This window comes from Loxodonta africana, chromosome 3 (assembly GCF_030014295.1).
Source record: "Loxodonta africana isolate mLoxAfr1 chromosome 3, mLoxAfr1.hap2, whole genome shotgun sequence".
Classification (NCBI taxonomy): domain Eukaryota; kingdom Metazoa; phylum Chordata; class Mammalia; order Proboscidea; family Elephantidae; genus Loxodonta; species Loxodonta africana.
This window is the reverse complement of record NC_087344.1, coordinates 135,473,840-135,542,460: the sequence shown is the minus strand read 5'-3', so window position 1 is coordinate 135,542,460 and position 68,621 is coordinate 135,473,840. Positions and strand designations below refer to the sequence as shown.

The following is a 68,621-nucleotide window of genomic DNA, read 5'->3' as shown; positions in this document are numbered from 1 at the left end:
CCACTTCACTAAAATTCCTGTTTTTGCTGAGTAAACAATAAAATGTTTCCTATTTATTTATTGCTCTCTAAGGCTAGACTTTTTACATATCTCACTTAAACCTCGAGATAATCCTACACCACTGGGGTATTTATTATGCCCGTTGTTGAAAGAGAAAGGAGTCAGAGAGAAGTTTGGTAATATGTCCAATGCCGTTGAGCTGCACCAAGTTAGCAAGGCATTGCATGGGGTTTAAACTTTAAAATCCATTTGAAATAAGTACCCTACGCCTTGGCCATTTCACTCCTCAGGATATTTCTGACAGAGGCATATGCACACATGCACCAGGGCCTTGTGTGGAATGATCCTATCAACAATATTTCTCATACCTCCACCCCGAAAATGACCCAAATGTCCAACCACAACAGAGCAGGTAAGTAAATTGTGGGGCATTTGTTTAATGGGATGCTTTATAACAATGAAAATGACCAAACTACAGCTATACCCAACCACATGAATGACTCTTCCAAATGTATTGTTGAGCAAATGGAGCTGGACACAATAGAATATATACTGTTTGACACACATGGGGTCACCATGATTTGGAGTGGACTCAGTGACAATTGGTTTTGTTTTTATAAGCTGGAAAGTGTTCATTTTCCCATTTCCTTTTTAGAGTGTTTCCTTGGAGACTAGTAGGACAGAGTCCGTTCTCTAAAATTTTTTTTTTAATTACTTAAAATCAGCTTTATTGACATGTAATCTACATAAAATACAACGCACTCATTCTAAGTGTACAGTTTGATGAGGCTTGGCAATGTATATACTACCAAGATATAGAATGTTTCCATCATTCCAGAAAGTTCCCTCTGCCCTTTCCTAGTCAATCCCCTACCCATACCCTGAGACCCCAGGCAAACGTGGATCCACTTGCTGTCACTATAGATTAGATTTGGCTTTCCTAGAGCTTCACATGAATAAAATTATACAGGTCGCCCTTTTGTATCCAGGTTCTTTCACTGAGCATAATGTTTTTGCTATTCATCGATGGTGCTGCATGTATGGAAATCTCATTCTCAACAACAGATTTTGGTAATGGAAAATAGAACAGTTTTCAATTCTGGATAAACTTTTTTGAATGTTCTTAATTCCACACCTGATTCTGATAAGATTCCTTGAATCAGTTCTACAGCATGGAGGACTCTTCCCTTGTAGAGCTGTGGGGGAAGAGGAGACATTTCCTGTTTCTTTCTTGTTTAATTTTTGGAAACAATTTTCTGTGTGTGTGTGTGTGTGTGTGTGTGTGATTTGGGTGAAAGTTTACAGCTCAAGTTAATTTCTCATTCAAAAATTTATACACATATTGTTTTGTGACATTGGTTGCAATCCCCACAATGTGACAGCACACTCCCCCTTTTTGCCTCAGATTCCCTGCATCCATTCTACCAGCTCCTGTCCCTTCCTGCCCTTTCATCTTGCTTTTGGGCAGAAGCTGCCCATTTGGTCTCGTATATCTGATTGAACTAAGAAGCATGCTCCTCACATGTTTTCTGTTTGTTTTTTAGACAAACATGTCTAATCTTTGAAGAGTGGGCTTTGGGAATGGTTTCAGTTCTGGGTTAACAGAGTATTCAAGGGCCATAGTTTTGGGTGTTCCTCCAGTCTCTGTCAGACCATTAAGTATGGTCTTTTTATGTGAATTTGAGTTCTGTTCTGCATTTTTCACCTGCTCTGTCTGGGACTCTCTGTTGTGTTCCCTGTCAGGGTGGTCATTGGTGGTAGCCAGGCACCATCTAGTTCCTCTGGTCTCAGGTTAATGGAGTCACTGGTTCATTTGGCCATTTGTCCTTTGGGCTAGTATTTTCCTTGTGTCTTCGGTTTTCTTAATTCTCCTTTGCTCTGAGTGGAATGGGACCAATAGATGTATCTTAGCTGGCTGCTTGTGAGCTTTTAAGACCCCAGACGCTACTCAGCAAAGGGGGTCGTAGAACATTTTCTTCATAAACTGTGTTATGCAAATTGACCTAGATGTCCCCTGAGACTATGGTCCTGAGGCCCCAGCCCTAGCTACTCTTTCCCTTAAAGTGTTTGGATATGTCTAGGAAACTTCTTTGATTTTGCTTTGGTCCAGTTGTGCTTACTTCCCTTGTATGTTGTCCTTCCCTTCACCAAAGTTGACCCTTGTCTACCATCTAGTTAGTGATTTACCCTACCCCTCCCTCCCCACCCTTGTAACCATCAAGTACTGCTTTTTTCTATGTCTAAACCCTTTCCTGAGTTCTTATAATAGTGGTCTCGTACAATATTTGTCCTTTTGCAACTGATTTATTTCACTTAGCATAATGCCCTCCAGATTCATCCATGCCGTGAGATGTTTTGAAGGTTCATCATTGTTCTTTACCATTGTGTAGTATTCCATTGTGTGTATGTACCACAGTATATTTATCCATTCATCTGTTGCTGGGTACTTAGGTTGTTTCCATCTTTTTGCTATTGAGATTAATGCTGCAATGAACATGAGTGTACATATGTCTTTCTGTGATAGCTCTTATTTCTCTTGGGTATATTCTTAGAAGCAGGATTGCTGGATCCTATGGTATTTCTATTTCTAGTTTTTTAAGGACACGCCATGTCGTTTTCCAAAGTGGTTGCACCAATTTACATTCCCCAGCAGTGCATAAGAGTTCCAATCTCCCCACAACCTCTCCAACATTCGTTATTTCGTGTTTTTTGGATTAGTGCCAGCCTTGAGAGGATATCTCATTGCAGTTTTGATTTGCATTTCCCTAATGGCTAATGAACACTAGCATTTCCTCATGTGTCTGTTAGTGGCTGGAATGTCTTCTTTGGTGAAGAGTCAGTTCATATCCTTTGCCCATTTTTTAACTGGATTTTTTGTCTTTTTGTTGTTGAGGTGTTGCTGTATCTTGTAGATTTTAGAGATTGGACCCTTATCAGATATGTTGCAGTCAAAATTTTCTTCCCAGTCTGTAAGTTCTCTTTTTACTCGTTCGGTGAAGTCTTTTGATGAGCATAAGTGTTTGATTTTTAGGAGCTCCCAGTTATCTAGTTTCACTTCGGGTATTTGTGCATTTTTTGTTATGGCTTGTATACTATTTATGCTATATATTAGAGCCCCTAGAGTTGTCCCAATTTTTTTTTTCCATGATCTTTATTGATTTTATATTTAGGTCTTTGATACATTTTGAGTTAGTTTTTGTATATGGTGTGAGGTAGGGGCCCTGTTTCATTTTTTTTTGCAGATGGATATTCGGTTACTCCAGCACCATTTGTTAAAGCCACTATCTTTTCCCCATTTTGGGCCTTTGTCAAATATAAGCTCCTTGAAGGTGGATGGATATACGTCTATGTTCTCAATTCTGTTCCATTGGTGTATGTGTCTGTTGTTTTACCTGTACCAAGCTGTTTTAACTACTGTGGTGGTATAATAGTTTCTAAAATCAGGTAGTGTGAGGCCTGCTACTTTGTTCTTCTTCAATAATTCTTTACTTATCCAGAGCCTCTTCCCTTCCCATGTAAAGTTGATGATTTGCTTCTCCATCTCGTTAAAAAATGCTTTTGGAATTTGGATCAGGATTGCATTGTATCTGTAGATTGATTTGGGTAAAATTGACATTTCCACAATGTTGAGCCTTCCTATCCATGAGCATGGTATGTTTTTCCACTTACGCAAGTCTTTTTTGGTGTCTTGCAGTAGCGCTTTGTAGTTTTCTTTGTATAGGTCTTTTACATCCCTGGTTAGATTTATTCCAAAGGACCTTATCTTCTTGGGGCCTATTGTGAATGATATTGATTTGATGATTTCCTTTTCAAAGCTCTCTTTTTGGTGTAGAGGAATCCTACTGATTTTTGTATCCTGATACTTTGCTGAAATCTTCTGTTAGTTTCAGTAGCTTTCCTGTGAATTCTTTGGGGTTTTTTGTGTGTAAGATCACATTGTCTGCACATATGGATACTTTTACTCCTTCCTTACCAAATTTGTATGCCCTTTATTTCTTTTTCATGCCTTATTGCTCTGGCTAGGACCTCCAGCACAATGCTGAATAAGAGTGGTGATGAATGGTCTGGTTCCTGTCCTCAAGGGGAATGTTTTCAGTTTCTCTTCTTTTAGAATGATGTTGACTGTTGGCTGTATATAAGTGCCTTTTATTATGTCAAGGAATTTCCCTTCTATTCCTATTTTACTGAGAGTTTTTTTTTAAACCAGGAATGGGTGTTGTGCTTTGTCAAATGCATTTTCTGCATTGATTGATAAGATTATGTTGTTCTTTTCTTTTGTTTCATTTATGTGATGAATTAAGTTGGTTGATTTTCTAATGTTGAACCATCTCTGCATACCTGGTATGAATCTCACTTGGTCATGATGTATTATTTTTTTGATATGCTGTTGAACTCTATTGGCTAGAATTTTGTTGAGGATTTTTACGTCTGTGTTCATGAGGGATAGTGAGCTGTAATTTTTTTTGTGCTTGTGATCTCTTTGCCTGGCTTTGGTATCGGGGTTATGCTGGCTTCACAGAACGAGTTTGGGAGTACTCCTTTTCTACACTCTGAAATGTCTTTAATAGTGCTGGTGTTAACTCTTCTCTGAAAGTTTGATAGAATTCTCTAGTGAAGCTGTCCGGGCCAGGGCTTTTTGTTGTCGGTGGTGGTGGTAGCTTTTTTTAGTTTTGTTTTGTTACCTCTTCAATCTCTTCTTTTGTTATGGGTTTATTTAATTTCTCTACCTTGGTTTGCATTAGTTTAGGTAGGTAGTGGGTTTCTAGAAGTGTGTCCATTTCCTTTCAGTTTTCAAATCTGTTGGAGTACAGTTTTTCATGGTATTCTGTTATGACCCTTTTTATTTCAGTTGGTCTTAGCTGGCAATTTTTTTTTTTCCTTCAAGTCTTCATATATGTCATTCCATTGTCTTCTTGCCTGCATGGTTTCTGCTGAGTAATCAGAGTTTAGTCTTATTAGTTCTCCTTCCTAGGTGACTTTTCGTTTATCCCTAGCTGTTCTAGAGGTTCTATCTTTGTCTTTGGTTTTGGCAAGTTTGATTATGATATGTCTTGGTGACTTTCTTTTGGGGTCTACCCTGTATGGGGTTCATTAAGCTTCATGGATAGATATCTTCTCATCTTTCATGCTATCAGAGAAGTTTTCTGCCAGCAATTTTCAGCAGTTCTCTCTGTGTTGTCTGTTATCCCCCCATCCTGGTACTCCGATGACACATAGGTTATTCCTCTTGACAGTATCTCACATAATTCTTAGGCTTTTTTTTTTTTTTTTATTCATTTTTCTAATTTTTCCTCACATAAATTGGTGTCAAGGGCTTTATCTTCAGTCTCGCTAATTCTGACTTCCATTGTCTCAATTCTGCTCCCATGACTTTCTATTGAGTTGTCTAATTCTGAACTCTTATTGTTAATCCTTTTAATTTCTAGTTGCTGCCTCTGTATGGTTTCAAGAAGCCTGTTTATTCTGTCATTTTGTTCTTGTATTGTTCTCCTATTGCTTTGTCTGAGTTTTGTCTGCTGTCCTTCCTGATCTTTTGGAGAGGTCTTTAGTCTTTTGAATTCTTTCTCAGTAGTTCTATTGCCTTATCTTCCTCTGGAAATTTTTCCGGTTCTTTATTTTGGTAGCTTACTGGAGCCATCTTGACCTGCTTCTTTATGTGATTCGATATTGACTATTATCTCTAAGGCATCAATAAGTTATTATAATTATTTATTTATCGTACATTTTTTTACTGTGTCCTGACTTTTTGTTTTGTTTTGATATGGCCATGTAGGCTGGGTATGTGAGCTACTTCAGTTGTTGTCATTTTGAAGCTCTCACATTCTGTCTCCAGGCGGTCAGAGCAGCTACTAGGTGTGTGAGCCCAGGAGTCTGTTCACTTTTCTTGTGGGGGTTCAGCACAGGTGACCAGGTCATAGGTCACTGAGTGCATGGTGCAAATTCTCACCTACAGTCCTAGGTGGGCAGGGCTGAGTAGGGGTGTTTGGAGCAGGCACAGTTTTCTGGCTGCAGTGGAAGGCTATGTGTGGAGCAAGGTAAGGGGCTGACAGCTGCCCCCAGGTGCCTAGGTGGTAGGTGTGTCCCTAACCCCTAGGGTGCATAGCAGGGGGTGTTGTAGCCCATGCTAGGGCACCCAGCACTGTTGGCTAGAAGGACTGGGAGACACCAATAATTCTCAGACCCCTGTCCATGGGTGGTTAGATGGAGTGGGTGGTACCACCAACCTGTGAGCCCCTAGTGTGGGTGGGTGAGGCCTCTGCTTATGGGCCAGGGCAGTGTGAAATGTATTGAATCTGTAGCTCCCCCTTGGCTGCTGCAGTTGAAAATGAGCTTCAAGTGCATGCCCTGCTGTTCTATGCTAATGAGATTATGCTATGTAGAATTGACCCATGCAGGTCTGGGCAGGGGTGAAGGGTGCTACAAGTCCATGAACCCCTTACACTAGTGAGTGGGCAAAGGGAAAAGCCTCCTGACCAGCCCTGAATTCTCAGCTTAGGGGGCATGGCATTTTTTAATGCTGCATGACTGGTGTGGGGGTAACAGCCTGAGGTCCCAGGCTTAGGGGGTTTGGCATTATGGAATACTGTGGAAGGTGTCCCAGCAGAGCAGGCTGGGGAGTGGGTGAGGGGAAGCAAGTATTTCTACACTGTGCAACTCTGAGGGAGAGGGGTTAGTTTTTCCCTGCCTGGTAGGTTAGAAGCTTGCACTTAACTTTCACAGGCCTGGTGTCCCTCCTACTTGCTTCTGGATGTGAATGCAGATTCACTGCTTCTTGGCTGCACCTGATATGATGGGGCTCATCTTTGGATGTTCCATTTGCCTCAGCCCATGTGTGCTGCTGTAGTCTCAGATAGCGGGGCTCTGGTAATCTCATGACCTGTACTTCTCCACTGCTTTTGAATTGTCTCTCTTTCCACCAGCCTCTCTGTCTGATTCTTCGGCTTTGTCTTTGATGATTAGGGTTCCTAGACTCTCATATGTAATTGATTTACTTGTTTTTCCAGGTTTTTGTTGTAAGAGGGACGACGGAAGCATCTGACTATTCCGCTATCTTGGCCCTGCTTTCTTTAAACTTCTGAATGTTTTAAAAAAAGAAAAGAAAAGAAAAGAAAAACCTCTCTCTGGGGCTAAATAAAACCACTGCTAGCTTTACAATCCAGAGATGTCTCCAATGATCTAGGCTCCATCCCTTTTGAAATATCGACACCCAGGAAAATAGAGCTTCAGTCTCCCTGACACCCTAGCAGCTTAACCTAGAGATCTAGCCAGGGTGTAACCATTTGCTTGCCGGGGAGATGGGAAAAGTTTCACTGTTCTTTCAGATGAAGGCAATTAACTAAACAAATGGCTTTCTCAATTCTCAAGCATAGAATGAACTATATGGGGGAATGTACAAAGTTCTTTTATGGGAAAACAGAATACCATTGATCCTGAGGAAATATGTTACATGCTGTCTAAAAATAATGTAGTATAAAAGGATGGTATCTGCTTGAATGTATATGCATGTTCTTGGTCCTACTTATGCAATGATAAAACAGTGTTCTTTTTTTCCCATATTGTAGTGGAGAAGATTTTCTTTGTTAGTTGGACTTTAATTCACTGGCCTTATGAAAGAATTTAATTTGCTACCACACCCTCCCAAGCTCTTTCCAGATGAATTAAAGTTATTGTCTGTAGATAAATTTGGACATGTTGGTTGAGAATAATTCATTTCATGGTATGTACCAACTGAATCTATTTATGAAAAAAAAACATAAAAATCAATAATGATTAGATAAAAGTCCAGAAGGATATAAAAAAATGATAATAGTTCATTTCATGGTATGTACCAACTGATTCTATTTATAAAAAAAAAAACATAAAAATCAATAATGAATAGATAAAAGTCTAAAAGGATATATACCCCAAAATTAATATCTCTAACTCATTGATGTGTCTACAGATTACTTTTTATTTTTATATTTTTCTGTATTTTTGAATTTTTTCAATTACTAGGAATTATTTTACAATCCTAGAAAAACACACAACAATAATTTCCTTTTTGAAAAAGAAAATCACTTATTTCGAGAATTATTTTCTACCAGGTATCAGCTATTGCAATTCATTGATTATTTATTTGCTAAACCCCACTGCCGTCGAGTTAGACACGTATTTAATAAGCTAAGACTGCATATGAAGTCTGCCATATGTTTGTGTTTGTGCACAGTTGATTTATTTATACTAACACAGGTTAGATAGGAAAGACTGCTTGGAATGAGAGTGTGTAGTGATCCCCTGGGTTGGGACACAAACTAGGGGCATTTGATATAGTTCGAAAACCCAAACTCCGTTGCTGTCGAGTCGATTTTGACTTATAGTGACTGTACAGGACATAATACAACTGCCCCATAATGTTTCTAAATCCATAAATTTTTATGGAAACTGCCACATCTTTCTCTTGTAGAGCTGCTGGTGAATTTGAACTGATGAACTTTCAGTCAGCAACCAAGTACTTAATACTCTACCAACAGGGCTCCTTTTGGACATAGTTACAGGGACCAAAAAGTAGTGTTTTATCTTGGTGAGGAAATGAAGGAGGCAATGTTTTTTGACAATGGCAGGTGGAACTGGGGCAGTTTACTATTTTACACAAGTGGTAATTTACTTTAAAACATTTCCAAATGAGAATTGTGATGTGTATATTTAAAAGCTAACACCAATTTACACCCCTGAGGGAGTTAATTAGCATATGAATTGCCCTAGTCTGGAAAAGAAAAAGAAAAAACAAACCAGTTGCCATGGATTCCCACTCACAGTGACCCTATAAGACAGAGTAGAACTGCCTCATAGGGTTTCAGGGAGCACCTGGTAGATTTGAACTGCTGCTGACATTTTGGTTTATAGCCAAACTCTTAACCACTGTGTCACTAGGGTTTCCCTAATCTGGAAAGATCCCCTTAAGAGTTGGTGATTTAACACATGTAGCATTTTTTTCCTTAATTAACAACCACCTCAACCCTTTGCCTTGCAGTAGATTCTGACTCATAGTGGCAGATTCTTAGGACACAGTAGAACTACCCTATAGGGTTTCTAAGGAGCAGCTGGTGGATTCCAACTGCTGACCTTTTGATTAGCAACCAAGTTCTTAACCACTGTGCCACTGGGGCTCCAATTAACAGCAGTTTGTTAATTGGCCTAAGGGCTGGTAGAAATAAGGAGTTGATGTTGAATTACATGATTGTTAGAAGAAATGAACAAGACCTATGCCCATGTATGAACAGGACGTAAAATATGACAAGCCTATTAACTCATCCACCTGTGCAGTGATCCAGGATTAGAACCTGCTGTCCTGCTTCTCTCCACTCCAGATAGAGTCCTGCCACCTGATCTAACTTCAAAACCAGAGCTCCTGCCACACAATCTAATCACATCCACCTCGGAGTGAGACTTTGCTTCATAGAGAGGGACCTCCTGAGGCTTCAGACATGTTATTTATATGTCCTTATCTACTTGTTATATTCAATATATTTATAAATGGCAGAATTTCATATGAGGGTGTTTTCATTGTAACTCAAACCTGGTTTCAAACCACCAGGGACTACCAATGTTACCAAATGAACTCGACATCTGCCAAATGACATTTGGGTTCATAAAATTCCTCTCCCCAACCCCTGGGGGTGGGGGGGGGAACACTGCTGTTTAGTCGATTCTTACTAATAGCAACCCTATAGGACAGAATAAAGCTGCCCCCATAGGATTTCCAAGGCTGTAAATCTTTACAGAACAAGACACGCATCTTTCTTCCGTGGAGCCACTGGTGGGTTTGAATCGATGAACTTTAGGAAAAAGATCCAAGGGTTAAGACTGTAGAGAGCTCCTGTGGGTGTCAGGAACAGTGTGAAACAGAATCTAAAGCAGGTCAACAGCTTCAGGAAGCCCAGCCAATGCAATCAGGGCTTAACCTCAGTGGAGTTTTAGTTAAGCTTCCCTGTCTTTGAGAGAGCAGTTGGAGAAGTCACACCCATAGTTCTACAAGGGTATTGGGCAAGATCCCTGAACAGAAACTCTACAGGATCAAGGCTAAAGCCAAATGCTAAATGGAAAAGTGGAGCCCATGTCACAATCAGGATTGTCCTCAAGTGTTGGTTTTGACAGGGTTAAGTCATGTGTGGAGAGATCTTGATACCCTGGTCCTGGCCCATGGACCTATAGCTTTGGGGAAAAGGGGAGAGATTCTGTATTCAGTTTGAACTAACAAACAAAGCTTTCTGAAACTATTAGTATTTTACAGAATCCGTGTGCTCAACTTTTCCAATCAACACCCTATAATTAGAAGAACTAGTTGAGCCCTGAGGCTTTTAGGGTCCTTTCAGGATGTCAGAGGTGGCTTGTGCTGGAATCTGGATCAGCCAGTTGTAGTGAGACATTCCTGTGCTGGTTATATTTCTACACAGCTCCTGCCCATCCAGACACTGAGGAGACCACCTGATACTGTCTGGTCAGCCCTCCTACCTCCTTAAGCTGTTTTTGATATTCCTAAACAAGTGTATATCTACATTCTTTGAATTTTTAACAGATTTTCTTCCTTACCCCACCTCCCAAAACTGAAGCGTTTTCTTAGGAAATAAATTCTGCCAGGGCTAGTCAAGTTCACCCTAACAGGTAAGAAGGCAGCACCACCAAAGTAGGCTATAGACTAAGTCTGAGAAATAAAAGAATGTAGAGAGGGCTAAAGCCGATAACTTCTTGCTACATCAAAAAACCCTGTGAAAGAATGGATGTTAAGCTGCCTTCCTCCAAAACTGTTGAAAAAGTGCTTGAAATAGATCTTCTATTCTTTCAACAAATTCATAATTTGTTAATTTTCAGTTGTGTGCAAGGCTTTTTACTTGACTGTAATCTTTAAGGAAGCAGAAGGCCAGATCTTTCTCCTGTAAGCCACTGGGTGGATTTGAACCACCAATCTTTCAGTTAGCAGCTGAGCGCTCAACTGTTGCACCACCACGGCTCCTTTCTTGATCTCTAAACAGCTATAATTTCACCTCAACATTCCCTTCTTGATTGTTTCATATTCTTATTGCTGGTGATGTGTGTAGGGAGATTTGAATGGGAAGTAGACCTTATTTGAGTCCATCATCTCCTTCACCATACCATCCGGATGTACAATATGAGGCACATTCCTCTGGGTGATCCTGGCTCAGCTGCAGGACTTCTCATTCCTTTTTTTTTTTTTTTGGCAGGGGAAGGAAACTGGGAGATGATTAAGCATTGTCTCACAACCCTCAAAAACGCAGAGTTGTGCCTCTAAGATTGAGAAAGATGGGAGAAATGAAGACTGACCACACCGATGCTGTCTGATGACTCTTTGGCCATTGTGCAGATTCCACAACTCTGCAAATCTGAGGATATCATTTTCAGTAAGAAATTGATCCTCACAGCAAAGCAAGCCTTCATTTCGGCAGAAGCACCCCAAGCTGATAGAACTGTGCTGAAAATGAAAGGCACATGATTATTTCGCATCCTTTATTATTTTAACCTTCATAATTGCCTGTGAGCAAAGGCAGTGACTTCACTCCTGGTGGTTTTTGTGGATGAGAAGGGTGAGGTGCACAGAGCACACGCTGTGTCTGCTACCCCAGAAGGAATAGGGTGTCAGGTTCAGAGGAGTGTGCCTGTGCTTTCCGCTTCACTGAGTCCCTTCTGCATAATTCCCCAAACTGTGTCCTTTATGTTTCAAAACCTAGAGAGTAGCTAATGTAATGAGCAAATTTTAAATTGGGGTGCTACTGGATGGTATCTCATGTGTTTATTCAACCAATTTTTTTAACACCTGATTTTTATGTAATAGGTTCTGTGCTAACAGCTAAAGATACGAGGAAGAAGAAGAACAAGGAGCTATCTTTACTTCCACCATCGGATTCCAGTCAGAATCGACTCAACAGCACTGGTTTTTTTTTTTTTTTTTTTAAATAGGTAATATCAATATTTGTAATTACATAAAAATTGCTATGGTAGAAGTGACATCATAGCATAATGGCAGCACAGAGGGACACCGCATCCAGTCTTAGGAAGTCAGGAAATAGGACCCCTTATGGAGGAAACCCTGGTGGCATAATGGTTAAGCGCTATGGTTGCTAACCAAAAGTCAGCAGTTTGAACCACTAGGTGCTCCTTGGAAACTCTATGGGGCAGCTCTACTCTGTCCTATAGGGTTGCTATGAATCAGAATCCACTGGATGGCAATGGGCTTTTTTTTTTTTTTTAATGAAGGAACAGAGAGGAACGCTAGTGGTGCAGTGGTTAAGTGCTACAGCTGTTAACCAAAAGGTCAGCAGTTTGAATCCACCAGGTGCTCCTTGGAAACTCTATGGTGCAGTTCTATTCTGTCCTATAGGGTTGATATGAATCAACTCGTGGGCAACAGGTTTGGTTTTGGGCAAGGAGGAATGGAAATTAGCAAAGGATACAGAGTGAAGAAGCAAGGTTGTTTTAAGATACCTGTATACTGTGTGAAAAGACCCAGAGTCAGGAGGTACTGAAATGGGAAAATACTGCTTGAACATTCAGATGGTAGAATAGATAATGTTTATGGGAACTGATGAAACCCCTGTGAGCTATAGCATGCCTTGCAATTCTTTTCTGTCTGATTGTTCTCTCATGATGTTGTAAAGGTTTAAGATTAATCTATGTTTTCTCTCTAAAGATGAAAAACAGGGATAGAATCTGGGAACCGAAGAGTCAGGAGAAGGTGATGTCAGAAGACCAAACTTCAGTGATGCCAGAAGGGACCCTAAGAATACCTAGAAAAGCTCATCATGACTGGCAGGCAGTTTGCAAGACCACCTCAAAGGGGAATTAAAAATTCTCCAGATTCCTCGGACTTAGCCTTTCTTTCCCTTTAAAACCCTCCAGCCAGCCCTTTTGGGTCAGAGTTTAGGAGGAACCTATCCCCTCTGTCTCTTGCATACCAGTGTTCAATAAAACCTTGCTGCTTACCTCCCTCCTGTCTCGGTATTGGCTTTGCGGCAGGTGGCTCAAATCCACGATTTGCGGTAACAGTAACATGTCCAGCTTGTGGAATTACAAGGAGTTCCTTTTAGCCACAGCAGGGTCTAAAGCACTCTATAGAAATTCCTAAAAAGTTAAGTAGACCCTAAAGAAAAATTCTGCTTTTAATTTACCAATGTTGTAATTTGGGGGATTGAATTTAGAGGCTATTCCAGAAAAATCTCAGACTTTATATCTGAAAAGTAATTAGGCACTAGGGTGTCAAGGCCTTACTGAAAGGCCATAATGAAGACAAAGTTAGGACACACGCGTCCTGCTTTCCAGATCCTTGTTGTCATGAGCAGAGTCTTCTAGTTGAGCTGACTTACGCTATTTGTGGTGGCATTAAACACCTTCATTCTGTCACAGAAACGTTCCCATTCCATGTATTATTATTTCAGTTTTAATTTTAGCAGCTGTTTATTTTTAGAGTAATAAATTAACACTGTATAAAATGTAAAATGCACAATGTAAAATTAGTTATCCTCCCACTCAGATCAACTACCCAGGTCCATCCCCAGTGGTAATCCCAGCTACTAGTGTTACCCCAAATTGCAGGTTCTAGCCGCCTGCCGCAAAGCCAATACTGAGACAGGAGGGAGGTAAGCAGCAAGAGGGCTTTATTGAATACTGGTATGCAAGAGACAGAGGGGATAGGTTCCTCCCAAATTCTGTCTGCCCCAAAAAGGCCAGCCGGAGGGTTTTATAGGGAAAGAAAGGCTAAGGCTGAGGAATCTGGAGAATTTTTAATTTTCCTTTGAGGTGGTCTTGCAAACTGCCTGCCAGTCATGATGAGCTTTTCAAGGTATTCTTAGGGTCCCTTCTGGCATCATTGAAATTTGGTCTCCAGATATCGCCATCTCCTGACTCCTCAGTTCCCAGATCCTATCACTTGTTTTTCATCTTTAGAGGGAAAACAGATTAATCTTAAACCTTTACAACGTTATGAGGGAACAATCAGAGAGAAAAGAATCTCAAGGCGTGCTATAGCTCACAGGGGTTTCATCAGTTCCCATAAACCATTCTACCATCTGAATGTTCAAGTAGTATTTTCCCATTTCACTAGTTCATTGCGTATTTTTCCTGAGATAGGTGATAACATATGCACACCTTCATTATTTTCTGAATTCAGTGGAAGCAACTATACACACTTTCTGCATCTTTATATTTTTCATGTTATGATAAATCTCAGCTATTTTTCTATGTTAGTTCAAATAGAGCTTCCCCTTTTCACTTTGGCGTCTGTAGAGTCTTCCTTCGTAAGTATGTCCCGTGATTTATATTACTAGTACCTACAGAGGGACTTTAGAGTTGATTCAGTCTTCTGGCACTACAACAATGCTGCAACAGATGTCCTAGAACACAGGCCATTTTCTACTGGGTAAATACATTTATAACATAAATTCCTAGATACAGACTTGCTGAATCAAAGGCATGTGTGCATTTAACATTTTGATATGTAATTGCACTGCCTTACACTCTCACAGGCAAATATGAGAGATTGCTCATTTCCTGAAATACTTGCCAACTCCACATCCCATCAAAAGTGGTCTTCCTTGCCATTCCTAGAGGTACCTCATAGTTTCACTTTGCACGTCGTTATTATGCACAAAATTAAACATTTTCATTTTGTTTCAATATGTTTGCCTGTTTTTAAAATGCAATTGTTGTTCCTTTTGGAGCCCTGGTGGCACAGTGGCTAAGAGCTACAGCTGCTAACCAAATGGTTGGCAGTTTAAACTCACCAGCTGCTCCTTGGAAGCTCCATGGGGCACTTCTACTCTGTCCTATAGGGTCACTATGCATCGGAACCAACTTGACAGCAATGGGTTTGGTTTTTTGGTTTTTCTGCTGTTCTTATTATCACTGATTTTTGGCAGCTCCTAACAGTCTAAAGAAATTATCTCCATGTATGTGATATAAACTACATTTTCTTCATCTTTCCACTTGTGGTTTTGCTTTGCCTGTATCTTTTCTATGAACAATTTCATTATCTTCAACTTGTTTCCCATTTCTTAATTAATTAAATCAAAATTTAGTTTGAGGAACACAACCTTTGGTAATTGTCTTAGTCATCTAGTGCTGCTATAACAGAAATACCCCAAGTGGATGGTTTTAACAAGGAAAAGTTTATTCTCTCACAGTTGAGATGGCAACAAATCCAAATTCAGGACATCAGCTCCAGGGGAAGGCTTTCTCTCTTTGTCCTCTCTGGAAGAAAGTCATTGTGATGCATCAGTCTTTCCTTGGTCTGGGAGCATCTCGCCCGCGGCAGGAACCTCAGGTCCAAAGGGTGTGCTCCGCTCCTGGCACAGCTTTATTGGTGGTATGAGGTCCCCAACTCTCTACTTGCTTCTCTTTCCTTTTATCTCTGGAGAGATAAAAGGTGCTACAGGCCACACTCCAGGGAAACTCCCTTTACATTGGATCAGGGATGTGACCTGCTAAGGGTGTTACAATCCCACCCTAATCTTCTTTAACATAAAATTATAATCACAAAATGGAGGACAACCACAGAATAGTGGGAATCGTGGCCTAACCAAGTTAATACACACATTTTGGGGGGACACAATTCAATCCATGACAGTAATCTTTACTTTTAAACTTTTCTTGAATAAAACTAGGATGACATATTTTTTAAAAATGAGCCACTGGTATTAAGCTATTAAAACAAAAGAAACCTCATTTTATAATTTGTCTAACATGAATTCCAACCTATTTAATATGTGAGCTGAGAAGCTTCACCCCTGCCCCAAGTAGTTTGCTAACATCAGGTAGTTCTACCGATACCATATTGCCAGCGTCATAAAGGAACTGTGAAAATCCTGAGCGTTTCTTTTTAGTCTTTTCAATCTCTTCTTTTAGCCGATTTATCTCTTCCTTTAGCCAATTTATCTCTTCTTTTAATTTCTCAGATTTCTTTTCAAATCCTTCTCTAAGCAGTTCTTCTTGGACCTATAAAGGCAAAAGAGGGTATCTTTTAAAAAAGACAATTATCAAGAATCACGGTTTTGCATTTAACAATTTCTCCAGCTGTGAGCATGTATATTTCTCCACCACCTTACAGAGCTCTTGGATGAGTTTTTCCAGTGTCTTCACATGTTTCCATGGTTGCAACATTCCTAAAATTCCATCACCACCAACTCACTGAGAGTGGGGAGCAGCACTGTGGCTAGGTCACAATGCTTTCCAGCTGAAAGGATGCCCTTTGGAGGGAATGTACATTTGGTGCAAATTAATTCTCAGTTCCAACTGAGGGAGCATGGCCACACACATCTAACAAGTAATGGGAACTGCTGACCCTGTATAGGAAACTGCTTATCAAGATCCAGGTCAGGACAATGAATGCATTTCACTCCAGGATGCGTAGGTTGACTCCAGCAGATTTGGAAACAAATGCAGCGAGTATCAGAGATTTTGCACCCTTTATTTCATACCAGGCCAAGTCTAATCTTTCAAGGCCCGATGGATCTATTTCAGGTCTCTTCAATGTTGTACCAGGAAGCCTAAGACTATAGGTCTAAGGCCATATTCAACAAGGGCATAATGATACTACTGTATAATCACAACAAATGGCAGCCCATGCTCTGGGGGAATTTATTTGTCCTGTCCAGAGCCTAGCACTAAAGAAGGTACTGGAGTCTTGGAGATTTTAGGACTTCAGCAGGGTTCAGATGGATTTCAGATTTTAGTAAACCAAATGTTTCATGTGTTTCCTGCCAAGACCATGTTTTTGTTTCAAATTTTGACCCTTCCCTTCTTTAGGTACCATGGCATTCTCCCTCAGACACTGAGGACTCCCAGGGCACACTTACCTTCAGTTTATGCTCAAACATCATTTCCTGCTCTCTCAGAAGGTTTTCTCTTTCTCTGTCCATCTTCTCTTTTAATTGCTCCATGTTTTTCTTGAAGCTCCTCTCTTGAGCCTCCATCTTTTGTTGCTGCTCCTCCTGTTTCTGTTTCAGCAGCTCCTTTTCCTTCTCAGCTGCCTCCATCTTGGCCCGCTCCGCTGTCCCACAAAGGTTGTAGAGAGGGAAGAAAACAACAGGTCAAGCCTGAGCTGTATCCTCTTGTGCTCGGAGATTAAAATGACTTTAAAAAAGGGAGAGTGCAACTCTCTGAATTATCCTTGTATCGACACCTTCAAAGATACTCTTCAGAATGTGATGGGATAGGCCCTAATTATCTAGTTGGACATACAACCACAACTCCCTCTGGTTCTTTTCAGACTCAACAGAGTGTGTGTTCCATAGAAGACAGGAAGCTCATTATTTCAGAAGATCTTCATCTTAGGTCCTCAGAGGGCTTTGCAGGAGCCTCTCTACCCCACTGTGGGCTGAGCCCTGCCCCTGTACCTGCTATGGCCTTCTCTCCATCTGTGAGTGCTCTGTCTGACTGCAGGATGGATTTCTCTATTGCCATCTGTAATTGCAGGAAGCTCTTGAGGACCTCAGTTGCCTGAGGAAACAAGAAGGATCAAAGACATGGCAGGCAGCAGAGATCTAGTCTCTTACTGGAGAATTACTGTTTCATAAAACCCCAAATCTGACCCTGAATAATTTAAAACCTGCTTGGGATTCCCCCAGAGCTTCCTTTCTTCTGTGACTACAGCATAAATTCCAAGCCCCTTTGGGGGACATGAAAACCTTCCATCACAGCTGTTTCCTTTGGTAACAGCCAACCAGCCTTGTGTGCAGTTCTACAAACGCATATGTTGTTTCACATATTTGCACATTCTTTTTTTTTTCTACCTGGATGTTGTTCTATACTTTCTTAACTAGGATAACATCGATCAATACTTCAACTTTTATTGCCTATCATCTCTTGCAGGAAGCTTTCCTTGAATGCATTCCTGGTTTGGAATAGATGCTAAGTACTCTGAGCTGCCCTACTAGCTCTACCACTCGTTTTCTGTGTGACACTGAGCAACTTGTAAACCTCTCTGTGTATCATATTTCTCAACTGTATAATGTGGATAACAGTAGTAATGCTATAATAGCATTGTTGTTGTTGTTGTTAGGTGTCATTGAATTGATTCTGACTCATAGTGAGCCCATGTGACAGAGTAGAACTGCCCCACCATAATGTTTTATAGGCTGTAATCTTTACGGAAGCAGATCACCAAATCTTTATATATATAAAATGAGAATAATATTATTCTGAGGATTAAGTTATAATCCAACAAAAGTCTTAAGACCATGCCTGGTATAAGAAATAAGTGCTCAATATGTGCTAGCCACTATAATTATCATAGTCATCATCCTCATTACTATGTGTGCATAACATTATGATGACCCTTATCACACCATATCCAACTGACTATTTCTCTGTCTCAAAATGATCATGACCTTCCTAAGAACAAAGATTATTTCTTTAATATTGTATTTCCTGTACTTAGCATGGAGTCCCTGCATGGTGCAAACATTAAGTGCTCAACTACTAACCAAAAGGTTGGTGGTTTGAACCCACCCAGAGGTGCCTCAGGAGAAAGGCCTGGTGATCTAATTCTGAAAGATCACAGCCATTGAAAATCCTATGGAGCAGTTCTCCTCTGACACACATGGGATCACTATGAGTTGGAGTTGACTTGATGGCAGCTAGTTTGGCTTTTGGCATTAGCACAAAATGATCACATTGTTTGAAAAATGAAAGAAATGTTTTTTGTCATATGGATTTCTGATTCTAATTCCTTGCTTTGAAATAAATATTTGTGATTTCTTCAAGAGTTTCTAACTAACCGTGGATATAAAACTAAAAATGTTGAGAACTCAGCATGCTATACTTTTTCCCCACTACTGGTGCTGTCGTCTTAGATTTTCAGTAGGACAAAGGCTCCCTGCCTCTACTCTGCTGACCTTCCCTCCTCTTCCCTTATTCCTCACCTTAACTCCTTTCCTGGGCACTTGCTCATAGCCCTGTTCAACTTTTTTCTTTGCTTCTAAGTAGAGACTGTGTCCTCCAGGAACAGAGAAAGTTCCTCTTAAAATACTTTCCATCAGGGGCTTTGAAAGTTGGTTAAGCTCAGTCTGGCAGTATTTCACAGATTCCTCTTCATTCTGCAGCATAAAGTCTTCCTTCTTTTTCTCTATGGTGCACTGCAGGGAAATGTCGAGAAATACAATAGAGAGAAGCTTTTAGAAAGGATGGTCCTCTTGGAAGAAGCCGGCTGATAGCCTCGGATTGGAGTCAGAAGACTTGTGTTAAACACTGGTCAAGTACAATGATATATATAATATATAAGTGGTAGGGGTGGACGACATGAACTCTATGGTTTCCCTAGCTGTACAGCATAATTAACAGTGATCCAACAATCGCAACGAGTAATAGAAAAGTGAATTTGGCTGGAAGGAGAGTTTCCTCAGAGAACCTGGGTTGCTATGGATGAAAATGTAAACATGAAAAAGCAACCAACACAGTAATGACTTAAATGCACTCTGAGAAGACTTTGGAACCCTTCATGAATTCTCTCAAATAGGATTTGAGTGTGAGTAAGAGTTTGGCTGCTAACCAAAAAGTCAGCAGTTCAAATCCACTCGCTGCTCCTTAGAAACCCTTTCCACCAGTTCTACTCTGTCCTACAGGGTCCTTATGTGTCATAATCGATTCGATGGCAATGGTTCTTGATTTTTAAAAGTAGTGATTCCCAGCTGTTGGCAGAAGAGGAAGTCAGAGAGATTAAAGAGAAGGATTTGATGAATCCATTGTTGGCATGAAGATAAAGTGGTGTTCCCCAGAGCCTCCAGTTGAGAATAAAGCCCAGAAGACACCTCAATTTTAATTTGTGATACCCTGAGCAGAGAACCCATACATGCTGTGCTGAACTTCTGAAATAAAAAACCATGAGCTGATAAGTGTGTGAATGCTAAGTTCATAATAATCTGTTGTACAGAAATAAAAAATGAAGTACACATCTTTTAGAAAAAAAGTGAATGGCAGCCCTGTAGATCCCTGTCACTCCCTACAATCCAAGCTCCTTCTACTACATGAAAGACATGAAGCATGGAGTCAAAAAGATGGACAGGAATCAGGAATGATAAGTGCTAAGACAAGTACCACGAGCTGTTTGTGGAACTCCCTCTTGTCGTCCTTGAAGGAGTGCTCCATGAAGAGTGCAATAGCTTCCCTCTCACAGGCCGAGTGCACGTCCAGCAGCTCCTGGAGCGTGGCTGTCGGGAGCCTCACACGCTGGGCCATTTGCTCGCTGTAGTGGTCAGCTGCCTTCTGCACAGCTGCCGAGTTCTCACGTTGGGCCAGAGTTGTTACCGCGTTCTCTAAACAAGGTACTGCTCCACTGTTGATGGCACCCACATATGTCTTCACCAGAGTCCCCAGCCCTGAATGAGCCAGCAAATGAACAAATTTAGGGATAAATATCAAGTTCTCGCTTACTGTTTTAAAAACTTTTAGTGATCAGCATTCTAAATTTAACATGAACTTCTTTCCCTTCTTTTCTTTTTTGATGAATCCATTTCCTTAAAGTAACATCACTTTTTCCCCTATTTATTCTTTCTTTTGTGATCCTCCATTTCATTACTATATAAAATTGAATTATTGATCACAACCAATATCTTTTCCAGTGATTCCTGGAAAAATACATTTCTATTTAAATAAAATAAAAAATGTTTACTAGATAGTCAAAGTAATTACATAACTTATAGAGTCAGTTCCAAAAGAAATATAGGTTCTTTGTGGAAAAAGAAAGAAAAACAATTTCAAGATGACAACATAGAACATTAAACCAAGTATGGACCCATTTCAGCACGGACACCATACAACTGCACAGGTCATATGCTCATGAATATGGCCCTGTATGTAGATTATGTTTAACTTCCTTTTTCAAAATCTCAATGGGCTTGCAGGGACTCATGGCCTACTGTGTATTTTCTGATTTGTGTAATTTTATGAACTATCTATTCTACCCTGAGAGGCACTTGTATCCCATAGGACTTCTCTACACAACACAGATCTTCTCTCCTTAACAGCAATTTGTGTCTGTATGATTAGTGGATTATTTTCTTAAGATACATTTGGTCTCAATAAACTCTCAGGTAGAGAGAAAATACTTAAGAAAAATGCATTACTATGTGCGGCATGAATGTCTGCTTCTGGACATTCATATACAAATGCAAACAGAATTACAGAGAAACCCACAGAACAATCACAGCTTCACCACACACTGATCCACAGAGAGACATGCTTGGGGCAAAGGTGACTCACGGTCCCCGGTGACAATGATGCCTTTTCTCAGAGTCTTGGTCTTTGAGTGGGTGAAGATATAGGAACAGAAGTTTTTTGCTTGCCTCTGGAAATGACAATTCAGCTGCTCTTCTGGCAGCTCTTCAATATGGGCTAAGAGAGTTTTTTTATTTGTTGGCCGGTCAAAGACAAAGCACTTCCGTTTTGGGAAGAAATGCCTGATACACTCTCTAGCCAGGTTGGAATTTTGGATTTTGGAATTCCTACCTGCCAAATTAGAAAAAGAGCAATCATTGAAGGGGAAGCCTTCAGGAAAGGAATCTGTTGACTTTTATTTCCAGGGACCTGTGCATCAGTGTACTCTCTTGTCTTTAAATCTCCTTTTATCCAATTGGGCAAATCAGCCTTGAGCCAATTTACCCAAAGCAAAAAAAAATTAAAAAATCCATTTGTGGACAGAATAAAGAGTCAAGGAGGCAGTTCTGGAGAGGAAATGGTAGCATCTATCCCAAGTAAACAAACTTACATTTGGTTTCCTTAATCTGTGTATGGAGTTCAGTAATCGTTTAATAAATGTTTATTGAATGACTGACACATAAAAAGAACTGATCAGAAGTACTTTTCTGATCTTACCGCCCTTGTGTCAGAAATAAAATGTGGTTTCAAAAACAAAGTAATGCTTGATATAAGGATAAGATGTTGCTGGAAAAATATTATGAGGAGAGGTGATACTCAGGTCAATAAAGAAAAATTTAAAATCGGAGCCCCAAAATACACACATCATAAATACTTTTAGAGATTCTTTCAGCAAAAGCCTTCAATGAGTAGGGTTAGCCCGAATGTAATTTGGAGACCTCACAACTTCCCTACCTCACATTATACAGGACTTGACCATGTCTTGCAGAGAGATACTGTGGCAGATATCAGCTGTTTAATAAGTGTTTGTTGAAGAAATGAATAAATGAAAATGGATATTCTTTCTAATGCTATCAGTTAGACACCCTCCTAAATGTAATCCATGTAATAAGTTCATAATATTAAAATGATAACTTATCACTTAAGGATGTAGAATGATGTATGTGACGTTAACAGAACAAAACAGGATTTGACAGTCTTTCTGAAAGGATATCTCAATTTTTTTTCTGACTTTAGTATGCAGCAAAGCCTGCAAAAGCCAGAACCTTTATAAGGTGCAAACCTGTGAGAAAAGTAAAACTCGAATATTTTCCACTAAAATGAGTGATAGCGAAGTAGTAAGACTGCACCCTGTCAAAGGCAGAAAACTCATAAGACTTGCAAAAACAAGGCAGTCCTGCCATGTTCCGGCTCTCACAGGTTTCACTCTCACAGATGTAACTCTCAAAGCTAGTAAAATATGTTGTTGTGTGCCATTGAGTTGATTTAGGCTCATACTGATCCCACGTGACAGAGTAGAACTGCCCCCTGAGCCACCAGGGATCATTTACTAAAATATGCCTCCTGAAATATATTTTGAAAACTATGCCATTTGATTTCACTGTGATTCTGTGTTTAACAACTTCCAATTTCTTGAACTCTTTTTCTCAAACCAGGAGGCGCACTTAATAAGGAACACAGGTATGTGGACCTTAAGAAGTTATAGAAGTGATTGTAATTTGAAATTTTTTTTTTCATGGTACCAATGGCTCTGAAATCATTTGGTTCAACACTGGGCCTTAAATTTCCTCAGTGAGCTTAAACTCCAGCCACTGGATATTTTCAGGTAATAATAACCCACTAAAATCATGCCTTCCCCTCAATCACCATTTTCCTGGGCCTCTATCCAGTCTCAAATACATGTTGACTTCAAATGCTGAACGACAAGGCTCACTTGATATATATCACCCTCTACTGAACCTTCCACGCCCCAGAACATGCACTGATACCTGGAATCAACTTCAAGGCATTCTCCAGGTACTCATCTTCGGTGATAGAGCATTCACCTAACTTCAGCTCCAGGCTGAAATCACGAACAGCCCAAACAAAGTCTGGAAAGAAACTCACAAACTCAGTGGAATCCTCTACCTCATCAGATCTGGAGGAGGATTTTGCCCTGATTAGCTCTGTTAGTTCAGTCACATAGCTGGGAGGTTAGCTAAGGAAGGAGTAGTATTCAACACCACAATTCCCAGATCTCACTTGGAAATAAATTTTATAAACATTCTAATTTGCCCCATGTTCCCTTTTCCTCATTCATGAAAACTGAATCACAAGAAAAAAGAAATAGTCTCAGTTTCCATTCCCATAAGCTCCACAAACATGGTGGTTGGGTTCCTGGAAGGATACTGTAGCTGCTCCAGAGCCTGGTGGTTGATGGTGGACAAGCTGTTGTAGACAAAGGTACTGCTCAGGAGCACAGCCAGTGCAAAGATCCACGAGTCATTCTTAGGGTCACCCTAGAAAGCACATTAGAGCAAGAGACATGGGAGTCTGCTCTTCATTTGTTTGTTCATTGATTTGATTTGTGCATTTACTACTTCAGCTGTTCTATAGCTGAATAGGGAAGATAGCATACCTTTTGAAAACAATGTTAAATTCAAACCTCATATTTTTACTTACATTGATCACTCTCAGGGCTTCAGGTTCTTTCTTTTTTTTAACTAAGTGAATGACACTGTCAATGTGTGTAAAATGTTTAATACATAGTTTAGATCACAGTAGGTACTCAGTAAAAGGTGGACAATAACTTCAGCAATTTTTTTTTCTTGACTGAGGACTATATTAAGGATGAAATATTATTTCATTAAATTAAACAACTGTTCATTGGGCATCCATAAACTCTGGACACTTTGGTTGTATGAGTACAAAGTTCTATATGGTTGTTCCTAACCTCAAGAAGATGACTTTCCAGAAAGGTAGATAAACATGTGAACATATAATTGCAACCAAGACTATAATCTCTGCCAGGAGTGGCCCAATAGTTACAATGTAAAAGAAAAAGAGGTAAGGCCAATAAATAGCAATAAGTACGCTGCGGATTCAGAGCAAGAAATGACCACACCCTCTCCTCACTTACTGACGTGGTTAGGTTCCAAAGAGCAGGTCTTTAGGCAAAATTGGCATTATGCAGTAATGGAAGATGGCCACATCAGATCACAAAATGGACGATGACTATGTCATAACATAAGTGCCAAAACACTGAGAATCATGGCCCAGCCAAGTCGACACATAACCTTAACCATCACAGTCAGCGTCACTCTCACCTTGCACCTCGGCATTCGTTACTGCCAGATGTACATCATTAATGCACAAAACAGTCACATAGTCGATTTTTTACTATTGTAGTAAATACGAAATGTCTGAAAATGAGTTAGTCAATAAGTGAGGAGAAGATGTACATCTGACTGGTATAGGATGTCAGGAGACTGAAAATAGCTAGTCTTTTAGGAATTCATAGAATATGAACTTGTATAGGAAAAGGGATCATACAGGTGTCTAAATCAACACAAATCACGTCAGAAATGTTAGAGAGTATGAGTCATTTAGAAGTATTCTAGAGTTATTCCATTTAAGTGAAGCATGGGGTAGGTGTGAAGGAGCAGAAACTGAGCCTGGAAAAGAGATTCAGGGTAAAATCTCCCCAAATTTTTTGTTGTTATTTTTTTTTTGGCAGTAATGAACACCAAATATCTACTGCTGCTACTTTGAACTTAGACTCAATAAGGAAAAAGGAGAAATTAAATAAGGAGAAATGATTCATTGCATTTAATATTATAAAGACAAAATACCTAAAATTGTCCCATTTACAATGTTTTTCGTGGGTCAAGCTCATGGTTTTATAGAGAAGCTAGTGGAGAGTTAATCTCCAAAGCCCAGAGTCTTGAACAAAAATCTTTATGAATATTCCTCACGTAGATGAAGCTTTTCTGAAGGTTATTTAGATAGATTACTTCACTGAAACCCTAATCTCATGGTTTCTACCTCCAACCCCATCGGCTCCACATTCTTTAACTGGTAGCTCCCATTGATCCCATGAATCATAGTTCCCTCTAACCCATAGGTCTGGGTTAGGTGTTCACTTTCTTGCATTCATGACGACTGATGCTGATCACACTTTGTACATGTTGAGTCTTCAACTAGGCTCTGGGCCTTTGCCTTATTCACTCTTTACCTACAACACTTAGCACAGAGCCCTGAAATTCAACTGCTCAGAAAGCATTTATTAATATTTTTATTCATCCTAGTGTTAAACAAAAGAAGATCTATCCCTAATATACCAATAATATTTGAGCATACAAAGGAAATAAATTCAAGGAAATAAAATTTAACCTAATTATCCCTAATTTTATCATAACAACATGTCACAAAAGTTGGATTAACGTGGCAAATTAAAAGGTAAATGAGAGTCAAGAGCAAAGATGACTTCTCCATGACTCTCTGTCTTACCTTTTCCACATCGCCCAGGCCCTCGGTGTCCAGAAGGACCAGGGTGTGCCTGCGTTTGGAGGGGTGAGGTACACACCACATCCAGATGCCCTTGGTTTCAGACCTCACCGTGGAGCCCAGACGGAAGCCTATAGGGAAGAAAGTAAAGCAACATCAGTGATAGCAGATAGTCCAGGCTGCTCAGGAGCTGCAAAGGTTAATTAAAATTGTAGTATGGCAAGTGCCTAGCATGGAGAGGAGTTTCTTCCATTTAAGCAAGAAAAGCCAATCAAACTGTTATATATATTAAGTCCCTTCTCAAGAAACACTTTGTATCCCCTGCTCACCTTATTCCTTTAAAGAGTCAAACTATATCATGTTACAGAATTAATGGAAACTTTATTAAACTGTAGAAACTCTGCTGGTGTAGTGGTTAAGTGCTATGGCTGCTAACCAAGAGGCTGGCAGTTCGAATCCACGAGGCACTCCTTGGAAACTCTATCGGGCAGTTCTACTCTGTCCTGTAGGGTCACTATGAGTCAGCATCGACTCGACAGCAGTGGGTTGGGTTTGGTTTTTTAGCAAACTCTGAGGAGCTCTGGTAGCGCAGTTGTTAAGCACTAGCTGTTGACTGCTAGGTTGAAGGTTTGAACCCACCAGCTACTCCACAGGAGAAAGATGTGGCAGTTGGCTTTCCTAAAGATTACAGCCTTGTAACCCCTATGGAGTAGTTCTCCTCTGTCCTGTAGGGTTGCTATGAGTCAGAATCAACTTGCAGCAAAGGGTTTGATTTGTTTCTATTTTTATCTGATGCGCAAGAGGAAAGAAAAAGCATGAAATGTATAGTGGGATTAGAGAGAGAGCTGAGAAGACAGCTCTGTTTCTGGATTACCATTATGCAGAGCTTCCTTTTCCTTATTTGGTCTCATGTTAAGAGAAAACCACCTAACTGGAGGAGACCTTGACATGGGAAGAGAAAGGAGTGAACAGTTTCTAGAGTCCAGTTCTGCTGAAACAGGCTTCCAGTACAGAGTAGTGAGAATTGAGCCTGAAATGTAGTTGAGAAATAGGTGATTCGGGGGTCTGAATGCACAATTAAGGAGATATGACTGGTTAGACAATGGAAATTAATTAATTGTTTGAGATGGATGACAAAAAATCAAGAAGAATTTAGGAAAATCAGTGTGGTATTAAAATGCCTAAGTAAGTAGGAATTTAGATCCTGGAACCATTAGGAGGTTTCAAGAATTTTAGAGCTGGGAAAAAGTGAAGTGATCATTTTGTCCAACTCGCTCATTTTCTGAATGAAGAGACTGAAACCCAGAAACTGTCACTGGTTGGCACAGCTACTTAGACATATAGCCTAAACTTAACACAGGCCCCCTGACTCCCAGCCTGTTTCCCCGTGGGCTACATTATATCAACAGTCTGATATAATGATGTGGCCAACTAGGGTGAAAGTAGTAGAAAAATGATTAAAAGGATTTGATAAATCTAGAGAAGAAAAGGATGGGACAGGAAGTGAAGTGGGGGGAGTCAAAGCATGCCAAGGTTTCATAACTTGGTAAGGAAGTCTTCATAATTTTCAGCTTGGCAGATAAAATTCTGATATACTAGTTGTCTTTGTCCACCTCCTTTTCCCATCAGATTAACCCTTCCTGCTCTACACCCTGACCTGTGCCCAAGGACATAGACCTTTATGTCCTCTATCACGAAGGCTCCCTTGGCCTCTGGCTTCTGGTAGAATTCAACCAGTGGGAGGTACCCAGGAGAGCAGAAAGAAGACACACGCTCCCTCACCTCCACCCTGCTAGGCCACAATATTCAGTGCCTCTGTTCCTCTATATCAGCTCACAACTCCTTTCACTCAGCCTCACCCAATAACTCTAATCCTGCCACATTCTGCTATTCACTCTTTGCTTGCCTCTTCAGGCCTAGAGATGATAATGGCTACACTGCTACTGTTATTACCACTGTCTAGGTGCTTCACCATCCCTCGTTGGTTCACATTGCCCTGTCTTTATCCTTGTAAATGGTCTCTCCATTAAATACTTTCATTACCCCTCGAGTGGGTTATCAGTTGGATTTGCTTCTCCCCATTGTTCCTGTTTTGTTTTTTTTTTTTCCTCTCTCCTCTTCCAGAAAAATGTTCATTGCTTCAAGAAGGGGATACAATAGAGGAGAAAGCAGTAAAGACCCTTGAAGCTTGCTGGATTTTCTTTCCAATGGCTTAAACCCACAGTGAGATAAGATCTGATGGCTATGTCCAGGAATCTGTGGATAATATATCCTGTTAAAGAGTCCAAGATTTTGAGCATCTGCCATGTGCAGTGCTTTCCTCAACTGAGACTAGAGGTGGTAAGGAAACTTCTAGGGGAACGTGGTTCAGCATGGCTCAGGCCATTCATTTTACCCCCCTAGCCTATGTTTTCTCCAAGGAGTGAATATAAAAGCATGGGTTGGTCTGCACTCTTCTAAACCCATTGCCCATTCTTGAGTGAATTCCTACCCAAAACAACCCTATAAGAAAGAGTAGAACTGCCCCATAAATCTTTACAGAAGCTGATTGCCACATCTTTCTCCTATGGAATGGCTGGTGGGTACAAAGCACCCACTTTTCACTTAGCAGCAGAGTTTTTAACCACTGCACCACCAGGGCTCCTTTGTACTCTTCTACATCATGATAATTTTTGATGTTTGCTAAATAATATAGAGCAAGCCTAACTTCAGGGCCCCAATGTGGAAGGGCAAGGTGTAATTGAAGGTCATAAATCTTAGTCATCAGAGGTATAAAAAAAACAAAGCAACAGAAATAGCGACCTGGTCTTGCTCATGGACCATGACTGGAAGTGAATCTTTTTCTTTCTGTTCTTCCTGTGATACAGGTGGGGTGGTAGAGACACAAGTCAGAAATTTTAAAACATCTTGAGGTCAGGGACTTCCTCAGCAGAGTGCTGGGAAATCGCCTGGTTATTACTTGATCTTATCTTGAGTGGAAAATAAAGGACATTGTTGAAATCTGTCTCCTGAGGTTCTGAACCACAATCCATCAAAAAATATCCTTATGAATTTATTTGGACCAGGCAAGGAAAAGTGTCCCCCCTTCCTTCTTGATGATCAAGAACTCCCCTAAAATAAAAATAAAGACAAAATGCTTGCTTAGAAGCCAAGGGGGAAATTGGGAAACAAGAAGGGGAAATGGAGAAAGGAAAGCAGACAGAGTAAATGAGAAGAAAAAAGAGTGATAAGGAAAAAGGGAGGGAGTGAGGGACGAAGACAGAAACAGAGACAAAGACAGAGACAGTGAGATAAGCACGGTGGCCCTGAGAGTTTAGTGGACTAAATTTTAATCCTTAGCGGTGCTAAGAGGAAGCGAGGGGAAAAAAAATGGCTACAAGGTCTTCACTGACAGACTGTGGGCAATTCCCTGAAAACCAATAACAACCAAAGAAAACAATCCAGTAGGAAAAAAAGATTTCACAAAAAGGAAATAGTGGGAAATACGTATTTGAAAGGGTGTTCAACCTCCCTTATAGTGAGGCAAACTGGCGCAAACAGTTAAGTGCTAGGCTGCTAACCAGAACATTGGTGGTTTGACTCCACCCAGAGGCACCCTGAAAGAACAAATTGGCAACTTACTTCCACAAGGTCAGCCATTGAAAACCCAGTCGAGCACAATTGTACTCTGGCACACAACTCATTGCCGTGAGTTGGTACTTCCCGGAGGGCAACTGCTTTAGTTTTTGGTTTTATATAGTAACCAGATCAGCAAATTTTTGTAATGTTGTGGAAAATTCTCGATTACTGCTAATAAGCATTTAAATTGCCCTAAACTTTGAGAATGTGTTTGATATTATCTGTAACAACTGAAGACACAGATATCCTGTGATCCAGCAAATCCAGTTCCAGGAATCTGTACACAAGTGGTTTGTGTACATGAGCAACAGTTATAAGTAGAAAAAAAATCCATGACAACCTTGTTCATAAAAGATAAAAGCTGAATATAATACAAATGTTGATCCACAATGAATGGATAAAGAAATTCTGGTATCTTCATACAACAGCATACTATAATTTAGTACAAATAGATAAATTACAGATACATATAATAAACTAAGTAAGTCTTATAATTTCTTGATGAGCCAAAACGCAAGACACAAAAGAATGCATACCATATAAATCCATTTAAATAAAGTTTACAAACAAGTCAAACTAAATTGCTTTTTTGGAAATGTATGCATAGGTTGTAAAACCATCTTTAAAAATCAAGAGAAATGCCAGGAAAACTAAAATATCGGTGATTACGTGTGAGGGTGTGACAAGGGTATAAGATTTGGGCTTTTGCATATTGGGAATATTTTATTTCTTGAACTGAGCATTGGTTACACAGGTGTTCATTCATGTCTATTAGTTTTATTGTGCATTTATGCATGCTGCACTTTTATGTATGTGTTATATTTTACATTTTAGAAAAGACTAAATAGAGAAAGAGGGTACAATTTCTCAAAGTTGCTATGAACTGGAGAAAAAAAATTAGATGGTATCTCTGTTGAGATATTAGATATACAGAGATTCTGCTTCTCTTTATCCTGTATCACATGCACAAATGATGTAGGAGAAAGAAAGAGAATCATTGCCAGAGGTGGAGGGATCCAGAGAACATGTGGGGTGGATCTTTGCATAGGGTTGAAAGAGCTCTTCTTTGTTAATGGAGAAAAGAGCTCTTCTTTGCTACAGATTTTGTGGATACATAAGTTTGAAGTTATAAATTTGGTGATGAGCATCAGAATTTTTTTTCGTTCTGTTTTGTTTTTTTCTAGTGGGAAGAAGCCAGCTCTTCCTTAATATGACCTAGAGGAGACTGTGTTATCACTGGTTCCAAACTAACGGCCCTTCGCCCAGGACAACACTCACCATGGTTCTGTCCTGCCAGGCGGTTCATCAGGTAGGATTTTCCTGTACGATACAGCCCTACAATGGCCACTACCACCACAGGCTGAGAAATTTCGTTAAGAATCTTTAATGCTTTTGGATTCACCGTCAGCTGCTCTTTCTGATTTTCCACCAAACAAATGGGGGCCGTCATGATGGATGTGGAAGCCATGGTAACCTGCAATCCAGAAGAGACACTCAGTAGAATGCAAGGACCTAATGTCATATCTAATGGTTATTCAAGGTACGTGTATATCAACTTTCTGTTTGTGGAATGTATATATCAGCTTCCTATGTTTTGTAAGCAAAGTATGTAGCCTTCTGTTATGGATTGAACTGTGTCCCTCAAAAATGTGTGTCAACTTGGCTATGCCATGATTTTCCACAATTTCGTAATCTGATATGATTTTCCTGCATGTTGTAAATCCTGTCTCTATGAAGTTGATGAAGTGGGATTAACAACAATTATGTTAACGAGGTAGGATTCAATCTACAAGATTAGATTATGATTTAAGTCAATCTCTTTTGAGATATAAAAGAAAGAAGCAAGCAGAGAGACTTGGGGACCTCATGTCAAAAAGAAAGTTATCCCAGGAGAAGAGTGTGTCCTTTGGACCTGGGGTCCCTGCACTGAGAAGCTCCTAGTCTAGGGGAAGATAGAAGACAAGGACCGTCCTCCAGAGCTGACAGAGATAGAAAGCCTTCCCCTGGAGCTGATGCTCTGAATTTGGACTTGTAGCCTACTAGCTTGTGACAGAATAAATTTCTCTTCGTTAAAGCCATCCACTTGTGATATTTCTGTTATAGCAGCACTAGACAACCAAGACACCTTCCATTTCAAAGTCTTATATAGATGCCTTATACACATTACCTTATTGATCCCTGCAAGAGCTCTCAAAGAACCTTTCCTGTGTGATGCATAAAATGAATAGAAAAGGAAAGAAAAGGACAGATGAGTCCCTGAGAACATTAATAATTGGTGGGTAAGTAGAGGCAGAGTGGGACTTAATGGAGAGGAGAAGGAGTGGTCAGAAAAGGTTCTAGGAGCTCCCTATATATTGACTACCGACCCTGTGCAGGGCACTGTTCTATATGCTCAGGATTCAACTGTGAACAAGGTGGATACAAATTCCTGCCTCATGTGAGCTCTATTCTAGTGGAGAAGACAGATAATAAATTTAAAAAATTGCACAAAAATATATATGCATGTAAATGCTTTGGAGAAATACAAGCAGGGGATAGGGAGTGTTGGGGTTGTATTTATATGTGGGGTGATCAGGCAAGGCCTCCCTGAGAAAGAGACAAATGGAGATGATCACTGACCTTGATGAGGCTAGGTTTAGTGAACTGAGGGAAGCAAGAGGCAGATTGGAGGGAGGAATGACCTTGAGAGAAGGAAGGAGAGAAAAAGAATGTCGCTGTTTCTCAAAATGAAAAGGAAAGCTCTTTACAGTGTGTAGACAAAGATACTGGTCCAGGAATTAGTTTATGTAACAGAAAGAAAAGGATATTTCTTGTTTATAGGCTGACAGAGAAGAGGGCCAGTAGCCAGGGTATTTGAGAATCTGCCCAGATCTGACAGGCTTCTCACATCTGGGTGAGACCTCTCTTTGTTTTCCTCAAAAGCAGTGGAGAGTTTCTGACTCCAAGAGACTGAGACCAAGGAGTTTTGCTGTCCCTTTATTCTGTTATCTAAGACATCAATAGCTAACATTCCCATGTTCCTACACTTTAGTAACTGTGTGACCATAGAAAGATACTTAATTTTCTGTGTCTTAGTTTCTCCTCTTATAAAATGGAGAGACTAATATTAACTATCTCCTAGAGCAGATTCCAAATACCTCATATTATTTATAATGCACTTAAAATCTTGCCTGGTACATAGTAAGTCCTATATAAAAATTGCTTAAACATTTTGAGTGTCTAAGAAGATAAGATTTAAGTGTCTATGAAGGTGAGGATTGGGTATGGACAGAAGCAGTAGCAGTTCTTTCCCATGCAAGCCAGCAGAGGATGTGTCCCCTGAAGAGAATAAGCAGGCCAGAGTGGACACAGTGGGAGGGCTGACAGGGAGAGCACCTTGGAGGAAGAGTCAGGCAAGAAGAACCCAAAGAAGTCCTAAGGGCTAGAGCAGAGATTCTGGAGTCAGGCTGCCTGGGTTCAAATCCTACCCTAATTATTGCCTGTGAGACCTTAGAGAGGAATTTACATCTCCAAAATCCCTGGTGGCATAGTAGTTGAGTTCAGCTACGAACCAAAAGGTCAGCAGTTTGAATTCACCAGACGCTCCTTGGAAACCCTATGGGGCAGTTCTACTTTGCCCTATAGGTCTCTATTGAGTCGGAATCAACTGGATGGCAATGAGTTTGGTTTGGGTTTTTTGGTAAGACTCGCTTATCAGCATTATGGATAAAACAATAATTCCTGCCTGATTCATTGCTGTCCAAGCTAACAGCATATAGGCTCTCAAACTATTTTTCACTTTTTTTTTTTTTAAATTTTTATTAAGCTTCAAGTGAACATTTACCATTCCAATCAGTCTGTCACATGTAGGTTTACATACATCTTACTCCCTTCTCCCACTTGCTCTCCCCCTATTGAGTCAGCCCTTACAGTCTCTCATTTCGTGCCAATTTTACCTTCTTCCATCTCTCTCTATCTTCCCATCCCCCCTCCAGTCAAGAGTTGCCAACACACTCTCCCGTGTCCACCTGATTTAATTAGCTCGCTCTTCATCAGTATCTCTCTCCCCCCCACTGACCAGTCCTTTTCATGCCTGATGATTTGTCTTCGGGGTTGGTTCCTGTCCTGTGCCATCAGAAGTTCTGGGGAGCATTGTCTCTGGGATTCCTCTAGTCGGAATCATACCATTAGGTGTGGTCTTTTAATGAGAATTTGGGGTCTGTATCCCATTGGTCTCCTGCTCCCTCAGGAGTTGTCTCTTGTGCTCCCTGACAGGGCAGACATCGATTGTGGCCGGGCACCAACTTGTTCTTCTGGTCTCAGGATATTGCAGGTCTCTGGTTCAAGTGGCCCTTTCTGTCTCTTGGGTTCTTAGTTGTCGTGTGACCTTGGTGTTCTTCCTTTGCCTTTGCTCCCGGTGGGTTGAGACCAATTAATGTATTTTAGATGGCTGCTTGTTGGCATTTAGGACCCCAGGTGGCACAATTCAAAGTGGGATGCAGAGTGTTTTCATAATAGAATTGTTTTGCCCATTGATTTAGAAGTCCTCTCAAACCAAGTTCCCCAGACCCCAGCCCCTGCTTCGCTATCCTTTGAAGCTTTCATTTTATCTCGGAAACCTCTTTACTTTTAATCCTGTCCAATTAGGCTGACCTTCCTTGTTTTGAGTGTTGTCTTTCCCTTCACCCAAAGCAGTTCCCATCTACAGATTGATCAATAAAAAGCCCTCTCCCTCCCTCCCTCCCTCCCTCCCCCCTTTGTAACCACAAAAGTATGTGTTCTTTTCCGTTTTTTCTATTCCTCAAGATCTTATAATAGTGGTCTTATACAATATTTGTCCTTTTGCAACTGACTCATTTCGCTCAGCATAATGCCTTCCAGATTCCTCCATGTTATGAAATGTTTCAGAGATTCGTCACTGTTCTTTATCGATGCGTAGTATTCCATTGTGTGAATATACCACAATTTATTTACCCATTCGTCCGTTGATGGACATCTTGGTTGCTTCCAGCTTTTTGCTATTGTAAACAGAGCTGCAATAAACATGGGTGTGCATATATCTGTTTGTGTGAAGGGTCTTGTATTTTTAGGGTATATTCCGAGGAGTGGGATTTCTGGTTTGTATGGTAGTTCTATTTCTAACTGTTTAAGATAACGCCAGATGGATTTCCACAGTGGTTGTACCATTTTACAATCCCACCAGCAGTGTATGAGAGTTCCAGTCTCTCCGCAGCCTCTCCAACATTTATTATTTTGTGATTTTTGAATTAATGCCAGTCTAGTTGGTGTCAGATGGAATCTCATCGTAGTTTTAATTTGCATTTCTCTAATGACTAATGATCGAGAGCATTTTCTCATGTATCTGTTGGCTGCCTGAATATCTTCTTTAGTGAAATGTGTGTTCATATCCTTTGCCCACTTCTTGATTGGGTTGTTTGTCTTTTTGTGGTTGAGTTTTGACAGAATCATGTAGATTTTAGAGATCAGGCGCTGGTCTGAGATGTCATAGCTGAATATTCTTTCCCAGTCTGTAGGTGGTCTTTTTACTCTTTTGGTGAAGTCTTTAGATGAGCATAGGTGTTTGATTTTTAGGAGCTCCCAGTTATCGGGTTTCTCTTCATCATTTTTGGTAATGTTTTGTATTCTGTTTATGCCCTGTATTAGGGCTCCTAGGGTAGATCCTATTTTTTCTTCCAAGATTTTTATCGTTTTAGTCTTTATGTTTAGGTCTTTGATCCACTTGGAGTTAGTTTTTGTGCATGGTGTGAGGTATGGGTCCTGTTTCATTCTTTTGCAAATGGATATCCAGGTATGCCAGCACCATTTGTTAAAAAGACTATTATTTCCCCAATTGACTGACACTGGTCCTTTGTCAAATATCAGCTGCTCATACGTGGATGGATTTATATCTGGATTCTCAATTCTGTTCCATTGGTCTATGTGCCTGTTGTTGTACCAGTACCAGGCTGTTTTGACTACTGTAGCTATATAATAGGTTCTGAAATCAGGTAGGGTGAGGCCTCCCACTTTCTTCTTCTTTTTCAGTAATGTTTTGCTTATCCGGGGATTCTTTCCTTTCCATATGAAGTTAGTGATTTGTTTCTCTATTCCCTTAAAGTATGACATTGGTATTTGGATTGGAAGTGCGTTGTATGTATAAATGGCTTTTGGTAGAACAGACATTTTTACTATGTTGAGTCTTCCTATCCATGAGCAGGGTATGTTTTTCCATTTGAGCGTGTCCTTTTGAATTTCTTGTAGCAGAGTTTTATAGTTTTCTTTGTATAGGTCTTTTACTTCCTTGGTAAGATTTATTCCTAAGTATTTTATCTTCTTGGGGGCTACTGTGAATGGTATTGATTTGGTTATTTCCTCTTCGGTGTTCTTTTTGTTGATGTAGAGGAATCCAAGTGATTTTTGTATGTTTATTTTATATCCTGAGACTCTTCCAAACTCTTCTATTAGTTTCAGTAGTTTTCTGGAGGATTTCTTAGGGTTTTCCATGTATACGATCATGTCATCTGCAAATAGTGATAGCTTTACTTCCTCCTTACCAATCTGAATACCCTTTATTTCTTTGTCTAGCCTAATTGCCCTGGCTAGGACTTCAAGTACGATGTTGAATAAGAGCGGTGATAAAGGGCATCCTTGTCTGGTTCCCGTTCTCAAGGGAAATGCTTTCAGGTTCTCTCCATTTAGAGTGATATTGGCCGTTGGCTTTGCATATATGCCCTTTATTATGTTGAGGAATTTTCCTTCAATTCCTATTTTGGTGAGAGTTTTTATCATAAATGGGTGTTGGACTTTGTCAAATGCCTTTTCTGCATCAATTGATAAGATCATGTGGTTTTTGTCTTTTGTTTTATTTATGTGATGGATTACATTAATGGTTTTTCTGATATTAAACCAGCCTTGCATACCTGGTATAAATCCCACTTGATCAGGGTGAATTATTTTTTTGATGTGTTGTTGGATTCTATTGGCTAGAATTTTATTAAGGATTTTTGCATCTATGTTCATGAGGGATATAGGTCTAAAATTTTCTTTTTTTGTAATGTCTTTACCTGGTTTTGGTATCAGGGAGATGGTGGCTTCATAGAATGAGTTGGGTAGTATTCCATCTTTTTCTATACTTTGAAATACCTTCAATAGTAATGGTGTTAAGTCTTCTCTGAAGGTTTGGTAGAACTCTGCAGTGAAGCCATCTGGGCCAGGACTTTTTTTTGTTGGGAGTTTTTTGATTACCATTTCAATCTCTTTTTTTGTTATGGGTCTATTTAGTTGTTCTACTTCTGTATGTGTTAGTTTAGGTAAGTAGTGTTGTTCCAAGAATTTATCCATTTCTTCTAGGTTTTCAAATTTGTTAGAGTACAATTTTATGTAGTAATCTGATATGATTCTTTTGATTTCATTTGGTTCTGTTGTGATGTGGTCCTTCTCGTTTCTTATTCGGGTTATTTGTTTCCTTTCCTGTTTTTCTTTAGTCAGTCTAGCCAATGGTTTATCAATTTTGTTAATTTTTTCAAAGAACCAGCTTTTGGCTTTGTTAATTCTTTCAATTGTTTTTCTGTTCTCTAATTCATTTAGTTCAGCTCTAATTTTTATTATTTGTTTTCTTCGGGTGCCTGATGGATTCTTTTGTTGCTCACTTTCTATTTGCTCAAGTTGTCGGGACAGTTCTCTGATTTTGTCTCTTTCTTCTTTTTGTATGTGTGCATTTATCGATATAAATTGGCCTCTGAGCACTGCTTTTGCTGTGTCCCAGAGGTTTTGATAGGAAGTATTTTCATTCTCGTTGCTTTCTAAGAATTTCCTTATTCCCTCCTTGATGTCTTCTATAACCCAGTCTTTTTTCAGGAGGGTATTGTTCATTTTCCAAGTATTTGATTTCTTTTCCCTAGTTTTTCTGTTATTGATTTCTAGCTTCATTGCCTTGTGGTCTGAGAAGATGCTTTGTAATATTTCGATGTTTTGGATTCTGCAAAGATTTGTTTTATGCCCTAATATGTGGTCTATTCTAGAGAATGTTCCATGTGCGCTAGAAAAAAAAGTATATTTTGCAGCAGTTGGGTGGAGAGTTCTGTATAAGTCAATGAGGTCAAGTTGGTTGATTGTTGTAAGTAGGTCTTCCGTGTCTCTATTGAGCTTCTTACTGGATGTCCTGTCCTTCTCCGAAAGTGGTGTGTTGAAGTCTCCTACTATATATGTGGAGGTGTCTATCTCACTTTTCAATTCTGTTAAAATTTGATTTATGTATCTTGCAGCCCTGTCATTAGGTGCGTAAATATTTAATATGGTTATGTCTTCCTGATCAATTGTCCCTTTTATCATTATATAGTGTCCTTCTTTATCCTTTGTGGCGGATTTAAGTCTAAAGTCTATTTTGTCAGAAATTAATATTGCTACTCCTCTTCTTTTTTGCTTATTGTTTGCTTGATATACTTTTTTCCATCCTTTGAGTTTTAGTTTGTTTGTGTCTCTAAGTCTAAGGTGTGTCTCTTGTAGGCAGCATATAGATGGATCGTGTTTTTTTATCCAGTCCGTGACTCTCTGTCTCTTTATTGGTGCATTTAGTCCATTTACATTCAGCGTAATTATCGATAAGTAAGTTTTTAGTGCTGTCATTTTGATGCCTTTTTATGTGTGTTGTTGGCCATTTCATTTTTCCACATGCTTTTTTGTGCTGAGACGTTTTTCTTAGTAGCTTGTGAGATCCTCATTTTCATAATGTTTAACTTTGTGTTTATTGAGTCGTTACGTTTTTCTTGGCTTTTTTCTTGAGTTATGGAATTGATATTCCTTTTTGTGGTTACCTTTTTATTTACCCCTATTTTTCTAAGTAAAACCCTAACTTGTATCCTTCTATTTCGCCTTGTATCACTCTCCATCTGGCAGTTCAATGCCTCCTATATTTAGTCCCTCTTTTTGATTATTTTGATCGTTTAGCTATTGATTTCCATGATTTCCTGTTGTGTGTATTATTTTGTTTATTTATTTATTTTTTAGAATTAGTCTTAATTTGTTTGTTTTTGTGCTTTCCCTGTTTGAGTTGCGTTGATATCAGGACGTTCTGTTTTGTGACCTTGTATTGTGCTGGTACCTGATATTATTGGTCATCAGGCCAAACAATCTCCTTTAGCATTTCTTGCAGTCTTGGTTTAGTTTTTGCAAATTCTCTAAACTTGTGTTTATCTGTAAATATCTTAATTTCTCCTTCATATTTCAGAGAGAGTTTTGCTGGATATATGATCCTTGGTTGGCAGTTTTTCTCGTTTAGTGCTCTGTATATGTCGTCCCATTCCCTTCTTGCCTGCATAGTTTCTGCTGAGTAGTCTGAACTTATTCTTATTGATTCTCCCTTGAAGGAAACCTTTCTTTTCTCCCTGGCTGCTTTTAAAATTTTCTGTTTGTCTTTGGTTTTGGCAAGTTTGATGATGATATGTCTTGGTGTTTTTCTTTTTGGATCAATCTTAAATGGGGTTCGATGAGCATCTTGGATAGATATCCTTTCTTCTTTCATGATGTCAGGGAAGTTTTGTGTCAGGAGTTCTTCAACTATTTTCTCTGTGTTTTCTGTCCCCCCTCCCTGTTCTGGGACTCCAATCACTCGCAAGTTATCCTTCTTGATAGAGTCCCACATGATTCTTAGGGTTTCTTCATTTTTTTTAATTCTTTTATCTGATTTTTTTCCAGCTATGTTGGTGTTGTTTCCCTGGTCCTCCAGAAGTCCCAGTCTACATTCTAATTGCTCGAGTCTGCTCCTCTGACTTTCTATTGCGTTGTCAAATTCTGTAATTTTATTGTTAATCTTTTGGATTTCTACATGCTGTCTCTCTATGGATTCTTGCAACTTGTTAATTTTTCCACTATGTTCTTGAATAATCTTTTTGAGTTCTTCAACAGTTTTATCAGTGTGTTCCTTGGCTTTTTCTGCATTTATCCTAATTTCATTCGTGATATCTTTAAGCATTTTGTAAATTAGTTTTTTATATTCTGTATCTGATAATTCCAGGATTGTATCTTCATTTGGGAAAGATTTTGATTCTTTTGTTTGGGGGGTTGGAGAAGCTGTCATGGTCTGTTTCTTTATGTGGTTTGATATGGACTGCTGTCTCCGAGCCATCACTGGGAAACTAGATTTTCCAAGTAGTCAGCTGGTGCGTTGGCTCCTAGTTCTGAAAACAGTCGCTGTCTGCCCGTATTTGTTCGTCCTCCGTCTCTAAGTCTGTGCTTGTTGTTCAGAGTTCATAGATTGTTATGTATGTGATCGATTCCCTTGTTTTTCCGAGTCTTTGTTGCAAGAGGGATCCGCGGGAGCGTCCACCTAGTCCGCCATCTTGGCCCCCCCCCCCTATTTTTCACTTTTCAGGATTAAAGTACCGTTTATACAATGAGGAAGTTAAGCCTTGCAGTAAAATGTATCAATATGTTATGTAATTTGCAAATTACCAAGAAATACTAAGGTAACTGGATCATTTTCATCAGAAACATCAACAATTTCATTCTGAACAGACTTCCACCATATGATGTCTTTTCTTTTTTCTATAAATGGTGGGGAACAGAGTTGGTCAAGTAAAATTTGAGCCTTTTACTGTTGTGTTATACTACTACTACTACTAGTCGTTGCTGTCCAGTCGATTTGGACTCACAGTGACCCCATAGGACAGAGTAGAACTGCCCCATAGGGTTTCCAGGGAGCGCCTGGTAGATTCAAACTGCTGACCTTTTGGTTAACAGCTGTAACCACCGTGCCACCAGGGTTGTGTTATAAGCAGGAGAAATGTATAGTTTATTCCTTAGATTTAATATTTTAAAATTCTGGGGGAAGATTACATGAGCTTACAAAGTACTTTTTTATTTTTATGCAAAACACAGATATCTAAGCCAAGAAGCTTTTAATTCCAAATTAAACAAATAGAATGAGATAGTTCAATGAGACTGGGTAGACCATTAATGGTTTCCAAGTTACTGTTCATAAGAATCATATGCAGTAATAGTTAAAAATGCCCAAGAGCCGTATTTTCAGTAAGGATCACAGGTTATCTGATGCCGTGAATGAACGGACTAGAAGCTTTTAGAAACAGTGCCTGATTAACAGGCTTAGACCTCATAGCTCTTTTTAATAGTCGGCGAGAGAGAGTGAGGATGAATTATCCCATAAAAATACAGCTTTGCAGAATCAATGGAACATTAAGTGTGCTCAATACCAAAATAAGCAAGAAACAATCTTTTGAGATTTAAAGTGTCTGTCAGATAAAAAAAAAAAAAGTAAGATAAGGACCCTGTTTTTTCTTTGTTTCTCCAATGCAGGAGAGAGGGTACTCAGCCAAAGTCCGAGGGAGGGAGGTGAGAGACAGGAGGAAGCCATCCCACCGCAGAGTCTCTGCGAGGGGGATGGAATTTCCTCCCTCATCTGAGAAAGGACGTCAGTCCCCCTTTCCAAAGATGAGGGTAGGATGCACTCCTCCATCTGCCATCTAGGAGCCCTGGCAGGATGTCGGAGGGGGAGCAGCGCATCCTGGGGACATGGTGCCCGAGCTGTCGCCAAACAGCGGCCTCTGGTCCAAACTGAGAAGCTGAGTTGCCGGTAGCAAAGCTCCTTTGGGCCAGACATCATCCAGCCACCGCGCCTCCTCCCGCTGCCAGGGCATTTCGGAATGTGTGTTGCTATTGCTGTTTTTAGTAGGTAACAGAAATGTACATGGAAGACTCTGTTTTTGGAAAGAACTTACCTGGCGCGGTAGCTGTGAGCCAGAGAACGGTATTTCAGCTGCCCTTGCTCACCTCTTGCGCTCTCCTCCTGCAAGTGACTCCTTCGGAAAGGGGATTGCTCCTTTTAGAAGCTGAAAAGCAAGCTGGATATTACAGCTATCACTTTAAGACTCAGGATGGAAACCGAAAACACATGCCCTTTTGTGCAGCTAACAGTTTTTATCGAGTCAAGAGGCTAGACACCGGGTGTGGCCGGTGTAAAGTCCGCGTTTCTCTACACCCAGCTTCAGAAACCCAGGCTCCTTCCTCTTTCGCAGTTGGCTTAGGTGTCCTTGGTCCCCACAGTAAATACAGGGCACCAGGTGTGAATGTTAACAAAGTAACAGGAGGATGAGAATATTTCAAAAACCTGTATCTTAGGAGTAATTTGTCAGGGAAGAGGGTTTTTTTTTTTTTTTTAACTTTTTATGTCCTCATTTTTCTCTTCTCTTTCCAAAGTATATTTTTCATTAACCATAAAAATACGTGTGTGTGATATTAAAAAAAAAAAAAAAAACAACTACCATTGCTGTGAAATTGATTCCAACACAAGGCGAGCTCATGTGTTACAGAAAAGAACTGTGCTATATATAATCTTTGCAGAAAATCTCCAGGCCTTTCTTCCACTGAACAGCTGGGTGAGTTTGAACTGCCAACCTTTAGGTGAGTAGTCGAGTACAAACCATTTGTATCACCCAGGGACCTAGTGTAAAATATAAAATGCCCAATATTATAGTCCACAGATATAATGGAGGAATAGTGGAACGTGAATACCAAGAATCTGCCAGTGTAGCAAGCTCACTGAAGAGGAGATTGAAAGATCAGTTGGGATCTGGGTCATGGACTCTACTCCACAATCATGTAGAGACTTTAAAGATCATTAGGCACGCTCAGAGCTGTGCTTGGGTTCCATCCATCCTATGGCAGCAGGAGAAGGAGAATAAACTGAGGATACTGGAGACAAAGATCATGTAAGAGGCTGTTACTACGGCTTAGAAGACATGTTACATTCCTACCACTCTAGGCTTGTGTGGAAGCATTCCTGCCCCGGGCCATTAAGATATTCGGGCTCTTTTCCAGTTGATGTTCTGTACCCACTAATGCATTGTACTCATCTGCAAGGTCAAAGCTGCTGTCACATCTAGGATCCAAACAATGGGAAGGAAAAAAGGGACCAGTGGAGTGCAGGCTCAAATTTATCTGGCCAAGACCCACAAGTGGGATATATACCCTTCTGTTCATATTCCATGTGCAAACTTAATCACACGGCCACACCTAGCTAAAAATATGATCTCCAACTGGGTTGCCAATAGGTCACCTCTAAAACATTTAAAGCTGAAAGTTCTATTGTAAATCAAAAAGTATATGCCAGATTTTTCCATGTCCTAGAATTAAACTTGGCAATTTCAAGAGTTAAACCCAAGCTGGGTTAAGTATAGCGGTCCTGTACTTCCTGAGCCACAGAGATTGATGTTGGAGGAATGGTGGGCACACCACCCAGGCCTGAATAAACAATATCATTATTAGCTTACTAGATCCAAGAAGTTTCTCTCTCTCATTTGTTTTTGTGTTTGCTTTTGTTGATGAAGCTGTAAAGGTGTGAGAGAGTCTAGTGATGAAGAATCTAAGACTAGTTATTTCTTTTGGGCTCTAAAGCAATATTTTTAATATCACTTAGAAATGGAAGAAAACGATTTCGAGTCTTTCTTCCAGCATCAGCTTTCTTCTTATAATTGATTCAAGGAAAAGTATCTTTTAAAACTAGGTTCTATAAGTCTAAGTCACAAGCAAACAATAGTGGTAAAAGAAGAATTGTTAAAACGATTTCATAAACTGATAAGTTAATGAGGCTTATTCTCATTACCTGACATGAAGTTTCTCTTTTTTTTTCTTTTCATTTTTTTTTTTATTATGTCAACCCTAGAAAAGAGGGTCTAGCATCTTGTTTTAGAAAGTGTGCTTATTTGGCACCTAGTGTTCTCAGCTTTGTAAAGTCTCAAGCAGGAAAAGTGTCATTTTAACATCCTGTTTCACAAGCTATGGTGAGAGACCACAAGGCTAAGGATATAACAGTCCTTCCAGGGAAGCACAAACTTATTTTCAGTTCATAAATCCATTGAGTGAAATTTTTCAGCTAAGAAAAATGTGGGTACGAAGGGATAATGGTTCTTTAGGGAAATTCTAGAATGAGAAAGAGTTGCCACCATGAGAAAACAGTAAAAATAACAGCAAAATTAAAAACACCTTGGGTATTACTGGATATAGAAAATACAGGTTTAAGAATAAGGATTCAAGACTACACAAAACAGAAGGCAATGTTGCTGTTGTTGTTAGCTGCCATTGAGTTGATTCAGAACCAGATTGCCAGACGTGGGTAGGTTCCAGCCACCAACTCTTAGGCTAGTAGTAGAGCACTTAACTATTTCGGCCGCCCTGGGACTCCTATAATGTAAAAAAAAACCTTGCTTGGTGTGTTAGTATAATAATCACATTACCTACATCTGGTTGCCATGAGTCAGAGCTGACTTGACAGCAACAAGAACCCTCAAGCTGGAGAGAAGGTTACATCACTATAGGAAAATTTCAGCCTCAATTCAGTGATAGTTTATTTGGAACATGGGGCATACGGGGAAAACTGAAATTACAGGGGCTTTTAATTTGTAGGATAGCTATTTAAAAGAAAAAAGCACCTCCAGTAAGACCTGGACACTGGAATGCTAGTATTACATATTTATGAGGTTACAAAAGTGTCTCTCATGCCATTCTCTGAGAGACCCTGTTTGGTCCTCTGTGTCCCTCTTCACAAAAGTTCAGCCCATGGTGCCTACCTCCACTCATCCACCCTTAAATGAGGTAAGACTTAGCCTTGTGCCGTATTACTGATAGGCACTCTCTGGGCTACAGCCCTGACTCCTAGCCATTCTTCCTTCAGGAAGGCCCTTCATTGACTCAGGCTGCTCTGACGTCCCTGACGAATAGGTTACAAATGAGCCCAGTGGAAAAAATCATCTCACCCTTCTTCAGGAGAGCTGATCTGGAAATTACCATAAGAGTCAGGTGCTTTGACCCTCGTCATAGCCATAGCATCTGGTCTGGTGTGATGAGAGACAAAAAGTATCCCCTTTACAAATTTTCAATAGTTCTCAGGGATGGGCCATTTGAAGTTGAGAAATTTTAAAATTTGTGACTTGGGTGTCAGATCTCTTTGTTAATCAGACAGTGCTCACTCTGAACCCTCTTCTGTTCCCGTTTAAAAGGAAAAAAAGCAGTTACTGGCTTGATGTTTCTTGGCTGTCAGAACATTCACAAAATCCAAAGTCAAAAGACTTTAAGAGTTGGGGCCAGGGTTGGGAGTTTGTCCATAAACACTACACCAGAAGAGAAAGCAGGATCTAACACACAATATGAGCATCCACGTGCCTGTGTACTGATCCTTGTAAAGGGCTGACACAGTAAAAAAAAAAAAAAAAAAAAATAGTATAAGTTTCCTTCTGTGCCGTGGGTTCCTTGAAGCCTCTTGTATCTAGATAACTACCTCACCAGTGGTTACCTTCTCACTCACCTCTACTACCCTTTTAGGACACTGCAGTCTGAAAACCACATTACAAATGTAGGAATAGAGTAGAACACTTAGCCCTGCAATGGGAAGTGACTCAGATGCCTGCCAACTAAACCCCATCCTCGTTTGTCTTTGTTCCTATATTTAGTAGAGTGTGAGGGAAATGGAAACTGCAGCCATAGCCTGACATGTACCTATTCTGTTTAGACAGAAAAAGATCAATCTGCGGGTTCTGGACCTTTTAGCCTGTTTTTAACTCTTTTTTCCCCCCCCCCCCCACGCTACCAGCTCCTCAATATAATCAGCTGATTTTTTCTCCCTGTTCTGTTCCCTCAGCCTATGCTCTTCAGTAACAGTGAGATGAGTTTAAGGGAAAGTTCAACTTGCTAGGGCAGCCAATCTCGAAGCAAAATGTGTGAACCTGGTGATACAGCTCTTAGCTATTTGGGTAACTCCTTTTCTGCGCTGGCTGATAGGACCATGGCATGACACAGACACCTCTCTCCCAAGGTATGCTTCTTCTCAATTCTCGGGGAAGAGCCTGGAGTGTGATTCTTCTTCCTTGATCACATACCAAATACAGAATGAGTTTACACCAAAAAAAAAAAAAAGGACTTGTATTGGAAAGAAGTTTTCTACCCCCGGAGGAAACAGGGGTTCAAGAACTAAGCTCATTTAAATAATGGAAAAGTAGTTGCAATTTCTCTTTCTGTAAAATGGAATTCCTGTTCAATGCTGTTTGGTACAAGTTCTCATCATTCTGCCTCAGGAGACTGGGAATTTGTGTGTACTAATTTTTTTTTAATATTTAAAATCTGGATTTGCATAAATATCTTGTTTTTCTTAGACTCTGATATTTTAGCTAAAGCTATCCTGGCCATGGTTCTAAAATGCTGCCTACTACATGTTGGCAGTAGAGCTTCCTGTAAAGCTTCAGTTCTCAATAGGAACAAAAATTAACTCCTCAATGTATATGTCTTAGTGATGAGGGCAACTTTCCCAGTCAGTAGGGAAGGGTTTTGCCTCTGTGCCAGGTTCTGACTTTTAGAGTAGCCACTGTTTGTTCTTCTTCAAGGAATGAGGCTGTGATTTTTAAAAAGGCAGAGACCTGCTCTTGGGTCAGTTCTCAGTGTGCCCTATGGAGAGCATTAGTGTAATAACCCAATGTTAAATGTCATTAGAAACACTGTTATTGGCATATCCATTCCTAAACTGCACATGTTCCATGATTCTGTTATCCCCTCAACTCAATCATAGCTAGTAGGTATCCATACTCTTAAGCCAGCATAGGTTTACCTCCATCCCTTTGCTCTAGCCTTCTAACATTTTTGTGTTTATCTTAAATGATGCTAACAAAAGAAGAGCAATATACTTTAGTCTAGAGATAATACTACGCTTATGATATAATCAAGGTTACACCCAGGCTCATCAGCTAATAGGATACGTAATCAGCTACAATATGTAATAGGTTATCATTAACTGTATTAGAATGGCATTAACTGTTTGATATGCTGGCTAGGTCTAGTCCCCCCTATGGAAGATTTTATTATTCAACATATATTCACTATTCCTGCCTTGCTCTTGTGGAAACGTTATATTTCCCCACTTTATTTAGTGTGTCGTTTCTAAGCAGAGTTTTAAGAAGACATTACAGGTTCCTGGTAGCTCCGTTGTGCCCCACCTGCACTCCACATGAGGACAGCAGGCCCCAGGCAGGACTTGCTTCTCAAGGTCAATCACAAATGAAAAGGACACGTGAAATAGACTTGAAGGTAACTAGTAGGCTGGAAGTAACTTCAGTGGCCAATTTGAGTTACGTGAGGAAGATATTAATATTTATTTTCATAAACCGTTCACATTTTGGGGGATTCTGTTATGTAGCATTATTGTGGTAAAACCTGACTAGGAAAACTTCCTGCCTCTCCCCCAAATACACGTGCAGGTTGCCTCACCAACGCAATGCTGCTAGGCAACTAGATTCTCGTTCCTATTTTCTAAAAACTACAGTTTTATGCCACATTAACCTGGTCATGAAAGCAGATTTTCCATTTCTTCTATTTGAACTTGATTACACTAATCCATTTGCAAATCTGCACTGCTTCAACACCTCACTGAAACCCTCACAAAGCTTGAGGTCACTCTGGTTCTGGGCACTCTCCAAAAACTGTTTCATCTCATAGCGGCAAGGGCCAAACTGCTGTTGCTGGTATGCTGGTTAGGCTCTCTGAGGCTCCTGGCAAGTGATGTCAGGCCTTGAGGGCTCAGCATTATTTACTCCACTGAAGCCTCCAGTGATGGCATGGCCCAGTGACAGAAGAGCCCATGATGACACGGGCAGTAGGGGTTGCCATCTGGGCCACCAAACCTGACTGCTGGGGTGCAACAGCAGATAAGCCAATAGCAGATGTCGGGGCTGACCTGGGGATGGCTCTCCTCTGATGAGCCTGGCTGGCAGGAGGGCCCCTGAGGGAAGTGAGACTCTGGCTTCCAAGTGGCATAGTAACTAGGAGCTGGACCAGCTTCTAAATGTGAGAAATGCTGAGGAGAGAGTCCCCAATCTCAAAAAACTTGATAACAGGTTTTTAGTTACATGAAAAAAAAAGCTGTGGATTCAATTCTTACAGACATTTAACAACAAGCAGGTACAAAATAGTCATACAACTTGTTTGTAACCTATGGCGGTCTCTTCTCTGAAGCAACATACACTCCAAGGTGAAGGTGCTGAGGTTCTGTGCCTGGCCTTGAATTCAGGCCATATGTGAAATCCTCTGGGCAGTGAAGTTAAGCAGGGCAATCGTTCGCAGTCTGGAACCTGCACAACTGGCATAGGCCTCAGGCTTACCAAGAGTCTTATTTTATAGTAGTATAAACCAAGAAGAACACGTTCTTTTGTGGTTATGGGGGGGAGGGAGGGAGGGTGGGAGAGGGTTATTTACTGATTAGTTAGTAGATAAGAACTACTTTAGGTAAAGGGAAGGACAATACTCAATACAGGGAAGGTCAGCTCAACTGGACTGGACCAAAAGCAAAGAAGTTTCTGGGATAAACTGAATGCTCCGAAGGTCAGCAGAGCAAGGGTGGGGGTTTGGGGACTATGGCTTAAGGGGACTTCTAGGTCAATTGGCAAAATAAATTCTATTAAGAAAACATTCTGCATCCCACTTTGAAGTGTGGCGTCTGGGGTCTTAAATGCCAACAGGGGCCATCTAAGATGCATCAATTGGTCTCAACTCACCTGGATCAAAGGAGAATGAAGAACACCAAGGTCACATGATAACTATGAGCCCAAGAGACAGAAAGGGCCACATGAACTAGAGACTTACACCATCCTGAGACCAGAAGAACTAGATGGTGCCCAGCCACAACCGATGACTGCCCTGACAGGGAGCACAACAGAGAACCCCTGAGGGAGCAGGAGAACAGTGGGATGCAGACCCCAAACTCTCATAAAAAGATCAGACTTAATGGTCTGACTGAGACTAGAAGAATCCCGGCGGTCATGGTCCCCAAACCTTCTGTTGGCCCAGGACAGGACCCATTCCCTAAGACAACTCATCAGACATGGAAGGGACTGGACAATGGGTTGGAGAGAGATACTGATGAAGAGTGAGCTACTTATATCAGGTGGACACTTGAGACTGTGTTGGCATCTCCTGTCTGTAGGGGAGATGGGAGGGTAGAGAGGGTTAGAAACTGGCAAAATGGTCACAAAAGGAGAGACTGGAAGGAGGGAGTGGGCTGACTCACTATGGAGAGAGTAAACGAGAGTATGTAGTAAGGTGTATATAAGTTTATATGTCAGAGACTGACTTGATTTGTAAACTTTCACTTAAAGCAAAATAAAAATTATTTAAAAAAAATTTATAGTGAAATGATTAGCTGGAGTTTTTTCTAAACTAAATCAGGGACTTCTTTCTCTCTTTTTTTTTTAAATCAGGGACTTCAGCTCCTTGAAAACATGGACCCAAATGCTGATCCCTTAGCTAACACTGACAGGCAGATTCAGGAAGCAGTGAAATGTTACCATGAAACATATGAAGAAAAAAAGAAAAGGACCATATAGACAACTCTAACTAATTTTCTGAATAGAAACACTGTCGCCATTCCCAGGCATAATCCAGATGATCCAGAACCTTCTACAAGAGGACTTATTACCACAACTGACAAAATGCCAATGCCGTCCAGTTCTTCTTCATCATCGGAGTAAATTTTTATTTGTGTATTTTCATGTATGTATGTATTAAAATATATCCATAAGTTTATATGTAATGGTTCCAGCCCCCAAAGACAAAGACATGATTTATAAAGATACTGATAACAAAAAGCAGTAATAGGTGGCAGGACCAAGATGGCTGACTAGGCAGAAGCTTACGCTGAACGCTCTTGCAATAAAGACTTGAAAAAACAAGTGAATCGATTACATACATGACAATCTACAAACCCTGACCATCAAACACAGAACTAAGGAATCAACCTGAGTGACAGCGGATTGAGAGACCATGCTGAAGCAGTGACTAGTTCCGGAGCCTGGCGCACTGCGCCCCAGTCCTGAGCCCTTGGTGTGGCACATTGGTGATAGTGCAACAGGGCCAATGGTGGCTTCCTGAGACAAGGCAAGCATGGGATGCAGCCCTAACTGCCTGGGACAACCTCAGCAGGGACCCAGACAGCACACACAGGCTACACACCAACCTGACTCACAGGGGAACGAGAGACCACGCAGAAGTGGCGACTAGTTCTGGAGCCTGGCGTATGCAGCACCCCAGCTCAGATCCCTTGGTGCTGGGCTTTGGAGCGAGTGCGGCAGGGCTGATGGTGGCTTCCTGCGACAAAGTAAGCACGGGACGCAGCTCTAACCCCCAGGGGAAATCGCCATGGGGACCCAGCTAGGGCACAGAAGCTACAAACCAATCTGAGTGACAGGGGGATGAGAGGCCACACAAAAAGAGTGCCCCAGCCCTAATCCCTTGGTGCTGGGCTTTGGAGCAAGTGCGTTGGGGCTGATGGTGGATTCCTGAAAGGCAAGCACAGGACACAGCCCTAACTCCTGGAGCAATCTCACGAGACCCCAACCAGCACACACAGGCTACACACCCCTCTGGAATCTCAGATAAAACAGCCTTCACCATACAAGATAAGTGATTTTGTCTATTCTACCATGCTACTCTCTCCTCTCTCCTATCTGATCCCTCCCCTCCCTGCCCCAGTCGGCTTCATTAACATCCAAATTCCTTGGGCCAGACAGAGGGGTTTTTTCCTAACCCATTCTCCTGGCCTGGGAAAAGCAGCAATTAACAATCAGAGGAAAAATCCTTTCCTGACTTCCCTAAACTGAAAGATCAGAACAGAAGCAGCTCCATCCAGGCATGAGAGATCCACAGTCTTTGGCTTTCACCTCTACATGGAACCAGGTGGCTATTATAATGCAAAGGCAATTCTGTTAGAGGTCTGACTGTATTTGTTTCAGCAGAGCATTGGAGAGGCAGGTTTTGGAGGTCTGATACTTCTCTGCCTATTAAATAGAGCCCCCACTGACCCACAGCAGGAACTGAGGGCTGAGGCTCCATCCACACCACCCAGCCACCTCCTAAAGGGGTCCGAGGATAGTGGTGTCTACCAGTCTTCAGAGATACAAGCATTAGGTGCCTAAGGTTCAGCTGCAGAGCCCACCGACCAGAGTGCTCTAGAGAACAGAGATGCTACTTCCTCACTGGCACTTGGGGGAAGGCTGTCAGCACTCTGCCCTCCTCAGAGTGTGACCCCTTGAGGCTACTAGAAACTGGTGCATACAAACATCACCACTACTCCTCTAAGATAGTAGGTGAAAGCCTACACCACACTCTAGGTGACCCACTATCAGGACACCTGAGCTGATTCTATTCAAGAATACTGAGTGGACTCATAGGTTCATATACCTGCTAACACCTCTAAACATCTGATAACAGGACATAAGTGATTCAAGGGCTCCAACAAGTTAGAGCATTCTAGTAGCCCATCTTGGTGTACTGAAACAAAACAAAACAAGAAGATAAGGCATATTGAGCAAATATAAAATAAATCATTATAATAACTTATAGATGGCTCGGGGACAGCAGTCGATATCAAATCACATAAAGAAGCAGACCATGATTACTTCTACAAATCCCCAAATCAGAGAATGAAGACTTTTCCCAAGATGAAGATATATTCCTGGAATTGCCAGATGTAGAATATAAAAGACTAAGATACAGAATGCTTCAAGACATCAGGGATGACATCAGAAATGAAATAAGGAAATATACAGAAAAAGCCAAGGAACACACAGATAAAACAGTTGAAGAAACCAAAAAGATTATTCAAGAACATAGTGAAAAATTTAATAAGCTGCAAGAATGCATAGAAAGGCAGCATTCAGAAATTCAAAAGATTTAACAATAAAATTGCAGAATTAGACAACTCAATAGGAAGTCGGGGGAGCAGAATTGAGGAATTGGAATGCAGGATTGGGGAGATGGAGGATAAGGCAATTCGCACCAATATATTTGAAGAAAAATCAAATAAAAGAATTAAAAAAAATGAAGAAAACCTAAGAATCACGTGGGACTATATCAAGAAGAAGAACTTGCATGTGATTGGAATTCCAGAACAGGGAGGGATAGCAGAAAATACACAGAGAATTGTTGAACATCTGTGGGCAGAAAACTTCCCTGACAGCGTGAAAGATGAAAGGATATCTATCCAAGATGCTCATTGAACCCCATACAAGGCAGATCCAAAAAGAAAATCACCAAGACATATTATCGTCAAACCTGCCAAAGCCAAAGATAAGGAGAAAAATTTAAAAGCAGCCAGGGATAAACAAAATGTCACCTACAAAGGAGAATCAATAAGAATAATTAGGACTACTTGGAAGAAACCATGCAGGCAAGAAGGCAGTGGGATGACATATATAGCACTGAAGAAGAAAAATTGCCAGCCAAGACTCATATATCCAGCAAAACTCTCAAATATGAAGGTGAAATTAAGTCATTTACAGATAAACGCAAGCTTAGAGAATTTGCAAAAACCAAACCAAAGCTACAAGAATTACTAAAGGAAATTCTTTGGTCAGAGAATCAACAATATCAGATATCAACACAGCACAAGGACACAGAACAGAACATCCTGATATCAACTCAAATAGGGAAATCACAAAAACGAAATAAAAAAAAAAAAAAAGAGCTCAGGACAAGGAATCATTGACATCATTATGTAAAAGATGACAATAATCAATAAAGAGGGACTAAATAAAGGAGGCATAGATCTTCCATATGGAGAGGAAATCAAGGCAATATAGGGAGATACAAGTGAAGATTTTAATTAGAAAATTAGGGGTAAATACTAAGGTAATCACAATGAGGAAAAGCAACTCCATACTTCAAAATAAAAACCAAGATAAACACAAGGACTCAACAAAAATAAATTCAACTACAATGAAAAAGCGGAACACACAATTTACAAAAAAAAAAAAACCTCAGCACAAAAAAGTAATTGGAAAATGAAATTGTCAACAACACACAAAAAAAGACATCAAAATGATGGCACTAAACTCATACCTATCTATAATTACACTGACTATAAATGGACCAAAGGCACCAATAAAGAGACACAGAATGGCAGATTGGATAAAAAAACATAATACAGCTATATGCTGCCTACAGGAAACACACCATAGAATTAGAGATACAAACAAATTAAAATTCAAAGGATGAAAAAAATATATCAAACAAAAAACAATCAAAAAAGAGCAGGAGTGGCAATGTTAATTTCCAACAAAATAGACTTTAAAGTTAATTCCACCACAAAGGATAAGGAAGGACAGTATATAATTATTAAAGAGACAATTTACCAGGAAGATATAACCATATTAAATATTTATGCACTCAATGACAGGGCTGCAAGATACAAAAAACAAAGTCTAACAGCATTGAAAAGTCAGATAGACACCTTCACAATTACAGTAGGAGACTTCAACACACCACTCTCGGTGAAGGACAGGACATGCAGTAAGAAGCTCAATAAAGTCATGGAAGATCTAATTGTCACAATCAACAAACTTGACCTCGTAGACATATACAGAACACTCCACCCAACAGCTGCAAAGTATGCTTTCTTTTCTAGTGCACATGGAACATTCACTAGAATAGACCACATATTAGGTCATAAAGCAAGCCTTTGCAGAATCCAGAACATCGAACTATTACAAGGTATCTTCTCAGGCCATAAGGCCATAAAAGTGCAAATCAATAACAGAAAAACCGTGGAAAAGAAATCAAATACTTGGAAACTGAACAATACCCTCCTCAAAAAAGACTGGGTTATAGAAGACATTAAGGAGGGAATAAAGAAATTCAGAGAATCCAGTGAGAATGAAAACACTTCCTATCAGAACCTTTGGGACACAGCGAAAGCAGTGCTCAGAGGTCAATTTACATTAAAAAAATGCACACATTCTAAAAGAAGAAAGGGCCAAAATCAAAGAACTGTCCTTTCAACTTGAACAAACAAAGAGCAACAAAAGAAACTGTCAGGCACCAGAAGAAAAAAAAAAAATTAGAGCTGAACTAAATGAATTAGAGAACAGAAAAACAATTGAAAGAATTAACAAGGCCAAAAGCTGGTACTTTGAAAAAAATAACAAAATTGATAAACCATTTGCCAGACTGACTAAAGAAATACAGGAAACAACCCAAATAAGAAATGAGATGGCCCATATCACAACAGACCCAAAAGAAATTAAAAGAATCATTTCAGATTACTGCGAAAAACTGTACTCTAACAGATTTCAAAACCTGGAAGAAATGGATGAATTCCTAGAAACACACTACCTACCTAAACTAATACAAATAGAAGTAGAAAAACTAAATAGGCACATAACAAAAATAGAGATTGAAAAGGTAATCAAAAAACTTCCAGCAAAAAAAAAAAGCCCAGGCCCTGATGGCTTCACTGCAGAGTTCTACCAAACTTTCAGAGAAGAGTTAAACACCACTACTAAAAGGTATTTCAAAGCATAGAAAAAGATGGAATACTCCCAAACTCATTCTATGGAGGCAGCATATCCCTGATACCAAAAACAGGTAAAGACACCACAAAAAAAAAAGAAAATTACAGACCTATGTCCTCATGAACTTAGTTGCAAAAATCCTCAACAAAATTCTAGCCAATAGAATTCAACAACATATCAAAAAAACAATTCACCAAGACCAAGTGGGATTTATACCAGGAATGCAGGGATGGTTCAACATTAGAAAAACAATTAATGTAATCCACCATATAAATAAAACAAAAGACAAGAGCCACATGATATTATCAATTGATGCTGAAAAGGCATTTGACAAAGTACAACACCCATTCATGGTAAAAATTCTCCGCAAAATAGGAATAGAAGGAAAATTCCTGAACATAATACAGGGCATTTATACAAACCAACAGCCAATATCATCCTAAATGGGGACATTCTGAAAGCATTCCTCTTGAGAATGGGACCCAGACAAGGATGCCCCTTATCACCACTCTTATTCAACATTGTGCTGGAAGTCCTAGCCAGAGCAATTAGGCGAGATAAAGAAATATAGGGCATCCAGACAGGTAAGGAAGAAGTAAAAGTATCTCTATTTGCAGATGACATGATCTTATACACAGAAAACCCTAAAGAATCCTCAAGAAAACTACTGAAATGAATATTCAGCAGAGTATTGATATAAGATAAACATACAAAAATCAGTTGGATTCCTCTATACCAACAAAAAGAACATTGAAGAGGAAATCACCAAATCAATACCATTTACAGGAGCCCCCAAGAAGATAAAATACTTAGGAATAAATCTAACCAGAGATGTAAAAGACCTATACAAAGTAAACCACAAGGCACTACTGTAAGACACCAAAAGAGACCTAGATAAGTGGAAAAACATGCCTTGCTCATGGATAGGAAGACATAACGTTATAAAAATGTCTATTCTACCAAAAGCCATATATACACACAATGCAATTCCAATTCAAATTCCAACTACATTTTTTAATCAATTGGAGAAAAAAATCACCAACTTCATATGGAAGGGAAAGAGGCCCCGGAGAAGAAAAGCATTACTCAAAAAGAAGAACAAAGTGGGAGGCCTCACTCTACCTGATTTTAGAAGCTATTATACAGCCACAGTAGTCAGAACAACCTGGTACTGGTACAACAACAGATACATAGAACAATGGAACGGAATTGAGAATCCAGACATGAATCCATCCACATACAGGAAGCTGGTATTTTACAAAGGCCCAATCTCAGTTAAATGGGGAAAAAGTCTTTTTAAGAAATGGTGCTGGCATAACTAGATATCCATCTGCAAAAAAATGAAACAAGACCCATACCTCACACCTTGCACTAAAACTAACTCAAAATGGGTCAAAGACCTAAATATAAAGTCTAAAACGATAAAGATCACGGAACAAAAATTAGGGACAATGCTGTTGTTCTCGTTGTTAGGTGCCATCGAGTCAGTTCCGACTCATAGCGACCCTATGCACAATAGAACTTAACACTGCCCAGTCCTGTGTCATCCTTACAATCATTGTGATGCTTGAGCTCATTGTTGCAGCCACTGTGTCAATCCACCTCGTTGAGGGTCTTCCTCTTTTCCACTGACCCTGTACTCTGCCAAGCAGGATGTCCTTCTCCAGGGACTCATCCCTCCTGACAACATGTCCAAAGTATGTAAGACGCTATCTCGCCATCTTTGCCTCTAAGGAGCATTCTGGCCACACTTCTTCCAAGACAGATTTGTTCTTTCTTTTGGCAGTCCATGGTATATTCAATATTCTTTGCTAACACCACAATTCAAAGGCGTCAACTCTTCTTTGGTCTTCCTTATTCATTGTCCAGCTTTCACATGCATATGATGTGATCGAAAATACCATGGCTTGGGTCAGACGCACCTTAGTCTTCAGGGTGACATCTTTGCTCTTCAACACTTTAAAGAGGTCCTTTGCAGCAGATTTGCCCAATGCAATGAGTCTTTTGATTTCTTGACTGCTGATTCCATGGCTGTTGATTGTGGATCCAAGTAAAATGAACTCCTTGACAACTTCAATCTTTTCTCCGTTTATCACGATGTTGCTCATTGGTCCAGTTGTGAGGATTTTTGTTTATGTTGAGGTGCAGTCCATACTGAAGGCTGTGGTCTTTGATCTTCATTAGTAAGTGCTTCAGGTCCTCTTCACTTTCAGCAAACAAGGTTGCATCTCCTGCATAACGCAGGTTGTTAATGAGTCTTCCTCCAATCCTGATGCCCTGTTCTTCTTCATATAGTCCAGCTTCTCGGATTATTTGCTCAGCATATAGATTGAATAGGTATGGTGAAAGAATACAACCCTGGCACACACCTTTTCCGACTCTAAACCAATCAGCATCCCCTTGTTCTGTCCAAGCAACTGCCTCTTGATCTATGTAAAGGTTCCTCATCAGCACAATTAAGTGTTCGGGAATTCCCATTCTTCGCAGTGTTATCCATAGTTTGTTATGATCCACACAGTCGAATGCCTTTGCATAGTCAATAAAACACAGGTAAACATCCTTCTGGTATTCTCTGCTTTCAGCCAGGATCCATCTGACGTCAGCAATGATATCCCTGGTTCCACGCCCTCTTCTGAATCCAGCCTGAATTTCTGGCAGTTCCCTGTCGTTATACTGCTGTAGCTGTTTTTGAATGATCTTCAGCAAAATTTTGGTTGCATATGATATTAATGATATTGTTCTATAATTTCCACATTCAGTTGCATCACCTTTCTTGGGAATAGGCATAAATATGGATCTCTTCCAGTCAGTTGGCCAGGAAGCTGTCTCCCATATTTCTTGGCATAGACAAGTGAGCACCTCCAGCGGTGGATCTGTTTGTTGAAACATCTCAGTTGAGATTCCATCAATTCCTGGAGCCTTGTTTTTTGCCAGTGCCTTCAGAGCAACTTGGATTTCTTCCTTCAGTACCATCGGTTCGTGATCATATGCCGCCTCTCGAAATGGTTGAACATCGACTAATTCTTTTTGGTATAATGACTCTGTGTATTCCTTCCATCTTCTTTTGATGCTCTCTGCATCATTTAATATTTTCCCCATGGAATCCTTCACTATTGCAACTCGAGGCTTGAATTTTTTCTTCAGTTCTCTCAGCTTGAGAAATGCCAGGTGTGTTCTTCCCTTTTGGTTTTCCATCTCCAGCTCTTTGCACATGTCATTATAATACTTTACTTTGTCTTCTCGAGAGGCCCTTTGAAATCTTCTGTTCAGTTCTTTTACTTCATCAATTCTTCCTTTTGCTTTAGCTGCTCGACACTCAAGAGCAAGTTTCAGAGTCTCCTCTGACATCCATCTTGGTCTTTTTTTCTTTTCTGTCTTTTCAGTGACCTCTTGCTTTCTTCATGGATGATGTCCTTGATGTCATTCCACAACTCATCTGGTTCTTCTCTTTTGTTTTATTTATATGATGGATTATGTATTAATTGTTTTCCTGATGTTGAACCATCCCTGCATACCTGGTATGAATTCCACTAGATCATGGTGAGTTTTTTTTTTTTCATTTTGTTATGTTCTTGAATTCTATTGGCTAGAATTTTGTTGAGGATTTTTGCATCTAAGTTCATGGGGGATATATGTCTATAATTTTCTTTTTTTGTGGTGTCTTTATCTGGTTTTGGTTTCAGGGATATGCTGGATTCATAGAATGAGTTTGAGAGTATTCCGTCCTTTTCTATGCTCTGAAATACCTTTAGTAGTAGTGGCATTAACTCGCCTGTGAAAGTCTGGTACAACTCTGCAGTGAAGCCATCCAGGCCAGGGCTTTTTTTTGTTGAGAGTTTTTTGGTTACCTTTTCAATGTCTTCTTTTCTTATGGGTTTGTTTAGTTGTTCTACCTCTGTTTGTGTTAGTTTAGGTAGGTAGTGTGTTTCTAGGAATTCAGCCATTTCTTCTAGGTTTTCAAATTTGTTAGAGTACAATTTTTTGTAGTAATCTGAAATGATTCTTTTAATTTCAGTTGGGTCTGTTGTAATATCACCCATCTGATTTCTTATTTGGGTTATTTCCTTCCTTTCCTGTTTTTATTTTGTCAGTTTGGCCAATGGTTTATCAATTTTTTTGATTTTTTCAAAGAACCAGGTTTTAGTCTTCTTAATTCTTTGAGTTGTTTTTCTGTTTTCTATTTCATTTAATTCTGCTCTAATTTTTATTATTTGCTTTCTTCTGGTGTCTGAGGGTTTCTTTAGTTGCTCTATTTGTTCAAGTTGTAGGGATAATTTTTTGATTTGGCCCTTTCTTCTTTTTGAATGTGTGCGTTTATTAATATAAATTGACCTCTGAGCACTGCATTCGCTGTGTCCCAAAGGTTCTGATAGGTAGTGTTTTCATTCTCATCGGATTCTATGGATTTCTTTAGTCCATCCTTCATGTTTTCTGTAACCCAGTTGTTTTTGAACAGGGTATTGTTCCATTTCCAAGTGTTGGTTTCTTTTCCCTGCTTTTTCTGCTATTGCTATCTACCTTTGTGGACTTATCGTCAGCGAAGATGTTTTGTAATATTTCGATGTTTTGGATTCTGCTAATGCTTGCTTTATGACCTAATATGTGGTCTATTCTAGAGAATGTTTCATGTGCACTGGAAAAGGAAGTATACTTGGCTGCTGTTGGGGGGCGTATTCTGTATATATATATGAGGTCAAGTTGGTTGATTGTGGCGTTTAGATCTTCCGTGTCCTTATTGAGCTTCTTTTTGGATGTTCTTTCCTTCACCGAAAGTGGTGTGAAGTCTCCTACTGTAATTGTGGAGCTGTCTGTCTCACTTTTCAATGCTGTTAGAGTTTGTTTTATGTATCTTGCAGCCCTGTCACTGGGTGCATAAATATTTAATACAGTGATAGCCTCCTGATATATTGTCCCTTTAATCATTATATAGTGTCCTTCCTTATCCTTTGTGGTGGATTTAGCTTTAAAATCTATTTTGTCAGAAATTAATATTGCCACTCCTGCTCTTTTTTGATTGTTGTTTGCTTGGTATATTTTTTTCCATCCTTTGAGTTTTAGTTTGTTTGTGTCTCTAAGTCTAAGATGTGTCTCTTTTATGCAGCATATAGATGGATCATGTTTTCTTATCCATTCTGCCACTTTCTGCCTCTTTATTGGTGCATTTAGTCCATTTACATTCAGCGTAATTATGGATAGATAGTGCTGTCATTTGGATGTCTTTTTTGTGTGTTATTGGTAGTTTCTTTATTCCACTTAATTTTTTGCACTGAGTAGTTTATCTTCATATGTTGTCTTTTCCTCTTATACGTTGTCATTGATTTTGTTTCTGCTGAGTCTCTATTTCTTTCTTGTATTTTATTTTGATGAGTAGAATTGTTAGTCTCCTTTGTGGTTACCTTAATATTTACCCTATTTTTCTAAATTTAAACCTTTTATTTCTTTGTATTGCCTTATCTTCCTCTCCATATGAAAGATCTGTGACTACATTTCTGAATCCCTCTTTATTGTTTTAATGTTGTCTTCTTTTACGTAATGACATTGCTGTTTCCCTGTTTTGAGCATTTTTATCTTGATTTATTGTTGTGATTTTGCTAACCGGGTTGACATCTGATTGTTCTGTCCAGGAGTCTAGTCTTGGGTTGATATCTGGTATTAATTTTCTAACCAAAGAACTCCCTTTAGTATTTCTTGTAGTTTTAGTTTGATTTTTACAAATTTCCTAAACTCTGTTTGTCTTGAAATGTCCTAATTTCACCTTCAAATTTGAGAGACAGTTTTGCTGGCTATATGATTCTCGGTTGGCAATTTTTTTCTTCATTGCTTTATATAAATCATCCCATTGTCTTCTTGCCTGCATGGTTTCTGCAAAGTAGTCCGAGCTTGTTCTTATTCACTCTCCTTTGTAGGTGACTTTTCTTTTATCCCTAGCAGCTCTTAAAATTCTCTGTTTATCTTTGGTTTTGGAAAGTTTGATTATAATATGTCTCGGTGATTTTCTTTTAAGATCTACCTTACGTGGAGTTCGATGAGCATCTTGGATTGATATCTTCTCATCTTTCATGATATCAGAGAATTTTTCTGCCAACAAGTCTTCAACAATTCTCTCTGTGTGTTCTGTTACCCCTCCCTGTTCAATCACTTGTAGGTTGTTTCTCTTGATAGAGTCCCACATGGTTCTTAGGGTTTCTTCATTTTTTTAAATTCTTTTAGCTGATTTTTCTTCAAATATATTAGTGCCATGTGCTTTATCCTCAGTCTCACCAATTCTGCCTTCCACTTGCTCAATTCTGCTCCTCTTACTTTCTATTGAGTTGTCTACTTCTGTAATTTTATTACTAATCTTCTGAATTTCTGATTGCTGTCTCTCTAGGTATTCTTGCAGCTTATTAAATTTTTTATTATGTTCTTGTAGAACCTTTTTAATTTCTTCAATTGTTTTATCTGTGTGTTCCTTGGCTTGTTCTACGTATTGCCTGATCTCCTTCCTTGTGTCTTGAAGAATTCTGTATATTAATCTTTTGAATTCTGCACCTGATAGTTCCAGGAAGGCACCTTCATCCAGAAGATCCTTTGATTCTCTGTTTTGAGAGCTTGTTGAAGCGATCATAATCTATTTCTTTATGTGGTTTGATATTGACTATTGTCTCCGAGACATCTATAAGTTATTGTATTAGTTTATTTTCTGTTTGCTTACTGTATCCTAGTTTCTTGCTTTGTTTTGTTTTGATATGCCCAGATGGGTTGCTTGAGTGAGCTAGCTTGATTATTTTCACCTTTTGGACTCTGATGTCCTGTCACCAGAAGACTAGAGCTGTTATCAGGTATATGAGCTTATGAGTCCATTCTCTTTTCCTGTGTGGATGCAGCTCAGCTGTCCAGGTAGTGTGGTACAGACTCTGTCCTACAGTCTTAGAGGGGTTGGGATGTTTGATATAGGTACCAGTACCTGGTTGCAGCAGGGGGTCACATTCTGAAAAAGGCAGGGGGTTGAGAACTGTTCCCTGAGTGTCTCTGAGGAAAGCACAGCCCTCTTCCCTGGAGTGTACAGGTGTGTGGGTTCTGCAGTTGGACCATGGGCACCCAATGCTTTTGGTTGTAAGGACTGGAAGGTACCAGTTATCCTTGGACCCCTGTCGTGGGTGGCTGGGTGACCTGAGTGGAGCCACCAGTCCTTAGGCCCCTGATGTTTGTAGGTGAGGTGCTGTTTAATATGCAAAGCCATGTCAGATATCAAACACCTACCTCTGCACTGCACAGCTTAAACAATAGCAGTCTACCAGCAAGGGCCTATTCTCCTGAAACAGCCACAAAGAAACTAAAACTCAAAGGATGGAAAAAAATGTATCAAGCAAACAACAATCAAAAAAGGACAGGAGTGGTAATATTAATTTCTGATAAAATAGACTTTACAGTAAAATCCACCACAAAGGATAAGGAAAGACACTATATAATGATTGAAAGGTCAATACACCAGGAAGCCATAACCATAATAAATATTTATGCACCCAATGACAGGGCTTCCAAATGCATGAAACAAACTTTAACAACACTGAAAAGAGAGATAGACATCTCTACAATAATAGACACCATGTCGGTGAAGGACAGAAAGTCCAAAAGAAGCTCAATAAAGGCACGGAAGATCTAAATGCCACAATCAACCAACTTGACCTCAAAGACATATACAGAACACTCAACCCAACAGCAGCCAAGTATACTTTCTTTTCCAAAGCACATGGAACATTCTCCAGAATAGACCACATATTAGGCCATAAAGCCAGGCTTAACAGAATTCAAATCACTGAACCATTACAAAGCATCTTCTCTGACCATAAAGCCATAAAAGTAGAGATCAATTACAGAAAAAGCAAGGAAAAAAAATCAAACACATGGAAACTGAACAACACCTTGCTCAAAAATGACTGGGTAATAGAAGAAACTAAGGACAGAATAAATAAATTCACAGAATCAAATGTGAATGAAAACACATCCCACCAGAACCTTTGGGACACAGCAAAAGCAGTGTTCAGAGGTCAATTTATATCAATAAATGCACACATTCAAAAAGAAGAAAGGGCCAAAAAAAAAAAATTAACCCTACTACTCGAACAAATAGAAAGAGAGCAGCAAAAGAAGCCTTTAGGCACCAGAAGATAGCAAATAATAAAAATTAGAGCAGCATTAAATGAAATAGAGAACAGAAAAACAATTGAAAGAGTTAACAAGGCCAAAATCTGGTCCTTTGAAAAGATCAACAAAATCAATAAACCATTGGCCAAACTGACAAAAGAAAAACAGGAGAGGAAGCAAATGACCTGAATAAGAAATGATATGGGCGATATCACAATAGAACCAAGTGAAATTAAAAGAATCATAAAGAATACAAAGAAAAATCATACTCTAACAAAATTGAAAACCTAGAAGAAATGGACCAATTTCTAGAAACACACTACTTACCTAACCTAACACAAACAGAGGTAGAACAATGAAATAAACCTGTAATAAAAGAAGAGATTGAAAAGGTAATTTAAAAAAACTCCCACAACAACAAAGCCCTGGTCCTGATAGTCTCCCTGAAGAATTCTGCCAAACTGTCAGAGAAGAGTTAACACCAACACTACTATAGGTATTACAGAGCATAGAAATGGATGGAATACCCCCAGACTCATTCTATGAAGCCAGCATAACCTTGATACCAAAACCAGATAAAGACACTACAAAAAAAGAAAATTACAGACCTATATCTCTCATGAACGTAGATGCAAAATCCTCCACAATTCTAGCCAGTAGAAATCAACATATTAAGAAAATAACTCACCATGACCAAATGGGACTCATACCAGGTAGGCAGGGATGGCTCAACATTAGAAAAACAATCAATGTAATCCATCACTTAAATGAAGCAAAAAATAAGAAGCATGTGATCTTATCAACTGATACAGAAAAGGCATTTGACAAAGTCCAAAAGCCATTCATGATTTTAGAAACTCTCAAAAAATAGGAATAGAAGGAAAATTCCTCAACATAATAAAGGGCATTTATACAAAGCCAACAGCCAACATCATCCTAAATGGAGAGAGTCTGGAAACACTCCCCTTGAGAACAGGACCCAGACAAGGATGCCGTTTATCACCATTCTTATTTAACATTGTGCTAGAGGTCCTAGCCAGAGCAATTAGGCTAGCAAAAGAAATAAAGGGCTTCCAAATTGGTAAGAAAGAAGTAAAAGTATCTCTATTTGCAGACGATATGATCTTCTACACAGAAAACCCCAAAGATCCACAAGAAAGATACTGGAATTAATAGAAGATTTCAGCAAAGATTCGGGATACAAAATAAACGGACAAAATTCAGTTGGATTCCTCTACACCAACAAAGAGAACTTCCGAGAGGAAATCACCAAATCAATACCATTTACAATAGCTCCCAAGAAGATAAAATACTGAAGAATAAATCTAACCAGAGACATAAAAGATCTGTACAAATAAAAATACAAGACACTACTGCAAGAAATCAAAAGAGACCTACATAAATGGAAAAACATACCTTGCTCATGGATTGGAAGACTCAATATTGTGAAAATACCAATTCTACCCAAAGCAATTTACAAATACGATGCAATCCCAATCCAAATTCCAATGGCATTTTTTAGGGAGATGGAGAGAGAAATCACCAACTTCATGCAGAAGGGAAAGAGGGCCTGGATAAGAATTACTGAAGAAGAACAAAGTGGGAGTCCTCACGCTGAATTTAGAACCTATTGTACTGCCAGGGTAGTCAAAACAGCATGGTACTGGTACAACAGATACGTAGACCAATGGAACAGAATTGAGAATGTAAAAGTAAATTCATCCATCTATGAGCAGCTGATATTTGACAAAGGTTCAAAGTCTGTTAATTGGGCAAAAGACAGCCTCTTTAACAAATGGTGCTGGCATAACTAGATATTCATCTGTAAAAAAATGAAAAAAGACCCATACCTCACACCATGCACAAAAACTAACTCAAAGTGGGTCAAAGACCTAAATATAAATTTTAAAACAATAAAGATCATGGAAGAAGAGATAAGGGCAACGCTCACCCAAAGACTTCACCAAAAGTGTAAAAAAGACTACCTATAGACTGGGAAAAAAAAATTTGGCTATGACAAATCCGATCAGGCTCTCATCTCTAAAATCTACAAGATACTGCAAAACCTCAACAACAAAAACACAAATAACCCAATTAAAAAATGGGCAAAGGAAATGAACAGGCACTTCACCAGAGAAGGTATTCAGGCGGCTAACGGATACATGAGGAAATGCTCATGATCATTAGCCATTAGAGAAATGCAAATCTAAACTACAATGAGATACCATCTCACTCCAACAAGGCTGGCATTAACCAAAAAACACAAAATAATAAATGTTGGAAAGGTTGTGGAGAGACTAGAAGACTTATACACTGCTGGTGGCAATGTAAAATGGTACAACCACTTTGGAAATTGATTTGTTGCTTTTTTAAAAAGCTAAAAATAGAAGTACCATACAATCCAGCAATCCCAATCCTTGGAATATGTCTTAGAAAAATAAGAGCCCTCACACGAATAGATAGATGCACTCCCATGTTCATTGCAGCACTGTTCACAATTACAAAAAGATGGAAACAACCTAGGAGCCCAGCAACAGACAAATGGACAAACTCTGGTGTATTCACACAATGGAGTACTATGCAATGATAAAGAAGATGAAACTGTGAAATATCTCATTAACATGGAGAAATCTGGAAGGCATTAACGCTGAGTGAAATTAGTCGCAAAAAGACAAATCTTGTATGAGACCACTATTATAAGAACTGAAGAAAAGGCTTAAACAGAAGAAAACATTTTTTGTTGGTTACGGGGAGGGGAGGGAGGAAGGGGGAGGAGTATTCACTAATTAGGTAGCAGATAAGAATTATTTTAGGTGAAGGGAGTGACAACACACAATACAGGGGAAGTCAGCACAACTGGACTAAACCAAAAGCTAAGAAGTTTTCTGAATTCAACAAAACACTTCGAGGGATAAAGCAGCAGGGGCAGGGGTCTGGGGACCATGGTTTCAGGAGACATCTAGGTCAATTGACATAACAAAGTTTATTAAGAAAATGTTCTGCATCCCATTTTTGTGAGTGGCATCTGGGATCTTAAAAGCTACCAAGTGGTCATCTAAGATGCATCAATTTGTCCCAACCCACCTGGAGCAAAGGAGAATAACAAACACCAAAGACACAAGGAAAATATTAGCCCAAGAGACAGAAAAGGCCACATAAGCCAGAGACTCCATCAGCCTGAGACTGGAAAAACTAGATGGTGCCTGGCTATCATCAATGGCTGCCCTGACAGAGAACACAACAGAGTCCCTGATGTAGCAGGAGAAAAGTGGAGTGCAGAACACAAATTCTAGTAAAAAGACCAGACTTAATGGTCTGACTGAGACTGGAGGGACCCTGGAAAATATGGCCCCCAGACCCTGTTAGCCCAGAACTGAAACCATTCCCGAAGCCAGCACTTCAGACAAAGATTAGAGTGGGCTACGACATAAAATGATACTCCTGAAGAGAGTGCTTCTTAGCACCAGTAGATACTTGAGACTAAATGGGCAGCTCCTGTCTGGTGGAGAAATGAGAAGGCAAAAAGGGACAGGAGCTGGTTGAATGGACACGGGAAATCCGGGGTGGAAAGGAAGAGTGTGCTGTCACATTACAGGAAGAGCAAGGAGGGTCATATAACCATGTGTGTATAAATTTTTGTATGAGAAAATAATGTGAACTATAAACTTTCACTTAAAGCACACACGCACACACACACAAAAAACCTTCAAAAAACCCATTGCCGCTGAGTGAATTCTGACTCACAGTGATACTATAGGACAGAGTAGAACTGCCCCATAGGGCTTCCAAGGTTATAAATCTTTATGGAAGTAGACTGCCATAACTTCCTCCCATGGAGTGGCTGGTGGGTTCCAACTGCAGAACTTTCGGTTAGTGACCAAGCACTAAGCCCCTGTTCCACTGTTGTTGTAGTTGTTAGGTGTCGTCAAATTGGTTCCGACTCATAGTGACTCTGTGTACCACAGAAGGAAACATTGCCTGGTCCTGCACCATCCTAACAATCCTTGTTATGCTTGATCCCATTGTTTCAGCCACTGTGTCAGTCCATCTTTTTGAGGGTCTTCCTCTTTTCCACTGACTCTCTACTTTACCAAGCATCATGTCCTTCTCCAGGGACTGATCCCTCCTGACAACATATCCAAAGTATACAAGGCGCAGTCTCGCCCTCCTTTCTTCTAAGGAGCATTCTGGTTGTATTTCTTCCAAGACAGATTTGTTCATTCTTTCGGCAGTCCATGGTATATTCAATGTTCTTTGCCAACGACACAATTCAAAGGCGTGAATTCTTTTTCGGTCTTCCTTATTCATTGTCCAGCTTTCACATGCATATGATGCAATTGAAAATACCATGGCTTGGGTCAGGGACAACTCAGTTTTCAAGGTGACATCTTTGCTTTTCAACACTTTAAAGAGGTCCTTTGCAGCAGATTTGCCCAATGCAATGAATCTTTTGATTTCTTGACTGCTGCTTCCATGGCTGTTGATTGTGGATACAAGTAAAATGAAATTTTTGACAACTTCAATCTTTTCTCCGTTTATCATGCTGTGGCTTATTGGTCCATTTGTGAGGATTTTTGTTTTCTTTATGTTGAGGTGCAGTCCATACTGAAGGCTGTGGTCTTTGATCTTCATTGGTAACTGCTTCAAACCCTCTTCACTTTCAGCAAGCAAGGTTGTACCATTTGCCTAATGCAGGTTGTTAATGAGACTTCCTCCAATCCTGAAGCCCTGTTCTTCTTCATAGAGTCCAGCTTCTCAGATCATTTGCTCAGCATACAGGTTGAATAGGTATGCTGAAAAGTACAGCCCTGACACACACCTTTTCTAACTTTAAACCACTCAGTTGTCAGAACAATTGCTTCTTAATCTAGGTACAGACTCCTCATGAGCACAATTAAGTGTTCTCAAATTCCCATTCTTTGCAACGTTATCCACAATTTGTTATGATCCACGCAGTAGAATGCCTTTGCTTAGTCAATAAAACATAGGTAAACATCCTTCTGGTATTCTCTGCTTTCAGCCAGAATCCATCTGACATCAGCAATGATATCCTTGGTTCCACATCCTCTTCTGAATCTGGCCTGAATTTCTGGCAGTTCCCTGTTGATACACTGCCTCGGCCACTTGTGAATGATCTTCAGCAATATTCTGCTTGCATGAGATATTAATGATATTGTTCGATAATTTCTGCATTTGGTTGGATCACCTTTCTTGGCAATAGGCATAAATATGGATCTCTTTCAGTCAGTTGGCCTGGTAGCTATCTTCCATATTTCTTGGCATAGACGAGTGAGCACTTCCAGCACTGCATCCGTTCGTTGAAACATCTCAATTGATATTCCATCAATTCCTGGAGCCTTGTTTTCGCCAATGCCTTCAGAGCAGCTTGGACTTCTTCCTTCAGTACCATCAGTTCCTGATCATATGCTACTGCTTAAAATGTTTGTATATCAACTAATTCTTTTTGGCGTAATGACTCTGTGTATTCCTTCCATCTTCTTTTGATGCTTCCGGAGTCACTTAATATTTTCCCCATAGAATCCTTCAGTATTACAACTTGAGGCTTGAATTTTTTCTTCCATTCATCCAGCTTGAAAAATGACAAGAATGTTCTTCCCTTTTGGTTGCCTATCTCCAGCTCTTTGCACATGTCTTTATAATACTTTGTCTTCTCAATCCGTCCTTTGAAATCACCTGTTCAGTTCTTTCACTTCACCATTTCTTCCTTTTGCTTTAGCTGCTCAATGTTCAAGAACAAGTTTCAGAGTCTCCTCTGACATCCATCTTCGTCTTTTATTTCTTTCCTATCTTTTCAATGACCTTTTGCTTTCTTAGTGGATGATGCCCTTGTATGTCATTCCACAACACATCTGGTCTTCAGTCATTAATGTTCAACGAGTCAAATCTATTCTTGAGATGGTCTCTAAATTCAGGTGGAATATACTCAAGGTCATATTTTGGCTCTCGTGGACTTGCTCTGATTTTTTTCAGTTTCAACTTGAACTTGCATATGAACAATTGATGGTCTGTTCCACAGTTATCCCCTGGCCTTGTTCTGACTGATAATATTGAGATTTCCACCGTCTTTTTCCACAGATGTTAGATCAGATCACACAGTTGATCTGCTTCCTGTGTATTCCATGTGTATAGTCACCATTTATGCTGATGAAAAAAGTATTTGCAATGAAGAAGTCGTTGGTCTTACAAAATTCTGTCATTCGATCTCCAGCATTGTTTCTATCACCAAGGCCATATTTTCCAACTACTAATCCTTCTTTGCTTCCAACTTTCACATTCCAATTTCCAGTAATTATCACTGCATTCTGATTGCATGTTCGATCAACTTCAGACTGCAGAAGCTGATAAAAATCTTCAATTTCTTCATCTTTGGCCTTACTGGTTGGTGTGTAAATCTGAATAATAGTCTTCTTAACTTGTCTTTCTTGTAGGTGTATGGATATTATCCTGTCACTGACAGCATTGTACCTCAGGATAGATCATGAAATGTTTTTTTTGACGATGAATGCAACACCATTCCTCAAGTTGTCATTCCCAGCATAGTAGACTATGGCTGTCCTATTCAAAATGGCCAATACCAGCCTATTTCAGCTCACTGACACCAAGGGTATGGATGTTTATGCATTTTAGTTCACTTTTGATGATTTCCAATTTTCCTGGATTTATACTTCATACATTCCATGTTCTAATTATTAATTCATATTGGCAGCTGTTTCTTCTCATTTTGAGTCATGCCACATCAGCAAATGAAGGTCCTGAAAGGTTTACTCCACCCACATTATTAAGGTCAACTCTACTTTGAGAAGGCAGCTCTTCCACAGTCGTCTTTTGAGTGCCTTCCAACCTGGTGGGCTCATCTTCCAGCATTGTACTAGACAATGTTCTGCTGCTATTCACAGGTCCCCACATGTCTGTCATTTT

The 68,621-nt window shown here is 39.8% G+C and overlaps 1 protein-coding gene, 1 long non-coding RNA gene and 1 pseudogene across 2 annotated transcripts; 1 reads left to right on the top strand and 2 right to left on the bottom strand.

Moving 5' to 3' along the window:
- The first annotated feature begins 11,213 nt into the window (after positions 1 to 11,213).
- On the top strand, positions 11,214 to 11,952 carry LOC135230754 (uncharacterized). Its single transcript, XR_010321444.1, has 2 exons — positions 11,214 to 11,396; positions 11,828 to 11,952. It is a non-coding gene; the product is annotated as an uncharacterized LOC135230754 (long non-coding RNA).
- Positions 11,953 to 14,821: 2,869 nt separating this feature from the next.
- Positions 14,822 to 41,167, bottom strand: LOC100662482 (guanylate-binding protein 3-like). The gene is made up of 11 exons (XM_003411103.4): positions 40,953 to 41,167; positions 30,520 to 30,715; positions 25,627 to 25,754; positions 23,527 to 23,636; positions 23,127 to 23,323; positions 21,244 to 21,489; positions 20,080 to 20,360; positions 18,909 to 19,121; positions 17,382 to 17,484; positions 16,842 to 17,035; positions 14,822 to 15,981 (listed from the first exon to the last, which is right to left on the bottom strand). Exons 2-11 carry the CDS (start codon positions 30,707 to 30,709, stop codon positions 15,742 to 15,744), a joined length of 1,902 nt encoding a protein of 633 aa, XP_003411151.2. The 5' UTR covers positions 30,710 to 30,715; positions 40,953 to 41,167; the 3' UTR covers positions 14,822 to 15,741.
- A 5,083-nt stretch (positions 41,168 to 46,250) lies between these two features.
- LOC135230753 (coiled-coil-helix-coiled-coil-helix domain-containing protein 2-like) lies at positions 46,251 to 47,203 on the bottom strand (annotated as a pseudogene).
- Positions 47,204 to 68,621: the final 21,418 nt, after the last annotated feature.

Coding starts and splice junctions, on each gene's coding strand:
- LOC100662482 (XM_003411103.4), bottom strand. CDS start 30,709: ATGGCTTCCACATCCATCATGACGGCCCCCATTTGTTTGGTGGAAAAT. Junction 20,361..21,243: donor CATCATTGTCACCGGGGACC/GTGAGTCACCTT, acceptor TGGCTCATTCAG/GGCTGGGGACTCTGGTGAAG. Junction 17,485..18,908: donor TGCCCAGGAAAGGAGTTAAG/GTGAGGAATAAG, acceptor TTGTTTCCTCAG/GCAACTGAGGTCCTCAAGAG.